The following is a 71,609-nucleotide window of genomic DNA, read 5'->3' as shown; positions in this document are numbered from 1 at the left end:
AGTACTCGGGAGGCAGAGGCAGGTGGATCTCTGTGAGTTTGAGGCCAGCCTGGTCTACAAGAGCTAGTTCCAGGGCAGGAACCAAAAAAAAAAAAAAAAAAAAAAAAAGCTACGGAGAAACCCTGTCTCGAAAATCCAAAAAAAAAAAGATTCCCCACACTAAACTCTGCCTTGTAGCTGGATGTGAGTCATGGTAGAAGAGAAACGATTCTTAGAATTTCACTGTTGCAAACCTGTCATTCCTGAATACTACAGGTCTCAAAAATCCCCTTCTTTTCTTCCCAGAAAGTCCCATTGTCTTATATGAGTTCTTTGAAGCCACCAGGCTCTGGGAATTCCACAGAAGGACATAAATTGGCTATGATTCCATTACTGAGTGCTGCTCAATTTAATGATGTGATCTTGACATTGTTCAAAGATCAGAGCACGTGGTCAGGCTCAGTGTTTGAAATGAGGTTTAGGCTAATGATGTGCCTGGATATGGGAGCGTCTTGACTAAAGAGCTGTGGGATATTTGGATTTGATCAAGGTTTACTGGGGATTCTGTATTTGCCGGAAGAGTGGAGATGGAGTTAGGCTGCCTTGACCGAAATAAACGTTGGGTGGCCTGCTGATTTCCATAATGCGTTTGTAGAATTTTGCATGTCTTAGATGCTTTCAAAATGACATCCTTAAGGTTCAAATGCCTGGAGAATAAAGGCAGCAGAGAACTACTTGGAGAGATAATTTGATTTGTGTACATTGTCCCTTTTTTCCCCTGCTGCTACTTTTTGCATGTCCTTCAATCAAATGGCCTTGCTGATATTCTGACTGCAAATGACTGAGAATGGGAAAAAACAAGGAGTGGCTTTTGACGTGTATTTTTCCTATGACACAAATGCTTTCAATCAAAGCCAATTTCACTAAAAATTATATATAAATATATATTTATACATGAAATTATATACATATAATTTATACCCATATATAATATGTATATATGTATATATTCAATGAAGTATCAGATAAATTGCTCTAGTTTGTCCTGAAATGAAAGTGCTGGAGGGGCTTTGGATGCTGACTCCAGAATTTGGGGAGTTGGCCTTGTGCTGTGAGCATCTCTAGTCTTGTACCCTCATCCCTAAACTCACAGTCGGCTGTTACCTAGCCAGCTTTGCTACTATAAAGAAGCAGGGAAGAGCAGATGGTGGAGGATCAGATGGCTTGATGAGTTGAGAAAGCAGTCGTGTTTCCTGGGACTCTCCCAGAAATGTTCTGTTTTTGGAAGCAAGCGTGTGAAATATTCTAATAAAGCTCTGGATGCAAGATAATACTGGTAAAACTGGGTGTGGTGGCACATGCCTTTAATGCCAGCACTCAGGAGGCAGAGGCAGGCTCATCTCTGTGAGTTAGAGGCCTGGTCTACAGAGCGAGTTCCAGGATAGCCAAGGACACACAGAGAAACCCTGTCTTGAAAAGCCAAAACAGGGGGCTGGAGAGATGGCTCAGTGGTTAAGAGCATTGCCTGCTCTTCCAAAGGTCCTGAGTTCAATTCCCAGCAACCACATGGTGGCTCACAACCATCTGTAATAGGGTCTGGTGCCCTCTTCTGGCCTGCAGGCAGACACACAGACAGAATATTGTATACGTAATAAATAAATAATTTTTTTTAAAAAAAAGGCCAAACAAACAAATAACAACAAAAAGATACTGGTGTGAGCATTGTTGCGCAGCTGGAACGTGTTTATTTTAATAAATGAAGCCACTTCATTTTAATTAGCTCCCAAATGGAAACACCGCACAGCTGCTTTAAGTTTCTGCCCCGACTTTGCTCAATGATGGATCGTGACCTGGAAGTGGAAGCTGGAAGGAGAGCCGTTCCTCCACAAGTTGGTTTTAGTTTTGGGTCAGTGTTTCACGACAGCAAGAGAAATGCAAGCTAGACCATATGCTGGCACCAGGAGCGGTGTTGCAGCTGGTACGGACCTGACCGTATGGCTTTTTTATGCCTTCTGACTATTTTGTTGGAGGATTGCGGAGGATTTTGGCACTTTAAACTGGAAAAAAAAAAACCATTGAGTGCTCAGAGCTTAATGGACTTGGTCTAGTGGGAGCTCGGAAGATAAGGCCACGAGAGACGTACAGACAATGGAGGCTTGCATTGTGAGGTTTCAGAAGGAGGCAAAGACTATTGAGGCCGTTTGTGTGATATTTTGGATAAAGAATCTGGGGTTGCTGGTCGGCTGGGGCTGAGGAATCAGTTGTGATTAACAAGAGACCTGCATCACTAAGGTGAAACCTGTTTCACAGAGACAATGGACGCTAGTCAGCTGGGGCTGAGACTCAGTCATGATTACTACGAGATCAGCGTAACTGACGTGCAGTCTTCTGGCAAGTATTTTCTCACAGACAGAACACAAAAGCTGTGATTCAGGGGATCCAAGTTGGCATCGCAGGGTGACAGCTGAACTTGTCAGAGTGCAAGAGTCGCCTGTATGGTACTGGTTTGAAGGCATGAATGGGGCCTGTCGAGCAGCTGAGGCTCGGTGCCTTCTGGCAGGTTTGGAGTTACTCCAGGAAGGCTCTGAGAGGCGGCTGGTGAAGGTTAAGCCGCAGATGCAGGGGAGACCCCAGAATGTTAACGAACCCAGGGCAGTGGAAAGTGTGAAGTGGAACCTGGCTAAGTCTACCGGACAAGGTGTGTGTTCTACAGAGAGCAGAGATTAAGAGGGTTTTGACCCAAGCCCTTTGAAGCTCAGGAGATCGTAAGTGAGTTTCAGATGTCAGACTTTGAGCTCTGCTGTGGATTTTGGTCTTGCTTAAGTATGATTGCTCCTATGCTCTGGTTCTTCCTTTTCAGAATAAGTTGTCAAACTTGTTTTTGATTTTATAAGAGCCCACGGAAAAGTGACCTTGAATTTTTAAAGCATTGAAAACTTTAGAGACTAGAGGATTTTTTTAAAGTTCGACGGTGTTTTCTGTTATGATATTAACATGAGATCTTGGAGACAAGAAAGAAAATGTTATGATGTAACAGGGATGTGTTCGTGTGCCAAGTTGATAAGGACTAGAGTGTCCTGGGTAATTAGGATTGCCAAATCAACCCCAACCTAGAGTAACCCAGGAAGACGGAACAGCCATTAAGGAATTGGCTTGATCTGACTGGCTGTGGACATGTATTTGGGGCATTGTCTTGATTACTAATGAATGTAGGAGGGCCCGGCCATCTGTGCACCATCCCAATCCCAGGCAGGTAGTCCTGAGCTTTGTAGAAAAACAAAATCCTGGCTGGGTGTAAGCAATGAGCAAACCAGTGAGCAGCATTATTCCATGGTTTCTGCTTGAGTTTCTCCTCCAGTTTCGGCCCCGACTTAATTCAGTGATGGACTATGACATGGAAGTGGGGCCCAAACAAACCCTTTCCACCTGGTCATTGTATCTTATCCTAACAGAAAAATACATTAGAACCATGAGAATAGTTTAATATTTTTTAAAAAAAATTTCAACCTTTGAGAATTCATGGAGATGCTAATCATGACATTGTTTGCGTGAGGATGTGGTTTATACTAGACTGTTAAACCTCTTATGAGTAACTGGTCTATGAGTTTCTACAGCGATTGAGGAAACCGATGAGAAAGAGTTCATTAATTCTACTGTTACTGTCAATTGAAGTAAGGCTTCTTTTCTGTTCAAAAAATTTGTTTTTAAATTTCATTTTTATGTCTTAAAAAAAAAATCATCAAATTCACCCCATTCCTTCCCCCACCAAGACTCCTTCCCAACTGAGTCTGCTTAGAGCTGTCAGTATGTGCATGGACCATCTACTGGAGCATGAGTAGCCTCGCAGGGGCCACACCCCTTAAGGAAATGGACTCACCACCTCCCAGCAGCTCTCAGTTGCTTTTAGCGCCTCAGCTAAGGGAGCTAATGATGGCTTGCTGTCTGCCTGCCTCTGCACTCCAAACTGGGATTTTTGTCTGGCTCGATCTTCTGCAGATTTTGTGTGTGTTGTCACAGTGGCTGTGACTTCATGTATGCAATAGAGCTGTCATGTTCAGAACATCATTTCATTGCAGACAGCCGTGATGTCTAGCTCTTACACTCTCTCCACTCCTTTTCTTTCTTTCTTTCTTTCTTTCTTTCTTTCTTTCTTTCTTTCTTTCTTTCTTTCTTTCTTTCTTTCTTTCTTTCTTTTTTTGGTTTTTGGTTTTTCGAGACAGGGTTTCTCTGTGGCTTTGGAGCCTGTCCTGGAACTAGCTCTGGCCTCGAACTCACAGAGATCCGCCTGCCTCTGCCTCCCGAGTGCTGGGATTAAAGGCGTGCGCCACTCTCCACTCCTTTGCTATGAGGGCCCCTGAGTCGTGGGAGAAGAGGGCATAATACAGATACACCCTTTAGAGCAGAGCACACCATTCTCTTCCCTGCATGTCAACTACTTGTAGGTCTCTGCTGTAATGCCCATCTACTGCAATAAGGAGGCTTCTCTGCTGAAGGCTGAGAAGTGAATTTATCTATGGGCGTAAGGATAAGGACTTGGGAGGCAGTTTATTGTTGTTGACTTAGCAACAGTAGTAAGTTCTCCCCCAGCTACGGTTTCTTGGCCCAGTTAACAGTACCAAGCATGGATTTAATCTTACTGAGCTGACTTAAATGCAATTGGGAAGTGGTAGGTTAATCCTATAATATTCAGAATCACAAGCTTCTTTAAACAGAAAACTGGAATGCAAACTTTCCTTTTGGAGTCAGTTTTAAGTATTATAAAGTTTTAAGTATTGTAAGTAGCCTAATAACTTGATTAAAGACATTCCACTTGTTTTGGTATCTGTTTCTTGATTAATATATAACCAACTCTCTTTCTGTGTACATATATATGTGTGTGTGTGTATTTATAATGCTTAGATATGTGTATTTGATTTAAACAGGGTTAAAAATAAAGAACATTAAGATGGACGCTTGCTGACATTTGATCTCAGCACTCAGGAGGCAAACACAGGCAGATCTCTGAGTTCAAGGCCAGCCTAGTCTACAGGGTGAGTTCCAGGATAGCCAGGGCTGCACAGAGAAACCCTGTCTACACACACACACACACACACACACGCATACGCACACACGCACGCACACACACACAACAAAAGATCATTAAAAAAGACAGAGTATGTGGGGAGAAAATTAAAAATATTTTTAGACCAATTTTCAAGAATAAAGTAGGATTCTCTAACAGATTTAATTAAATAAGGGTTGGCACATTGGCCTCAGAACTGAGAAAGTACTCTGATTTGGAGGAAAGCACCTGCTAGCTTCTTAATATAAAAGTATTTTAAAAGAAACATCTATTTTTGTTATTTTACAAATTAAATAGGTTGCAGGTAGATGAATGGTTGCCGAAGACGGAAGGAGGGTTATGAAAAGGCACGAGAAAAAATTTGTGAAAATAATGGTTGTTTCCACTATCTTATTCATGGTGATAGTTTTTCTGCAGGTGTGTATACATGTGTCAAAACTTATTAAAATGTGCACTGTTGACGTTTGTTCAGTTTATGTTAAAAATGGGTTGTTACAGATCAATCATGTCTCAATAAAGCAGTCTTTATGTGTTCGTGGTACTGGGGATGGAACCCAGGGCTGCCTGCAGGCCAGGCAAGCTCTGTCCCACAATGCCACATTCCTAGCCCAAAGCAATAAAGCAGTTTTCAAAAAATGACCTCTGAAACCTATGATAAGCTAGCACCACAGTTGCTGAGTGATCCTTTTTTTCTTCGACTCCTACCCTAATCTCCTGGGCTTCATTCATGACTCATATAACCTTCGGTGATGCAGTCAGACGCTAGTAACAGCACATAGAGGACTGCATCCGTATGGGAGGTGACTTTATTGGATTAATTTCTTGGGGCCCTTTCCTAGGCAGAATATCTTTTCAGGCTTTATGTATGTGTATGTTTGTTGGCATACTTACCTTTTTACATTATTTTATGTTTATTATATTACTTTTATGAGAATCCTGCGAGTTATTCTGCAGCATTTTTTTTCTCTAAAAGCTATCACTGGTACTCCATCTTAACAGCAAGTATCCCTCCCTCCCTTCTTTCTCCCTTACTTCTTTTTTATTCCATCTGCCCCTTGTTCTCTTCCCCTCCCTCTTTATTTTTCCCTATTTTTAATTAAAAACCCTTCCCTGCAATATATTTTGATTTTGTTTGCCCTCCTCTAACTCCTCCAAGATCCTCCCCTTGTCCCTGCAACCCAACTTTTTGATCTCTCGTGTGTGTGTGTGTGTGTGTGCGTGTGTGTTCTTCTGTGTCTCTTTCTGTCTCTCTGCCTCTGTTTCTCTTTGTGTGTCTCTGCCTCTTTCTCCCTCTCTTTTTTCCCCCGTCCCTTAAGAAACAGGTGCCACACTGGGCTTGATTGTTTGCAGCTGTGTGCCAGGTGCTACACTTAGCGCCGCAACTATGATATATGCAAATATCTGACTGCAATTGAAAATTAGCCCTCTCATTCTGGAAAGCAGTTTAAGATAAAATGTCCACGTGCATTTTATTTTAGTATCGAAAGAACTATCTATCTAAACTAACTGGAGAAAGGTATAGGGACAGCTGTTTTTGTTCTAGCTGTCACCGGAAAATTGGAATGTGAGAGTCTGAGTTGTGACATTTAAAAGTAAAAAATTTTAATTGTCACATAGTTTTAATACTCAAAACTGTCTATGTTCACGGGACATACATTGATATTGCAGTATATGTATGCAATGCGTAGTGATCACATCAGAGTACTGATGACTTCTCCACCTCCTCAACATGCATCGTGCCTTTGGGGGGAGAATTTTTAAAACCTGACCTACTGGGTATTTTGAAATACACAATTATTTTTCTGATCCCCAGTTACCCTCCTGTTTTGTCGGACAGTAGCAATTGCCTTGGCTAGCCAACTGCTCTGGATGCACACTAACTGGAGTCTCCAGTCCCTCTTCCTCCATTCTTCTCATCCTGTGCTAACTCCTATCCTCCTCTCGATTTCTATGAAAGCCAAGTATTTAGCTTCCTTGTGTAAGGTACTGTAATATTTGCCACTGCATTCCTGGCTTAGTTAGCAAAATATTTCCTAGCTCTAATCATGTTGTGGAAATGACAGGATTTCGTTCTTTTTAGGGGTTGGTAATATTCCATTGTGCTGCTAATACTACATTTTCTTTATCCATCCACTCAAGTTGCTTCCATACCTTGACTATTGTGAATAAGGCTGCAGTAAGCATGGGGGCGTTGATGCATTGTTTTACCTACTGACTTCATTTCCTTTGGACGTATGCCCAGTTAGGAGGCTTCTGGGTCATATTCTAGTTCTGGTTCTGTTTTTAGTGTTTTGAGGAGCTTCCATGCTGTTTTGCCTAAGCCAGTATCCGGAAGTACTTTCCCCTATGATTTTCCAAGTAGTTTCATGCCTTACATGTAAGTCTTTGGTCTATTTAAAGTTGATTTTTGTATGTGGTTTAGTTTCATATATAATAGATAGGGTAATGTTAATAAATCATACAATGTGTGTGTGTGTGTGTGTGTGTAGTTCTCCTAGGATCATTTATTGGAGGTGCTTCACCAAATGTATATTCTTGGTGCCTTTTAAAGAAATTAGTTATTTCTGGGTTCTTTATTCCATCGCGTTGGTCAAGCTGTCTAATTTCATGCTAGCACTGTGATGCTTTGGCCACAACAGTTTCACACGGCATCTTTTGAAGTCAGATATTATTATGCCCCCAGCTTTGTTGCGTTAGCTTTTGCTCGGAATTACTTTGGCAGTCCAGGCTTTTTTGCAGTCCGCGTAAGTTCTTTTAAGAGTGTTTTCTTTTGTTTCTGTGATGATGCCTCTAGTATTTTGAATGATGTTGCATCGAATCGATAGATTGCATTGAATGGTTTATCTATGTCCCAGTATGGATTCTTCCATCCCAGGATCATGAGGCATCATTCCAGGCTGCTGTTGTCTGTCCCCGTGTCTTCTTCCCTCACCCACTTTGTGTGCGTGTTTCAATTTCTTTTTATCAGTGCTTTATAGATTTTGTTGTAGGGTTCTTTAACCTCTGTGGTTAAATTGATTTCTAGGTATCTCTACAGGCATTGCAAATGGCATCATCCTCTTGATTTCTTTTTCAGTTAGTTCATTGTTGAATAGAAATGTAAGCTAGATGTATTGTTACACATCTTCAATCCCAGAACTCAGGAGACTGGGGCAGGTGGATTTCGCTGAGGTCAAGGAATTCAAGGCCAGTCTGGTCCGCATAATGAGTTCTAGGCCAGTCTGACCTACATAGTGAGCCCTTATCTCAAAAATCATAAAGAAAAAAGATTTATTTATTTTTATTTTATGCGTGCAAATGTTTTGCATGCATGTCTGTCTGTGCACCATGTGCATGCCTGGTGTTTATGGAGACCAGAAAATGTGCAGGAACCCCTGTTTCTGGAGTTGCAGATGGTTGTGAGCTTCCATGTTGAGTGCTGAGAACCAAACTCCTGGTCCTCTACAAGAGCAGCCAGTGTGCTGAATTGCTGAGCCATCTCTCTAGCCACCAGTACTAATTTTTGTATATGATTTTGTATTCTGTAACTTGTGTATCAGTTCTATCATATTTTTGGTAGAGTCTTGTAGAATTTTTAGGCGTTTCTATGTGTAAAGTAGTGTTATCTGCAAATGGGAGATTTGACTTCCCCCTTTCCTACTGGATATTCATCTCTTTCTCTTGATTAGTTGTTTTAACTGACAGTTTTAGAGGCCATATAAGAAGTGATCGCCAGCCAGGCGATGGTGGCGCACGCCTTTAATCCCAGCACTTGGGAGGCAGAGACAGGCGGATCTCTGTGAGTTCGAGACCAGCCTGGTCTACAGAGCAAGTTCCAGGACAGGCTCCAAAGCCACAGAAAAACCCTGTCTTGAAAAACCAAAAAAAAAAAAAACAAAAAAAAAAAAAAAAAAAAAAAAGATGTGATTGCCAGTGGGAGCTCACGGACTCTGGGCTGACAGCTGGGGATCCTGCATGGAACCAAACTAAGCCCTCTGAATGTGGGTGACAGTTATGTGGCTTGATCTGTTGAGGGACCCCTGGCAGTGGAACATACCCTGGGTGCATGAGCTGACTATTTGGAGCCTATTCCCTATGGTAGGATACTTTGCTTAGCCTTAATACAGAGGGGAGAGGCTTGGTCCTGCTTTAACTTGGTATGCCAGACTTCCCGGGAGGCCTCACTTCCTCTGAGGAGTGGATGGGGGATGGGATAGGGAAAGGTGGGAAATGGGAGAAGGGGAGGGAGGGGTAACTGGGGCTAATATGTAAAATTTTAAAAATTTTAAATAAAAAAAGTGATTGGCAGAGCTGGAGAAATGATTCTAATGAAGAGGATTGGCTGGTCTTTCAGAGCACCCAGATTTGATTCCCAGGACCTACGTGATGGCTCACAACTGTTTGTAACCACAGTTCTGGGGGATCTGACTCTCTCCCGGGATCCATGGGTACTGCACACACATGGTGGATAGATACACATGCAGGCAAAACACCCATGCACATAAAGTAATAAAATACAATTTAAAATATTCCTTGTCAATAGCTCTTCTTGGGAAACTTAGGTTGTTCTTCATAGTCATTCATTTTCCCCCCAAAGCATTCTGGATTTGATTAAATCATGTTACTGATTTCTGAATATCGAAGTCAGGGGCTGGGATGTAGTTCAGTGGTAGAGTACTAGTCTAGCATATGTAAGGAATTGGGTTGATTTCCCAGCACCCCAGAAATGATCTCTACTAAAAGAATTTAGAAATTAATTTCCTTTAATGCTATTTAGAAGAATATAACCTAGACTTTGAAATTAATCTATGAGAGTCACTCTGTAAAATTCTTTTTGTCATCAGTATAATTTTGGGAGAGATGTCTGTTAAGGTATTTTGTTGATTTTTCTGTTGGTGTTGAGATCAAATTTAGGGCCATAAACATGGTAGGAAAATGCTCTCTCTCTCAGCTACATCCCCAAACCTGTTCGGCTGGCCCATTTAAATTTTTTGTTATTATATATATACATGTGTGGGGATACGTATACAGGAGTCCAGTTGCCTGTGGAGGCCAGAGAGGGTGTCATATCCCCTGGAGTTGGAGTTACAGGCCATTTGTAGCCAACTGAACTGGGTGCTGGAAACCAAACCTGGGTCCTCTGCAAGTGCAGTGTGTACTCTTAACATTTGAACCCTCTTCCCAGCGCAGTTTGGCACTAAAAAAAGGGGGGGTTGCAAAGCACCCCACTAATTTGCTAATTTGGCTCAGGTAAGAGCAATAGTACGAAGGTCTGATAGTACTCCTGCAGGATTTTTAGAAAGACTATTGGAGGGGTACAGGATATAAACCCATTTTGATCCCATGGCAGCAGATCGCCAAGCCAATGTAGTGATGTCTTTTATGGGCCAGTCAGCATCAGACATTCGTAGCAAGTTGCAGAGAATGGAGGGACTGCAGAGATGCTCCCTCCAGGACTTTGTAAAGGAAAAAAAATGAGACAGATAGGGAGGCAACAGAAGATGACAGCTGTAGAGACTGCGCACCTCAGACAGAGCAGCCCCTGAGTGGCCAAATGCGGACTTCAGTGAGGAGTGTTTGAATGTCTGGTGTTCCAGCACTATTCATTGAAAAGATTAGTTCTTCCTACATCCATAGACCTTGTCAATTTATTTCTGAGTTTTCTGTCCTGTTCTCTAAATATATTTATCTTTCCTTTGAGTGCCATTTTATCCTAATGGCTGTGGCATTATATAACTTTTATTTTTTTTTTTTTTTTATTTTCGAGACAGAGTTTCTCTGTAGCTTTTGGTTCCTGTCCTGGACTAGCTCAGGATGGCCTTGAACTCACAGAGATCCGCCTGCCTCTGCCTCCCTAGTGCTGGGATTAAAGGTGTGCGTCACCACCACCCGGCATTATATAACTTTTGAAGTCAGTTATAGTAGGGCATTGCCCTACTATCCTTCAATACTGAGTTAGTTATTTTAGGTTCTTGTACTTCCATATAAGCTTTAGAAATTTATTGAAATTTTTGAGGTAGGGTCTCGTTATGCAGCTCTAGCTGGCCTAGAACTCTTTGTGTGAGCCAGGCTGTCATTGAACTCACAGAGATCTGTCTGCCTTTGCCTCTAAGTGCTAGCATTAGCACACTACCATGTGCTGGCCTTAGAATTCATATTTAATCCAGAAAATAACTTGTTGAGCTTTCTATTGGGATTATGTTTAATATACAGATCTAGTTGGACACCCATGTTGTTTTGTTGTTGTTGCTGTTGTTTGTTTTTCTGAGACAGGGTTTCTCTGTAGCTTTGGAGCCTGGCTGTGAAACTAACTCTGTAGACCAGGCTGGCCTTGAACTCACAGTTATCCACCTGCCTCTGCCTCTCCAGTGTGTGCCACCATTGCCCTATAGATCTAGTTAGAAAGAACTGGCACATTGAGCCTTCTTACTGGCTTACTGGACATTCTTAGTTCTTAGTTCTTTTTCATCCGACTTTTGTAGTTTCTTTTGTAAGATCTTATGCATATTTTTGTTAGATTGCTACCTAAGAATTTCCAGGATTTGATGCTAATGTAAGGACATCATGGCTTTTGTTGTTGCCGTTGTTGGGGGAAGGGGGTAGGTAGTTAAAGACAGGGTCTCATTCTGTAGTTCGGGCTGATCTGGAATTATCTAGGTCAAGGTGGTGCCTCTGTTTGCTGAGTACTGGGGTTGCAGTTGTGAGCCACCACACTTGGATTGGCATCATGTTTTGCATCTCGAATTCAGCTTGTTTGTTGCTGCCCTATAGGCATGCTATTGCCTGTTTTGGTTAACCTTCCATCCTCTAGCCCTACTGTAATGGCTTAGTAGATTCAAGGGCTATAAGATACTATTTCAATTCTGCTCATAGTCTGTTTTCCTCTGTCAGTTGTCTCTAAGAATACTAACACCGTTTCACAGTCCAAATCTGTTTCGCTCCATCTATATTAAATTTCTCTCTTTTGCCCTCTAAGGTGGTGTGAGGACACCATGACAGTCACAGTGGTTTATGATAACTCTGAGGCAACAGAGCTCTGTGCTGCTCAGCACCTCTACCTCAAGCCTATAGCAAAATTAATGATCAACGTATTGCTCCCAGAATGTATAGAATCCGTGAGGCCCTTCTCTAACTGGGAAGTTCTTGACCAACTGAAAAGTTTGATTTGCCCCGACCAGTTCACCACAGTGCGACTCTCCAAGAGTACAAAAGACTTCATCCGATTTGAGGGTGAGGCTGAAACACGAAGTTTGGTTCAGATCCTGAAAGCCAAGTTACATGGGAAGATCATCAAGCTAAATGGTTTGAAAACGGACTTGAAAGTAGTGGCTACAGATGCCCAGGGAGAGTGGGAACACTTCCCCAAAGAGAAAGAGGCCTCGGTGACTGCAGGAGCTGAAGAACAAGACCATGCTAAGAGTCCAGATTCCATCTATTTTGAAGGCTTGCCCTGTAAGTGGTTCGCACCTAAGGGTTCCAGTGGAGAGAAGCCCTGTGAAGAGATCCTTCGTGTAGTCTTTGAGAGTTTTGGGAAGATTAAGAATGTGGATATCCCCATGCTCGACCCCTATAGAGAAGTCATGACAGGTGGGAGCTTTGGGGGTTTTAACTTTGGCTTGCAAACATTTGAGGCCTTTATCCAGTACCAGGAGTCAACTGACTTTATAAAAGCCATGGAATCCCTTCGAGGCATGAAGCTTATGCTTAAAGGAGACGACGGCAAGGCTCTGGCATGCAACATTAAGGTAAGAAGGATCCAGACCTCAGTTTCCATTGTTCAAGTGATCCTGAGCCTGAGCTGGGAAGAAGCATCTAAGTTACATGTCTTTAGATTCCACTAGGGTCTGAACAATCATTGCTGCACAGATGCATGCTCTCATTTATACATGTCTGTTTAGGAAGAAAACCAGTCTTAATGTGAAGACCCAACTTGTGAAAGCAGGTAGCTCACCTGCTGGGGTTTTACAGTGATGGTTCTTATCACCTGGGTCTCTGCCCAAGCTCTGGGAGGGCAGTAAAAGATTGGTTGTGCCTCCCTCGGAACTGTTGCATATGAGTATTGTACTTGACCATTTGCTGTGAGAGGGAGTCCTGAAGTCTGAAAGCGCAAGGAGAGCAGTTCTCTCCCTCCTTCCATTGACTCAAACTCCTGAAGGTCTGTGTGCTTTGCTTTGAAAACCAGCCTGTGTGTCTAGGCATGTCACTTCATTGCTGTCTGGAATTGCTTTGGTCATCTTCCTATTTTATTTTCATTCATCAAGATTTATTTCAAGGCCTGGAAACATTTTGACCTATCAAAATGGAACTGCTATAATTTTTTATAATATATAAGCACGATATAAAAGCTTTAAAAATATGCACAATTAGCTAACACCTAAATAATATACTATTTTTTTAGAAAGCAATGAGTATTTAGCAAAATATAAGGTGCCAAAAATATCATAAAAGCTGGAGCTGGAGAACTGCCTCCCCATAATTAAAAGCACTGGATGCTCTTGCAGAGGATCTAGGACCCAGGTTTGGTCCCCAGGACCCACATGGTGGTTCACAAGCATCTGTAATATAGTTCCAGGGGATTTGAAGCTCTCTTCTGGCCTCTGTGATTACCAGGAATATAGGTGGTGCACAGAAATAGAACAAGCAAAATAGTCACGCACATAAAATAACAAAAGTGTCACACACTAAACGACAACATCGTTAGGAACAAACAGAAAGCTGCTTTATCCATTCTGGGTTGACTTTTCAATTTGTCACACAAAGCTACTAATAACTGAGCCTTCTTTTAGATAAGGGATTTATAGCACTAAACACTTTATTTTCAGCTAGATATGGAAGCCTGTGGCTTTTATCTCAGCACTTATGATATGGAAATAGAGGATCAGAAATTCAAAGGCAGCTTGGAGTCTGTGAGACTCAAGTCTCCAAGAAAACAGTAGCTGGTGCTGGGGATGGGAATGGGCTGCTGGATGCTTACCTAGCATTCACAAGCCCTAGGTTCCGTGGAGAAATATGGGTGCATTGCTAAACTTTTTGGTGTGTGAACTTATGATAATGTAGTTTATTGCTTTTTCCACTTCTTTTGTATTTAAAATATGTAGATACAAAACCAAACATGCACACACATATATATATCCATAGTCAAAGTTTATATTGTGTTTATGTATATATTATGTATATAAATGCACCAAGATTTCTCCATGACTTCATTCTTATTCTCTGAGTTGTAATGTTCTTCTACAGATCTTATAAATGCTTACTTTCATCAATAATTATATTTTATTTGTGCACCTTAGAAATGATTTATTATGTGGTATTTTTAAAATTATCTTCTATATACTTCACTGTCTACCCTTCCATCTGTTGCTGAAATGAACTAGAATATAAGGAACTATCTGATGTGGCTCCTAAATATCCCAGGATTTCTGCCTATTTGTATAGCCAAAGAACCCAATTGGCTAAATGTTAATAGTTAGTAGGAGCAAAAACACAAGGTATTTTATAGCTCAACTTTATATCTCAAGCTGCAGAAAACTATCTAGTCTAGTATTAAATTATATTGGGAATATACAACTAGGATAGTTTAGGGATGCTGGAACATATAATCATATTAAAATAACTCTCTAATTGTTTCAGGGTTTAACTGGTTATTAATATTTCAAGGGGAGAAAGAACTAATTTGCGTTAATAAACTGGCACACATAAATGGATGGCTGTTTTCACTTATGCATTTCTTTAATTTGTTTTGGGACAAGCAGGCCTGAAACTCACACTGGTGCAGCTCAAGTCTAGCTTCAAGCTTGCAGCCCTCCTGCTGCAGTCTCCTGAATGCGGGGCTTTGAGGCACGCTTTACCACACCTGGCCTGTGTGCTCACTTAAATCCTACAGACCCACAGAGTGCAGTGCAGGCCCACACTTAGTCACGATTCATACTGTGATAGAACAGAACAGTATAGACGTATTCTCTTAAATGTACAATTGCAGGCTACTCTTAATGGGAAAAACGGACCATCTTTTCAGACTAGAAAGAACCAAAGAGAAGAGCGGTATTGAAGGAAAAGAATATCTACCGTTTTGAAAAGGAGAAAGATGTATTACAAAACACAAAACAAGATCTGCAGAACAGAAAGACACCTGCCTTTGGCAAACAAACAAAACCCTCTGATAGACAGGGAATCTAGGCCACTTGGAATTGAGGACGCACCACCCAGACACGGAGACAGTACAGTGAACTGCCCTCGCAAGGGAAATCACTAAAACAAAATCCACAAAAGTCCTCTTGCCTGTAGTTATGTACCAATGCACAAGATAGCAAAACTTCCAGTCTTGGTTTTCCTTCTTAGGCTTAGAGTGAATTATCAAGCGCCTGTTGATGTATTTACTTTCCCAGCTCCCTTGGTTTCGCAGCGTATGCTATACAAGTACATCCATCCTGGTATTTCACCGTTATAATTTTGGTTCTTGTCTCAAATTATTGACTCGCTTTTTATAAACATCATCTTTTTTTTCATTATAATGCACTTACTGTATTTCTAGTGATTCATTTTAATCAACTTACTGCATTAAAAGCTTCTTAATTTGAAATGAGATTTTCATACTGTAGTAGGATGCGTTAGACCGAGCAACTGAAGCCCAGTAGAGTAACTACATCCTATTGTTTAATTCGCAGCTAGAGGAAAATGCTTGCCTTTTAAAATACTAGCAAGATGAGCCTACATAGTTTATCAACAGCGAAATACTAGGAAGCAGTGCATGAAGAAATAAGGTCATTTTTCATTCACGGCCATTCATGATTTTATTTTTAGAAACCTGGAAGAAATGTTCATCTTTGAGTTGGTAAATCTAGTCGTTTAGTTGTTTCTTCAATCTCAAAGTTCTTTTCTGGGTTGAGGTAGGCAACAGTGGATTGCCTCCTAAAAGGCCTCTTTGAAGGGATGCCCGATACTAATGGACTTTGTCACGTTCTTGCGCTATGGGTTCCAGTCTTGTATTCACAACCATCTCATGGGCATTTCCACTTCCCATATCAGAGAAACAATAATAAGTGTCAGTGGACCAGATAAACTAGAAATTGGTTCTGGAAAAATTAGCTGTGGCAACATCCAGCTGTTCAGAGCTGCAGCAGAAGCCTGGCAGCACTTGGCCTAGGCAGAAGTACAGCGTCTTTTAGGCATTCAGCAGGTTTCCAACGGGTTTATCGTGAACCATCCGCTGGGAGCAAGGACTGTGGCCTGATCCATACTTCCCATGGAAGCAATAAACTCAGTCCCTGGACCAGCTGGGGCACTCAAACAAGAACTCTGCGCTTCCAGGTTGGTTGTATACTAGCCGGATTGCACCAGTAGCACAGGCATGAGCCCATGCTGACCCGAATAGCTATCCGTAGGAGGCCCATCGATTATCACCCTGAAGTCCTAATCCAGCAGTGGAAAAGACGCAGCTAGATTCTTCTTGAAACCAGTCTTTGGCATGAATTTGCACTTTCAGTTTCTAGTGCCTGTGTGTATGTTATTTGTGTGTGCGTGTGTAGTCACTTGTGTTAGGAGGAACCATGGCTATGAATATATTGTTTTCATGTATATTTACTTATTTATTTTTTGCAGTAGTGGGCATACAACCCAGGATTTTGCTAAGGCGAAGCAAGTACTCTATCACTGGGCTACATCTCCAGTCCCCTTGTGTGCGTTTCAATGACTAGCTCTCCTTCTCTTTTTTTTTTTTTTATTATTCGTGGTGGACATCAAACTAGAGGCCTCCTATATATTGATGAGCTAACACAGCATCTGCTTCTGTGCTAGTCTGTAAGCACATCTATGTATCCCACTCATTATATTTCAAGCTATGAAATATAGGTTGATAATCTGATCTCATTAGGTTAGTTTTCTTCTGTCTTTCCTGCCTACCCCATTCCTTGCCATGCTCATTTTTATTTCTACTGACTTAAAATCAACCACAACAAATCGATTCAGTTGGTGTTTTGGGTTTACTATAGGTAATAGATTTCTGACCTGTCCCTAGACTGCCCTGTGACACTGCCCGTGGTCATATGTGAAGTAAGTTGCTACCTAAAAAATTTTAAGACAGGAAAGTAGGAGGGGGCTAGTTGGGAAGGAGGTGGTATTTGTTGAAGTGGGAGGGTAATAAGAGAGGGCAAGGAGGTGACAACGTTCACAATACAGTACAACTGTGTATGACATTGTCAGACATTAAATTAGAAAGTAACCAAAAAATATTGCTATAGAGTTAAGTTTAATCGAATAAAATTATGATTGTAATTTGATATACTCTTTCAAAGGTTTGCCAAAGAACATCCCAGTGCCTCCAAATACTACTCTTCAGATCTTGGCCCGTGAGCAGTTGTACACCGTGGCTGGGCTTCAAATGGCATATTGAATTCTTTGGTTTTTAATTGCTGTGTGCCATCTTAGCTTCCTCTCTCTCGTCTGGGATCCATCCAGTCCAGTGGCAAGACTTTCTAAGAAATCTTTCATCTGTTTTTGGAGCAGGTTATGCTTGATACAACCCAGCATTTCAGTGAAGGAGCTATCCAGAGGAGAAATCAGGAAAGGCTAAAATTGCAAGAGCTTGAGGAAGAGAGGAAAAAAGAAAAGAAGAGAGAAGAGGAAGTAGCTGAAAGGTAAGTAGATTGGTTTTTAACAATGAAGAGGTTTTTCCTTTGGAGTTTTTGGATTAATTCATTTGGGCGAATAGATTCGTTAGATAGCATGGAGGTGAGGGCAGACTTTGGCCCAAGTGGAAAACTCCATCACAGTCTTAGAAAGTGCAGGTGATAGAGTAGATGAAAACAAGAAACCAGAAAGGCATTCCTGGAAGCAAGAACAAGTAATGAGGGAGACTAGCTAGATTAAGAAGTTGGGGGAAAGAGATTTTAAGAGAGAATGGGGAACTTCAGTGTTGGGGTTTGAACCTAGGGCCTTGCACTTTTCTAGGCAAGCATCCCGCCTGTGGACTTGTGGGCTATAGTCAGGATCTGAAAGTTTGTAGTGACAATCCTAAACTTATTGAGTTAGAAATTTTATTACTTTACCAGTATTATCTAACCTACCAATTTAAAATAAAAAAAAAACACAGTTCTTGGAAAGCTTTCTTTCTCTAAAATGATCAAGAATCAAAGTAACCCAGAATAATGAATTTGTTGGAACCATGTTTCTCGTTGACCAGAATTCTTACTGTGAATTTGAGGCACTTCCGTTTTCTTTCTTCAATCTTAGCATTAGTTACCCATCTTAGAGCTCAAGACTAGCTGAATATTTGCCTAGCTAGACCATTGCCAAACTCTGCTAAGGAAAGACAGATACCAGGTTTATGGGGCTCTGATAACCCATTTCTTAAGCTTCTGGCCCCTTCTGTTTTATGTCAGTCATATTATTTTTAAAAATATCAAGGACACCATTCTACATGTCTCTCATGTTTTTGATGGTCACATCCAGGGAATTTGGCCAGAGCTTCAGTCGCTTCAAGATACTTATTCTTTCTCAAATTCCAGGCCACAGATCCCCTTTAGATAAAAAATCCTTTGTTCTTTGGCTAAATCCTGATGTGGGTAATTGCTCTTGGTTTCTTCTCACAGTTTCACAAGAGTCTCACTTTAATTTTAGGGTTCCTTTAGTTCCTGTATCCTCTCTAGCATCTGTTATTTGTTTTCTGTATAACACCATTCTGACAGAGATGAAATAGCATCTTAGTGTAGTTTTAAGATGCATTTAACTTTTTTATGTGTGTGTGTTTGACTACATGTATGTATATATACTATGTGTGTGCATAGTACCCGTGGAGGCCAAGAAGGACGTCAGGACCTCTTGAGCTACAGTTACAGACCCTTGTGAGCTGCCACATGGGTGTGGGGAACTGAACCTGGGTCTGTTGCTAGAGCAGCCAGTGCTCTTATCTGCTGAGCTATCTCTTTATCCCCTTCTTAGTGTGGTTTTGATTTGCATGATGATGGCTATTAGATGTTGTTTCATATATCTGTTTTCCATTTATCCTCCTTTTGGGAATTGTCTATGCATTCATTTGTTAACGTGTTAACTGGATGATTTGATTTTTGATGGTTAATTTTTAAAGTTCTTCATATATTCTGTATGTTAACTCCTTTGGATACATGCCTGGAAGAGCTTTTCTTCTATAGGCTCTCTTTTCTTTGAGAAGAAATATATATGTAAAATATTAGAGTAAAAATGGCAAAAAGTTAACTTTAAAATGAGGAGACTGGAGAGATGGCTCAGTGGTTCAGAGCACTGGCTGCTGTTCTAGATGTTCTGGGTTTAATTCCTAGGACCCATGCATTAGCTCCTAACTGTCTGTAACTCCAGTCCCAGGGACAATGACATCCTCTTCTGGCCTTCAGGGGCACCAGGCACACACATAGCATGCCGCCAAAACATCCATCCATACACACTAAATGAATGAATAAATAATGGTGACCTATTGGAGTAGCTTCTTTCTGGGTGCTCTTATATCAAAGCTGAAGTCTCCTACCTTTATACTGTACAAACGGGTTGAATCCAAATCTGTCAAGGCCAGTTGTTAATTGGATCTACATTCACTTCAGGGGTTTTCCCTTTTTGCATTGCTACAAAGGGTAGGGCCCACCCACGACTATGTTCTTCCCAGTCTGAGCCTTGTCCTGCGTGAACCTCTCAGCATGGCATATTAATCGCAAATGGTAGGCCTCCACTCACGATGACACCTGGCTATAGCCTTCCAAGGTAGGAGCTGTCAGGAGGAATCCCTGTCACACTCAATCCTCCACCTGGACTTAAGGCTCATGAGAACTGTCACCTTCTCTTGTGGTTGTGACTACCATGCCTGTTTTATCAGGGCTTGTTGCATAAGGGCGGCTCCCTGGCTAGTTTACACCTGAAATAACACTGCACAAATTGTATTCATTTAAACACTGCCTGGCCCATTAGTTCTAGCCTCTTACTGGCTAACTCTCACATCTTGATTAACCCATTTCTAATAAATCTGTGTTGCCACTTGACTGTGGCTTACTGGGATGAGTCTAACCAGCTTTGGTCTTGGGAAGGGGAATCATGTGTCTGCCCAACTCTGCTTTCTTTCTCCCAGCATTCTGTTCTGTCTTTCCCGCTTACCTATGTTCTGACTTATCAGGCCAAGCATTTTTCTTTATTAATTAACCAATGAAAGCAACAGATAGATAGAAGATCCTCCTACATCAAGGGCTTACTGTATTTGAGACTCCAGGTTCCCCTCCCATTCCAGGGAACTGGGCGAAATGGTTTCATACACTGTTTTTCCGAGCTTTTCTGCTGTCCTAGTTTTGTGGTTTCGGACCATATCCCCCTTTTCTGCCTCCAGAATAGAACCTGCTGTTCATTATTTTTTTTGCCTGTTATCCTTCATGGCATCACATAAAAGTGCCAAAGCTCTTTTTCCTTTACTTTCCTTCCTCCCTCTTTCCCTCCCTCTCTGCCTGCCTCCCTCCCCACTTCCTTCCTTCCCTATCCAAAAGATATCTTTTATACATTTGTATTTTGCCAAAATTATTGTATTTTTCCCTTGATGTCTTGTGGATTTTAGGGGGCAAGTGTTTTATTTCTTTTGTATATATGTGCTTGTACAGAAGCATGTGTGCAACATGTACATGCATGTGTGTGTATGTGTGTGTGCTTGTGTGTGTGCATGTGTGTATAGGCTAGAGGACCTCAGGTGTCATTCCTCTGATGCTGTCCACCTGTTTCTTTGAGAAAGGATTTTTGCTGACTTGTAACTTGCCAAATATGTTAGACTATCTGGTCAGTGCATCCAAGGGACCTACTTGTCTGTAAACTCCCCAGCTCTGGGATTAAAGGTGTACCCACTGTGCTAACTCAGGTTCTTGTATATACAATGTTCTTGTATATACATTACTGATTGAGCTATCTCCCCAGCCTCTGGCTGGTATCATTTTACCATGAACTGTCAATTCTTGGTTCTGAGGTTACCAGTCATAGGTTTCTGGAAGCCTAAATGATTAGTTCTTCTTGGTGGGGGGCGGGGATGGAAGTGAGACCCAGTGGCTAATAATTATTGCTCAAATGATGAATTTTAATTGTCATCCAGAAAAAGAAAAGATGAAGTAAGGAAAGCCCAAGAGAAGAGAAAGAAGGCCAGGGACAGGAGGCGATCTCTGAAGGAAAGAGACAGACACAGGCCAAGGAAGGAGAAGGTGAAAGCCAAGGCTGAGACTCGTCAGGAGCTGGACTCTTCGGAGGAGTGGGAAGAGAGGAAGTACTTGCTGGCTCAGCGGCGGGTTGAGGCCCTTCGTTTGCTCCGCGTACTCCTGAAGAAAATTGCGGTAAGGCTGTTTCCCAATTCTTCTCTTCAGTGTTGATAGGTACTGGTCTTTCTTTGACTTTAAGTACTGTCCCACTAAAATGAACTGTGTGGCAGACTTGTGGCATTCATAGGGGTTTCCTTGAAATCAATGACTCTCACATAAGCTCAACCACGGACTTCCAAAACCAGTCTCTCAACGAGTCCTGTCTTAGCTCTGCCCTCACTTCGTGTTTCTCAACTTCAGGATGGTATTCCGAACACTTAAGCTACTTCATCTTCTTTTCCAAGTTCCTAGTGGATCTGACGGGGCGATGCCAGGGGAAGCAAAGGGTGGGTGTGGCGTGGGCGTTAGATCCGTGGGCTTCTATTAACTTTATCCGTCCATCCATCTGTAACAGGTTTGGATGAAAAGGGAGAAGAAGCTTGAGCCTTGTCAGGCTCATATTAGCCTTGTCCTGAACTATCTGGTAAGGAATTTTTTAACTCACAGGTTAGTTATCTTCTTCACAGATTTCCGCCTCTCTAAGATCTTTCTCTCCCTTTATGGGCTCGCAGGGCTAGCCAGAATCACAGATATCTTGGACTGGAAGCCAGTGATGTTTTGGAACTATCCATGTAGCAGTCCACATGCAGTGCTTTTAAATCGGAAGGATGACAGCTGCTCCTGTGCTTTCGAGTGAACTTCATGTCGTATTTGCCATGTTGATTTCTGCCTTGTTATTATAGATAGCTTGACTTGGTGAAAGCAGGATCAGTAAAAAGTAATCTCGCGCTTGGATTATTGATAGCAGGCCCAGCTAGATTGGATTTTAGTTTACCTTAATGATGTCCAAGTGGGACTCTTTCTGTAGAATCCACCTCTTTAAATGGGCATGGAACCTAATTCTGGAACCTGTTAATACTTACACTGGTTACAAATTGATAGTGGGGCGCTGGGCCCTGATGTGTGACAGACATCAGGGGGACCATGCAGCAAACCTTCCTGGGGATGGGGTTGCAGGCATCTTTGTTCCCCTACTTCTCAGCTCTGCGGAACAGATATCATCGGACTTGACCACAGGCAAATCGGTGGGCACAGCTATATTGTCTACTTGGTGTTTGGCTCTTCTTTTCTTTGTAAGGTGCAAGTGTTACACCACTGAGCTGTGTCTCTGGTCCCCCATCTTCCATCTTTGTGAGGCAGGCTGGGTGGCTCAACTCTGAGACATCCTCAACTTACAATCCATGGGCAAAAGATTGCAATACAAAACAGAGAGACTTTCATTAGTTCAGTTGACCTTGTTGGACATGTTTCACCCATGTGTCGTTTCCTGTGCTAGGGTTTTCTGTGAGGGCAACAGAGCGTTCCTTATTCCTCTTTGTTTCTCTAGCACCTATTTTAAAACCTAAAACAGTAGACTTGTCAATTTTTGAACAAATAAAAAGAGGAAGGTACTTTAAATGCCATGTCATAAGAATGGTCACAGGTTTAGTAAAAACATTTCATATTAGATCAAGACATTTAATGTACTACTGTCTCCTCAGTACAATAGTGTTCCTAATTTGGACCTACTCTGGGTTTCTTCAGGGCAACACCAGCTCAGTTTTTGGAAGATTTCAATCTCTTTGTGTTTTGTTTATGTTTATTTCCTTATTTTGTGTGTGACTGGGGAGGGGCAGCATGCCACAGTGTGTGTGTATGGAGGTCAGAGGACAACACCAGAGAGTTCTCTCCCCTCTCACATGTGGGTTCCTGGGTTGGAACTCAAGTGTCAGCCTTAGCAACAGGCACCTTTACCTGCTGAGCCATCTTGCTGGTCCTCTTTGGGTTTTCATGAGAGATCATTAAATCTTTTTTTCTTTAAAGGGATCCACGCAGTGTAACCCTCAGGAGGTTGATGTTCCAAAGCCTGAAGTGCAGCACGCCCCAGGGACTGCATTGAAACCTCCAGAGGAAGAAGAGTTAAGCACTCTGCAGGAAGAAATGCCAAGTTATCAAGTTCCTAAGTCTGACAATAAACAACAACAAAAAGCCAAGAAAAGAACTAAAGCCCGGTTACAGAAATCTTCCCAGAGCCCTGGAGTGAAACAAGTAAGAGACTCAACCAGAAAAGAGGAAGCTAGAAAAGTGTTACCTGATGAGTACGATTACAGTTTGGTCTCTGACCAGAATTCCTTGCAGAGTACAGCAAATCCAGACCAGTCCCTTGAAAAAGAAGACTATGACTACGGAAGTTCTAATGAGTCATATTCTTCTCGACAAGTTGTGATAAACCTTGGCAGGAAACCGAAGATCTATGAAACAGATGAATTTATTGACTATCTATTAAACTATTATCAGACTCCAGAATATGCCCGATTCTGCCTCGAAGCGAGTCACCTAACAAGTACATGTCAGTGGCAGAGAGATGTCTATGCTAAGGGGGATGGATTTCAGGTCAGTCTGAGAAAGCATAGGTACCACTGGACCAGTGTGAGTGAAGAGGAGAGCCTGGAAGCGAAAGACCGGGATCAAGACGAGGGCTGGCCAAAGGAGCATATGAAGGATCTCGAGACCAAGCCAGAAAACACAGGGAAGACCAATTATGCCAAAGAATTTTCTAAGAAATTAAAAAACCATTGCAATGACATAGCAAGTGAAACTGAAGATCACCTGTCCCCAAACGATGGAGAAAGCTATCCTGTGGAAAAGATTCACAACCACAGAGTCAAAGATTCTCACTACACAAGAAAAAGTCCCGTTTCTTCGTCATTAAGGTCAGCAGACGAAGGTTTGTCATTGGCAGACTTCTTGGAGGAAATCAGTAGTGATTCTGAGTGCTTCACTGAAACCCTTAGCGTGAACGAAGAGGAGGAAGAAAGATCCATGGCTGGCTATGATAGCTCCCCTGAACGAAGGCCTCTCGACACTGACAAAATCATGACTTGCCGGCAGAAAACTAGGTCAAGTCAGCAGGCCTTGAATTCAGAGTGGAAACCCGACAGTGAGGAAAAGCGCTTTAGGCACAGAGTCAGGGCACCAGGTAAAAGGTCCAAGTATGAACTGCGATATTCGTGGCTTGAGGGTGCATGGGATTCCATTCGAGTTGACAAGAACACAGGCAAAACTAGAGAAAAAATTGACCCCAGCCCTGTGTTTGATGAAGGCTACTACCACGAATCCAGTTCCAGTGATGAATTAGAGAGCATCTCAAGAAAGAGGAGGAGAGTTACTGGCAGTATGTTTGGCCAGAATGTGAAATACAGACCCCTTTATATGCCATTAATGCCACCAAAGCGTGCTAGAGCTTTCTATTTGGGATACTTCTCCAGAAAAAGGCAGAACTCTTGGAAGTCAGAATATAACCAGGCTGTAAGAAGGTTTAAAAGATATGGCAGTCCTGAAGATTACACGCTTGATGCTGGTCATTATTATGTCGGTCATGACGACAACCAGGACCACATTGAGTACAGAGGCTACTTAGGAGACAGCTACTCTGGCTCTTTGTATTTGAAAATGTTTTGATGGCCACTCTGATCAGGAACACCCTTATTTACAAGAAACAACTGACACAAACAAAAACTTCAGACCAAATAGAGCTATGTTGTTAGCAACCACAGAACAAGAACTAGAAGAGGGTCAAGTGCACATACTTGTTCCTCTTGCCAAAGTTTCAAGTGGGAATCGAAATGCCGCAAGCTTTGGGAATGGGGAACCTGTAGGTTCTGAAGCTCGGTGAAGCAATGCCATTGCAAAACTTCATGATCCAAGGACAGATTTTATTTGAAGCTTTAATTTGGTGCCAGGAAAGGATCTGACTAGCATTAAGAAGGCTCTTTTGCTGTCAGAATGGCATGCATCATCTGTCTTCAAAGAGGACAGTGGTGGACAAAGAGGCGTCCTTTCGTGTGTTCTAGATTTGGTCAGAAGCAGTATGTATGGTAACAAACGTTCCTGAATTTTACTTCACACTAGTTCTAGATAAAGGAGAGATCCCGAGGCTAGACCCTATAATAGATTTCATGGCTTTAGAGTTTCGTGGATACCCACCAGAAGGAAATGAATATATTCACAGCTCTCGAAGAAGAAGAATCTAAAAGGGGCTGATTGCCCTTTGGTGGTTAAATAGATGGGACTGTGAGAATTTTTCTTGTTTGTTTTATGAACCCCATAGCTTTCCATACAAAAGCAAAGCACCAGGATTGAATTTATAAAATCAGGGGGATTTGCAAAAGGAAATATCAAAAAATCCTGGAGCATCAATAATGGCACTTGGGAAGAAAAATTGTGACAGTATTCTATTTCAGGCTATGTAATCCTTTCACTCAGGGTTGGGTGACATCAGTTTGTAAAAAGTCACTGAATATCCATCCCCCAAACTGACTTTTATAAAAACAGTAGCAAGTGCCTCCTCTGCCCTTAACAATGCCATGGAGTTAGGAAGAATTAAAAGAGAAGTCCATAGTTTTCTAGCTGTGGAAGAGTTTGTAAACCATGTGAAATAACCAATTGATCTTTTTTGCCGACTCATTTTGGAATTCTTAAATACGTTTTTAAATTGAGATATTTGTAGATTCCCCTTAGTGCAGTGCGTGTTCTGTAGACAGCCTGGCCAACTCTTTCTGCCTTACATTGGTTCAGGACCTTCATTTTCCCAACAAAGCTCTACCTGACCTGGCAATTGCACAGTGAATTAGAATAGTTGTTTGGAATCCACAGAACCAGTGAAGGGCAGCAATTCATTTCAGTCTCAAGTGGACATTCAGCAGGAAGGCATCTGCTAGCGGAGGCGGGTAGAGTACCAGTGGATGGGGTTACTGAAGTGTCTCACATTGTGTGCCCATCCACTGCCTCTTGAGCAACACGGTGTCTGAAATGGTTACAAAATTGTATGATTTGCCTGAAGTAAAAGCCGCAGGTTGTTTGATTGATCGAGCTGTGTATTCCTATTTGAAGAGAGATCTGTTCAGGCGCCTAAAAGCTGAGAAAGGAATGTCACAGATCCCCGTGTGTTACTAACATAAAACCAGGTGAATAGTGTGCCGTCTCTCATGTTTAGTCTCACTTGCAAGCCAATGCTTGGTTTTACTGTTAAAGCTAGGTTGACTTGTCCAGTCCAAAAGATTGCTCACGGGTTGAGAGTGCCTTTTTTTTTTGTTGTTGTTGTTGTTTCGTTTTGTTTTTGAGGACTAGCAATGGCTATTCATGATTATTCGTGGTCAAAGTACTGTTGCCCAAAGTAGCCTTCGAAATTACCAACAACTTAAATTTTGTCAGACAGTTTTCTGGCAACATATTATTCTCCTCCAAGAAAAATCGGCCAACCCCCCCCAACACATTTTATTCCATTGTATTTATGGGTTTGTATTAGAAAACAGCTGACCGTTTTCAAACAAAACCCACTCAATTTCTTCTCTCGTTTGCTATATTTTCTTGAGAGATTTTAGGCATCTTTGCTCGGTAGCAAAGATAAGAATCAGATTGCAGAGCTGAGCAGCATGTGCAGTTTGTCCTGTCCTAGGTGTGGCGCTAAGTCATTTTGATGTGGCCCTCTTCTCCTGTTTGATTTCTTTGTTGAATGCTCTCCTGGGGCCTACAAGTAAAAATGCCGCTTTTGCCGTCCCCCCCCCCCCCCCCCCGGAGTTCTGTATCTGTCTGTGGGAATGCATTGTAGATTTGTGTCAACCCCGTTTTGGTATAGGCCTTACAAGAAACGTAATAGCTTACTTTGTGCTTGTCACTCGGTGACTTAGGAAAGAATGTAATGGAACAAACTGTTACGACTACTTCTTGTTATTTAAGTTGTGAAAAGTATTTTCTTGTATCTTTTTTTTTTTTTTTTGTCTTTTCAAACAGGGGCCTGAGTTTTTTGAGTTAAATAGGGGGTTTCATAGGCTTTCCTTGTATGTGCTGCTTATCTGGTAAGGGAAAGTCTATAAATGTACTCTGTTCATTTGTATGAATTTCTCAGGTAGAAAGCCATGTAACCTAGGTAATTTGAAAACACAACCAAATCCATGTGCTTTTGTTGGAGAACTGTTTAACGTGTTGATTTTAAAATCAATGGTGATTGATTCGACTTTGGGGGGAACTTTCTATCTTTGGTGTGATGTGTTGCACTAATGTCGCTCTTTTTGCTTATTTGCATTGTTAGAGAAATGATGCATATTTCATTTTAATGTATTCAAAAATAAAATCGTCAAGAGTGACAATGGTGACTATTGACTGATCATTGGGCTGCCTAGATCGATACTCACCCTAACATTTGCAAACCATTCCAATATTTTTATTCTACTCCTTTTTTTTTTTTTTTTTTTTTGGTTTTTCGAGACAGGGTTTCTCTGAAGCTTTGGAGCCTGTCCTGGCACTAGCTCTGTAGACCAAGCTGGTCTCGAACTCACAGAGATCTGCCTGCCTCTGCCTCCCTAGTGCTGGGATTAAAGGCGTGCGCCACCATCGCCCGGCTATTCTACTCCTTTTTGATAAGAGCTGGCTCTGCCAGAGTTGCTAGAACTAAAAGCCAGTTTGTTTTTCATTTTGAATGAACTTAAGCCATACTTAGACTCGAAATTACCCTCCTCTAGGTACATCTAGGCTTAGTTTTGAAAATGTCATACAGTTATACAATGAACTATGTTCTAATGTGAACCCCCCACTTTTCTCTTCCATCTCCCCTAGTTTTCTTCCCTAATATACTCCCTGCCAATTTAATGCTTTATTTATTTATTTATTTAGATAACCCACTACGTCTAATTAGTGCTGTGCATATGTGCATGGGCCATCCACTGGAGCATGGGAAAGTTACCAGAGGCCATACCCTCAAAGAATGATTCCCCTCCCCAAGCAACTGGCCACTGCTAAGAGATCCTCAGTATAGGGTGGGGCCTGGAGATCATATATATACCATCTATACTGGGATTTTGACTGTCTTGACCTTGGCCAGGTAACCACAGCTGCTTGAGTGCATGGGAGAGTGCTAGCCATGTCCTGTCCAGAAGGTAGCATGTCACAGTATTCTTCTATGTCCTCTGACTCTTATCTTCTTTCTGCCTCCTAAGTGATGACCCCAGAACCTTAGTGGTGATGGTGGGTGTGGTTAGTATAGATGTCCTGTTTTAAGATAAACACACAATACATCTTTTCAAGACAGGGTCTCACTTGTAGCCCAGGCTGGTTTTGAACTTCTGATCCTTCTGCTTCAGCCTCCCAAGTGCTGGGTTTATATAGGCGTGTGCCACCATGTTTGGCACAGTATGTTTTATCACAGCTGTTAAATGGTAGCAAAACTGACTCTATGGAATTTAATTTTATCTCATTCCCTCAGTTGTGTGTGAAACTTAAAATTTATGAATGTCCAAAAATAAATGGATGTGGAATGGGGAGTTTAGTCCAAGAAGCTTAGGCCCATAATTTGTCTTTGATCATTCAAGAGTTAACTGTATTTGTACAAAATAGCAAACTGCTTCAAAGTATTAGATAATGAAGATATAGACTGTACCTTTAACTCTGGGCACTTTAGGGCTGTTAATGTTCCTTGCTGGGTTTCATAAGCTCTTTCTAAAACATTAAGGACTGTATGGATGCTTGTTCCGAATAATAAACAGGTAACCCATGTCCCCAGGCAGGCTGACGACAGGCTAGTTAATAGCTTCTCTCCTATGGGCAGCATAAATTGAACTTGTTTATGAAAAAAGAGGCCATATTGTAGGGAAGGGATCAGAGTGAGTCTGGGAGGGTTAGGGGTAAAGTGGGGCTGTGTGTGGATATTATCAAAGCGCAGGGCATGTATGGAATTCTCAAATAACAAAAATATCTAGGAAAATAAAAGCCAAATACTCCTGCCACAAACCCCCAAACTTCCTTAACACTTGGTAACCCCAGTGCCTTCCGTAGTAATAGTTCTTAATAACATTGTTTTTAACTTCAGTTTAGAATGCTGACCCAGAGGCAGAATTTGACAAGTCTCAATACTGTTCAGTCTTCCTGCCTCAGTTTCCTGGTGCTGGAATTACACGGCTCTTAGTACACATAGAAGTCTAACACCCAAAAGTTAAACTCAATTTTAAGCTAAAGTCAAATGACTATATCTGCTGTAGCTATTAAAATTTATCTTCTTGAGAATTTTACACATGATTACAATGTGTTATGACCATATCTGAACTTCAGCTCTCCTGGACCCTCCCAAACATGTCCCTTAGTCTTTAAACAAATACTCTACTACATCTAAATTAGTGCTGCCTGTACGTGTGTGAGTACCAGGCGCTGGAGAATGAATACTCTATTAGTGGCCACACCTCCAAAGAAAATTGACTCTTCCCACCTTATTTGTTGTCAACTACAATAGCCTCTCAGATGGGGTGGGATTATGAGCTCCTCAGATGGGGTGGGATTATGAACCCCTCAGATGGGGTGGGATTATGAACCCTTCAGATGGGGTGGGGTTATGAACCCCTCAGATGGGGTAGGATTATGAGCTCCTCTTCAGTTGGTGCTTGAATTTTGGCTGGTGAGTAGGTAACCACAGATGCTGAGAATTCTTGGGTGCAACAGCCATGTCATGCCCAGAAGACAGCCACTGCCTAGCACTACCCCCCCCCAGCTTAGGGTTAAAAATATTAAAACAAGCAAGCCACACTATACTGGGTAAAACCTTTTTATTAACTGACCCAAACACTTCATTTTGTTTCTGATTTGAGGTAAAACCATTAAACACAGCTCACAAGAAAATACACTGACTATTTAACTACAATTATAAGAGTCTGAACCCTCACTAGTTGTTCATATAATACTTTTACAAATTTATACAACTGTAGAGTCTACTTAAGCTAGGTTTCGTATTAACCAAAGAGTATTATCCAAGACCTAGACACTTGACTACTACTTTCAAAGTGACTAAGATTTTGTAACAACAAGGATTTAACTGTTACCTTAGGAATGTATTTTCCTTTACTAATCACTCAGCTAATGCCATGTGTAGTGTTTTCTCATTCTTCAGAGATGACGCTGAAGGCTTTGTGAAAAGCACACACCTGTTCCTGCCCTCTATGTTCCACTCAAATTTCACATTTGGTCAAACAACCACATAACCATTGCCTGCTGCAAGCAACAAGACTGGGAAGCCAGACCTATGATCTTCATGTGTTTAGGGTTTTTTTTTTCCAAAGTTCTACTTTGAATGTCAGGTGCTGCTTTAGCCCCGACTGTCAATTACTATGTGAGAGAGAGTTACTGTTTATGTTGAGAGTGTCCGCATGAGGACAGAAACACAGGACATGTATTTGTGCCAACTAAGCCCAACATCGAATTTTCATTTTGTTTCTGAACTTCTCTCTTAAATCAATACCATAGCCTTTGGAACACTGCAGATTTGCTTTAGAGGTAGATGAAACAGAAATCATGCAGTTAAGTCAATTGAATAAGATAGGCTTGTTTTCAGAGAACGGTGACTAGAAGTTGATCCTTCTTCATTCCCAATACACTTACCACTGTGACCAATTTGTGAAAACACCCGTCTTTGCTCTCTCTCAGAAGAATCAAATTGCATTTCCGCTTGTTCTAACTACTGCTAGAAGAAAACCAGCATTAACATTTGCATGACAGCACCGCAGCTCACTTTCTGGATGTGTGACACAAACACCATGCATTCTAAGACAATTTTGTCAGTCTCACTAGTGATGGTAATTAAAAAAAATTTACAGCGAGTTCAAAACTTTTCTAAATATTGAAATCACCATGTTTTAAAGACAGACTGGAATGTTACAAATGATTTTGCAAGATACAAAAATAGATATGCTTCCAGCGAATGCTTCAGTCATTCTTCCAAGCATTCTCATCTTTCGGTTCTTCATCATCTGAGTACACAGTAGGCTCTTCCCCTTCCTTCAGCAATTTGCCCACATGATGATATTTGACTGGAGGGGCAGAGAAGAAAAAATAAATGACCATTCTCATGCTTCACAAAAAAAACCCACTACATTTAATTTTAAATGAGAGGTCCAAACAATACACTCAGCAACGTGTTAGATTTCTTGAAGGATATAAAAGCATTATATATACTCCTTGCCAAAAAATGCAATTAAGACTTTTGTTCAAATCAGAGAACTATAAAGTAACAAGCAATGCCAGTGAACTGAGCACTCTGTAGGGAGTGTGGATAGTAAGACCTCACTATGGATTGGGGGCTGTAGAACACTTCATGGAAGAAAGATATGATTTGGAAAATGGATGGATGGACTATGAGTGAGAGTTATTTCCCGAAAAATGCAAACACATTCAAAGGTACACAGGCAAGACTGAGCATATCTGGAAAGCCAGTAAAAACATGTTGTCAGGAGTAGAACTGGCATTTGGAAATAGGAGGAGCTAAGTCTGGCTGATCAGCATGTGGGCTATTACGAAAGACCTGAAAAGCCAGCCCGAGAAACCTGAACTTCACCTATTCGTGGCAAAGGTACTAAAAGTTTATAAGAAAATGAATGACACAGCAAAATAGTACTCTGGCAATGTTATCACCAAGATATGAAGGGCGGATTTCAGTACGAGCAGTTGAACAGGGTGACCAGGAGGCTGGTATGCAGAGGCAGATGGGAAGGAACCAGGGCAAGAAGTAAGATCTTTAGAAATTAAAGGGAAGAGTATGAGAAAGGTTTAAAAAAATCCTTGCAAACATCTATTAGACAGCTTATGAACCAAATGCCTGGGAGTTAGGTGTGAAGTCAGAATCAGCAAGCTCCATTATAACCAAGTGAATCCAGGGTTAAGGCAAATTTCCTTTCTGAAACGGGGAGGGATGAAAGGAGTAAGCAACCAGCCTAAACAGGTAACTAAAGCTGCTTCTGTGCCATTGGGAACAACTCAAACTTCCCTCTTCGAAGGCAGCATAAGGGGGTTGGTGGTGGCGGCACCGGGAAACCTGCTTAAGGGGAATCCACAGTGACGTTGATTGTAGCTGAGGTGTCACAACAGGGGGGTTAGTGCTAAGTGAAAGGGGTGGTGGGCAAAAGAAAAATATCACCCGTTTCCCACTGATGCTAGATGGCTCTAGAACACAGAGCTTTGCGGATTCTAAATTATAACTCATTAGTTTCATGATGACAAAGGCACCTGAGCTGCAAATGTTAGTGATGATGTTAGGCAGCTGGGTTGTTTTCAAAGTCCAAAGATTTGCGTCCTGCCTTGAAGGCTATACTAGGTCTGTTTGAGATCCAAACTCAAAAGGCAGTGTCACCTCTGGCTAATTATTAACCAAGAACTCTCTCAGCTTATTCTGAAAAATATGCTCGGACAGGGCTAAAAGAGCATGGACTAGTTAACTGATGGTGGAGCTAAGTAAATAAAAAGCTTCCCCTCCATGGAAAATCCTCTTCCTCCAACAGCGGCTGTCATGGTCTTCACACACATTCCATAAAATCTGACAAAGATTAGTATAGTTCAAATCTGTGGCAGTGAAGTAATCTTATAGTGATCATTTAACCCTTGGAGTTTAGGTTTGACTGAAGCAAATCCCTACATTCTCATGATTTGAATTTAACCCTTTATTTCCACCTTAATTCTTTAGACTTTACCCCCCTCCCATACACAGCATTAAGCCCGAAACAAATGCTTCCTTTTTCTTTAACAACAATGCAGGCACCATTGTTGCTGGGTAGATTATAAACAGCATTTACAGATGAGGCCTAATTTACACTTAGGCTAAATTAGATTCAATGAGAAGCTGTTTGGAAGAATACAAGTCTCCCATTCTTACACAGAGCTGTGGGCTGCCTTTAAACAGTTAAGGGCTACAAGAGAGAGCTTGTGAAAACCTCTCTTCCTGGAGGCAAGCGGGCCATTGTCCTTTCCCCTACACACTCTGTATGGAATCTTAATACCTTCAGACAAAAACTTACACATCAAAATTAGAAGCCCAAGCTTCTGTAGAGGACAGGCCAAAAATTGGTATGTCATCATAGCAAATGACTCAGCACTGCCACCATTACTCCATGCCACAAACTTGATCAATCCAAAAATTTAGGAGCCTATCAAAATGCACTCAAGTCAGGATGCTTAGTAATAACTATTGTTTGATCATGAATCTGCATTACTGGTAGAAATTTGATCCAGGCACAATATAAATAAATGCTTACAAGTGAACTGAGATTCCCAGTCACTCAGGGTCTCCTGCTGGGAAGCAGTGAGGTCAGAAAGGTCATCATACTCATCCTTCAGTGCTTCTTTATCCAGGCAAAAGGTGGCAAGGCCCCTGGATGCATCTCTTCCGGCAAAGACCCCATATGGTCCCTCTTTAAAAACAAAACAAAACCAAAGATAGATTCTTTACAAGATAATACATTTCTGGGTGGCTCAAATACAGAAGATGGCATTATTGTTCTTTGCATTGAATGCTTCCTTTGAATTTTCAAATTCCATTCTTAAGCTCCATGTATAATGATACTTTGATCATTATATAAGGGACACTGAAAGATTTACTGTCACTCCATAAGGAAAATTAAATAAAAATGTGTAGCATTTGAAATCTCCTATGACCTGCATGTAGCTAATATGAAAACAAGGGATTCTTTTGAGGGTGGCCTTGGAATGAGCATACAATCAATGAGTCAGAATTCAGCTTGAGGACTCTGAAGCTACAGGTTGGCTCTATTCTAGGGGTTTGAACCAAGAGAAAGTTTCTTAACCACTACAGTGTAAAGAACACATTTCCTTGTCAATGTATTCTGATATATTTTAAATGACCTTTGATTGCAAGACTCAAACCCTGAGGAATCTGCAGGAGAAATAGTTTTACAAATATCAGTGGTTCAAAAATCTATCCACATGTTATATAAGCTTCACTGTCAAAAATAAGAACTAAAAACAAAGGAGACCAGTTTTGGTATTGTTTTTAAGTATATACAAGATTGTGAAAACACTAAAATTTTTATTGAAAAAAAAAAGGCTGCCATCAGTGTCTCCAAATAATCCCAAATGCTCTTATGTATAACATCATACCAAGCTTTTGTCTGAAAGCAGTGGATCATTTTGTATTTACCTAAAGTGGTTGTTTAGACTCATTTAAATATTGCACAAGCAAAGGAAAAGAATTCAGTCTACTTTAAACAATGCCTTTTTTTTTCCCCAAAAGTAGGCTGGATACTAGGTATCTCTGACAGCAAAATCTTTATACCAAGTAGGAGAATTAATTGTATTTCATTACAGTGTGGTCATCTGAACCCTTAACTGACCCAATGTTTTTCTTACATATTAGATAAATTTTATGATCTATTTTTTGGGTAGGATGGATTAGGGCTTTGCATATTCGAGGCAAGCACTCTACTGCTGAGATACACCTCAAGCCCTTATGGACAACTTGTAAATGCAATTGCGATTCTAAAACATGGGCTGGTTTTAGTCACCATTACATGCTGCCACTAGAGAAGGTTAAAAAAATTAACTTCCCATGTGTGTCGCAAATGTGTACTGTTAATGGAAATAGTAGCACCTAGTGCTTGAAAACAAATTATTTTGGTTTGGACTCCACCATTTTAGGAATTATGGTCCCTGAACTTGTAATGCACACTTAACCAAGATCTAAGGCAAATAAATATTAAAAGTCTTTGAAGGATACATTTTGTTCACCACAAAGCACATTAAGTAGATGCTTGGTGGACAGAAATGTGTGGTGCTTGCTAGCACCTACAACAGTGCTGTGCCCATAGTACCGGGCACTCATATGAATAATTTTTATTTCCACTATGATACAGCTCATCACTCTTCCTGAACCCTGTCAATAATGGAGAGCAGGGACTGGGAAACCCCTCGCTAGGTTGTGCTTGCCTTTTTCCCCCCTAGGGAAAACAGGCCCTGAGACAATGCATTGTACCAGGTCACGGAGCTGGTCGGTGACATTCTAGAATGGAGAATGCAGGTGGACTCCTAGTTGTCGTTATTCCTGTGCACACATCGAAGTTCCTCACGATGACTCTGCAAACTCCAACCTACCTGCTTTAGGATGGAGGCTGCTTGACTCCCAGCTGTGCTCTCTGAGAGAGCCGAGGCTCCTGGTGATGACTTGGCAAACTACAACCACAGGCCCATGCCCCATGCGTTTGTTCTGACTACTTTATGGTTTGGCTCAATAATTACAGGTATTTACATGATTGTTTAGTGATAAGGTACTACTGTAGTGACAAATAGGATGTAGTGTTCATATTATTTTGCAGTTACATGCCTACAGGAAATGCATTTTCTAAAATGTCTGAAAGCAAAAATGAAGGGTGAGGGTTCGTGCCCATGTGATTTTGATTGGCTGGACTCTGGAGACTAAGGAGTGGGTATGTCTGGTTTGGATTAGCGCTGGCTATTCTCTTTCTCAGACCAATGAACATGTGAACACACCCCCTGAGTTCCCAGTGCTTAGAGGACTCCATATTGGAGTCTTCTTCCTCTTCAAATGTTCTAGAAAGCAGGGCTTTTCTAACCTGGCTGATTCCCAATTTTGCTTACAGGACAGTATTAAAATGGAGATTTTTGGCACCCCTCCCCCCAGATGTAAGTGTGGCCATGGCTGGTCAGGTCAGGGATCTGTATTTTTCACCAGCATCAGGTGATTCTGACAGGCAATCCGGTTTGGAAAAACCTCATCTCTAGGATCCTTTGCAACACTTCAGCAGCCGTCCAGCCCTTGTTTTCCCTCTGGTCGGCTCTTCCTGACATCCCCCCACCCATCGGGCTTCACAGCCTTACCCTATTGTTTCTCAGTACCCTCCCACTTCTCCCTCCCAACCCTGGTTTCATTTATTTTTATTTAAAGAAAGAATTTTTTTTTGCCTCCCAGTCCCCCCGCCCCACTATACACTAAATATGGTGTTTCTGATCAGCTCTTCACGCTCCCAAGGCCCACCACCTTCTGCTCTTAATGTATCCTTAACTATTCTCCACCTCTCCATCAAGCTGGTTTGCTTGTTCATCTTCCAGCACCTCAGTCCACTCAACACAGCACGCGCGCGTGCGCGCGCACACACATACCAAATACATGTCACATTCCAAGCGCCCCCCCACCAGACAAACGGTGCACACCAAACACTCACCGCGCATGTACACAGTACACACACACACACACACACACACCATTCTCGGCCAGGAACAATGCTTCTACCTGACACTAATCCCCTTCTCCACTTTCTCTCTCTCTCTCCACACCCTTACATTCCACCAAGGCTCTTCCGGCGTCATCGGCTCCCCGTCTTCTCAAGAGTCTGGGCCTCTCTGGAGACACCTTCATTTCCTTTTCTCAAGTCCGAAGCCTCCTCCTCTTTTCAGGACCCCCACCCCCACCACCCGCCAAAGCCCGCTACCTTCGAAAACTTCCCCAACATCCCGGGCCTTCAAGCCTCGCGGTCCCTCCCACCCGCGGCTTCGGTCAGCCTCCTTGGGCAACACCCCCTCCCGCCGTCTGCACGCCCCCTCCCCCCCAGCGCCTCGAGGCCCTGGTCCTCTCGGGGAGCCACCCGCCTTCCCTCCAGGGTGTCCCACCTCCCTTCACCTCTCCACGGCCCCGCTCCCTGCTCGGGTCCCCTCTTTTGTCTCCCCCCCCCACCACGGCCCTGTCTCCGTACCCGGCCCGTAGAATTTGCGGCCTTTGGTCACGTCGAACACCTTGCCATTGATGGCCATAAGAATGCGCGGGTCCTGGACGCCATCGAAACGCCTCAGCTCGGCAGGGGTGAAGTCGCGCCGCTTCAGGCGGGGCAGCGGGGGCGGCTCGTCGTCGTCGTTGTCGCCACCGGCTCCAGGCTGGTCCCCGCGTACGATCTTGTAGAGCAGGAAGATGCAGAGGCCGAGCAGCAGCAGGTTGAGCGGAGATGTGAAGATCTCCTGCAGCAGCCCGCCCTCCAGCTCGCTCGGGTCGGCGCCAGTCGCCACCGCTTCCTTGGCAGCCATGATCTCTGGAGCAAAGGTTGGGCCCGGCTAGGCAGAGCTCCGGAACACTACCGTCTCTCTCCCTCTTCCTTTTCAGCCGAACAGTGGCGTCTGGCGTTCTGTGGCGGCGGAAGAAAAGCCTCGCGGAGGGGCGGGGCCTCGAGGGGGCAGAGCCTCAAGCCACGCCCTTCCCAACCACCTAAGCACCCCGCCCTCCCCCTCCCCCCGCCCTGCAGTGATAGGCTTGGACACGGCTTAGGTCTCCTAAGTAGCCTACGGGTCTTGGCTTCTCCCTTCCCCCTGCTCCCTCCACTCCAAGGCCAGGCCTCTTGGTTGTACCTGCTGGGTCCCTGCCTCAGTTTCAAGGCTCCCTCGGAGCGTGGTGCAGCTCACCGCCAAACAGCTCAGTTGCCTAGGTAATGTGGGTAGCTTCCAGCAGACCCTCTGGACGAGCCTTGCCTCTATGGCTTCTAAGGCCGCTTCTTGCAAATGACGTCGGTTAAAATGGGGCCGCGTTTTTCTTGCTTCTTATTTCTCTCTCATTTTAAAGTCCCTCATAACCCTCCCCTGGCAGTACCCTCAGGACCAGGAAGCTGTCTTAGCTGTCCGAAAAATCATGCCTTCAACTCCTTGTCCACCTTACACACCTCTCGTTTTCACTTGAGACTATCCATTTGGGGATGGTCCTCCAGTTCTTGCCTAAAAGCTGTGGGGCTGACATTCAAAGGTCACAGGCCTGTCAACTCTTCAAAATCTGGGACTAAGATTGCCAGATTTTGCGTTTGTTTTTACCCCCCCCCCTTTGCAGCCATCAATTGTGCTTAGTCACACGGCATCAGCAAATGGCATTCTCTTGATGAGCCTTTTTTCCTTATAAAAATACCAGAATAACGTTCAAAGTTTCATTGCTTGGCAGTATTCTTCTATTTGAAGTCTGTCAGAGCTACCCTGGGCAGCCATAGTAACCCTGAGCATAACCCCTGACAAATGCCAGGTACCTAGATACCTAGGCCTCTGATGTGCGAACAGGATGCATAGGAGCAGGCCTCTGTGGAACAAGGGTCGTCCCTACTCATTAGAGAACTAATCTGACTGCCCTTTATATTGTTACTGGGAAAGGGTAACAGAAGAAAAAGAGGAGACGATAATTAAAACCAAGCCATGCACACATCTGCAGGCCAGGGCAGTACTTTTCCATAGAGTCTTGTTTGCTTGTACGTAGTTACCACCACCGCCACCGCCACCACCATGCAAGAGATTTGTGCAGAGAATTGGCTAAATTCTGAATAGTTTTGGCAAAGACTGCTTTAATCCCTTCTGCACCCCACCCCATCTTCTCAAAGTGTAATGAAGGAAACAATCTTTATATCCAGCCCGCACATTTTTTTTTCCCTCAGAGCTAAATTTAGGATTAGCTGAACCGGCCCCTCCAGATCTTTTGTCAAAACTCTTCAACTTAATCATCATGAAGTAAGCTCAAACTGCAAGCACTCAGCTACGGTTAGAATCCACTTATCCCTTTTTAGAAAGAATTATGAGCATCAAAGACATAGAAAAAACCCAAACCCGTGAAAAATATTTTTATTTGAAACTAATATGGCAAAAAATTCCATCTTTAAGTGCTCATTTTAATTGATAAAATCTTTAAGAGACTGAGGAAATGACTTAGTGGTCAAAACACTTGGCATGCAAGTGTGAGGAGCAGATTTCCGATTCTCAGCACACATTTAAGAGCCAGGATGGGAGGTTTGGTAACTGGCCTTCAATGCCAGGGCTGGGGAATAGGAACCAGGTTAGCCAGACCGTCCTTGGTCTCAATATTTAAGGTGGAGAGTAACTGAGGAAGACACTACACTTCAACTGCTGGCATCCATACAAATGCACCCCCGCATACATACACACTTGTACACATACCACACGTGCATACATATGGCATGCAGAGAAAAGAAAATGCTTAGTCAAATTCTCTAGGCAAAATGCAAGCATGTCAGTGGGGAAGGAGGACATGAAGTTTTTCGGGATTGCTAGTAATTAAAACAAACATGGAGATATCACTGTTACCTACCACTTTTTTATAGAAGGGGTGTACAGAGCAGAAAAGGATAACATTTTAGTAAGAAAGTGGGGATACTCCCATACATCAATGACAGAGTAGACCTTGGCATAAACTTTTGTTATCCATAAGTGTTTTCTATTAGTGAAATCCTCTTCTGGAAATACATTTTTTGTCCTCGTAATCCCATTTTCAGGAACCCACTCTGTTCAGAATGAGAGCAAAGATTTCATTAGGAAGATGCTCAGCCCACATTCATTTTTGATATTGAAACTCTGGAAACAAACCAAATGTCCAAGTTCAAATAAAGTGGCCAATTAAGTCACTTTGTATTGTGATAAAATCATAGTTGGACCATGCAAACATCACCGCATCACGGGAAAATATTCATGTTTCAGTCTTAGGAGAGAAAATAGCTTACAAAACTATAAATGCATAAAGGGGATCTTGAAGACAAACGTAATGGTAGTCTTAATTTTTCACACGCTGCACATGTCACCTTCCGCCTTCCCTCCCTCCCTCCCTCCCTCCCTCCTCCCTCCCTTCCTTCCCTAACTTCTAGAGATTTTCCCTAGGGACATGTTCAGAAAGCTAGACACAGACTGATGTGGGAAAATGATACAGAAAACATGGAAACTACCTAAACATCCCCAAATGTTTCTTCATCTCATAGAAAGAAGTCCTAGCAGTATCCAGCCATGCCCAGGAGAAGCTCCTCTACCCCACCACTGTTACCTGTAGAGCTTTAGGCCCTCACTTACCACCGCCTCCCCTGATGCTTGTGCACCAGCCATGGCGACCTTCCCCATACCCATTAAACAACTAGACATAGTTGAAGTCAGAGATCCTACTTACGATTCCTATGGCCAGGAATGCTTTTCTCCAGAGTCCATCACAGGTCACACTCTCACTTTCCACTCTTGAAATATTCCCTTCCTGTCTTCATCTCTTTTCTCTATTCACTCATTCACTCACTCACTCACTCACTCACTCACTCACTCACTCACTCACTCATTCGTTCGTTTGGGACGGAGTTCCAAAGCTTTCTATGTAGTCAAGGCGGGCCTGGAATTCATTATGCAACCCAGGATGATCTTGTACTCTTTATCTGTCTACCACAGCCCGAGTGCTGGAATCAGATATCTCCTCCATTAGCCCTGGCTTCCATTTTACTTTACCTCATCACGTTTACTGCTTACTGCTAATATAAGTATCACTTCTTATTTTTGTTCATTTCTTTGACTTTAATATATGTTAAACAAGAACAACTATTATATCTGTTTTCTTTACTGCTGTCTCTCTTGTATTTAGAGTGGTACTTGGGGACAGAAGAGATGGCTCAGTTGTTAAGACCACTGGTCACTATTCCAGACAACCCAGGTTGGATTCCCAGAGCACACGTGATGGCTCACAATCAGGGTATTCTATGCCTTCATCTGACCTCCTCCAGCACCAGGATACAAGTGGCACGCAGACATACAGGTAGGCAATACACCCATATGCATAACATAAAGTTATTAAAATTCAAAAACTAGAACTGTACCAGAAATATAGAAGGTACTCAGGAAATATTTGTGGAATTGAATTTATCTGACTGTGGAACTATATTATGTCAAATATACACACAGAAGGGGAAAAGCTGAAACACCTAAAAGCTAATAATAGTTGTCTTGGAGCATGAGATTATGATAATTTTTGCTTTATTCTTTGCGAGTGGGTAAAAATTATTTTTATCGTTGTAAAAAAAAGCAGAAGAAATGTTTAAAATGTAAAGAACAGAAAACAAAATGGTGCAGCTTCCAAGTAGGTATTCATTCTTTAGATAGGAGCAGTAATTGCTGCTTCTATAATGGAGACCCCAAAAGATCTGCACAGCTCTTTCCACTTGGCTTGTCTCCGTTTGGTTCCAGCCCCTTGGGGGACTGTGTCCTGGCTAGGGATGCAAAGTCTTTATCTTTCAAAGAAAGAACTCATGGCAGAGACATGTTAGAGACATAGTAAGGGAGAGGTGGACATGCAGTTGGGAAAAGTGTGGCCTATGGAGATTTTATATAGAAAAATGCATTTGGGTAGACAATTTTTATCAGGTGGATAAAGATGGAGTCTTTAGGGAACTGGTGTTTCAAACTTTAGTGAGGATCAACTGAATCTTCAGAAATGGAGACGTATTAAAATACCTATTCCCTCCAAAGTTCGGGTTCAATAGATATTGTATAAAGCTTCTTTGCTGGTTAGGGATGTATGTGTATGTATGTATGTATGTATGTATGTATGTATGTATGTATGTATGTATGTGTATTTGTTTAAACAGCCACCTGAGAGGAAAGAACCTCAATTGAGGAAATATCTTCATCAAATTGACCTGTAGGGAAGTTTGTGGTACAGTTTCTAGACTAGTGATTGATGTGGGTGGGTGATGCTGCCCCTGGGCAGGTGGTCCCGGATTGTGTAAGAACACAGGCTGAATACGCTATGCCGAACAAGCAAGAAAGCATTGTTCCACCATGACCTCAACTTCGGTTCCTGCTGCCGGGCTCATGCTTTGAGTTCTCGCCCTGACTTTCCATTGGGAAGTTGTAAGATGAAATAAACCCTTTCCTCAAGTTGATTTGAAAAGTGTTTTATCGCAGCCACAGAAAGGCAAACTATGACGACCTGGGAATTGTGCATACTAAATAATGGCTAACATTGTCCGATCATAAATTGTGTGCCATTTAATATTCTAAGTACAGTGTGGATTGGCCCCTGTACTATGCACAAAGCACCATATGGATTTGGTTATATTATTCCCATATCACAACCAAGGAAAACTTGGGTCGAGAGAAAGGGGACCACTTCCCTAATGCCACTCAGCTAGTAAGTCAGAGCTCAAGATGCATTCTACTTGGATCCAAATGGTAACTGTTTACCTCTTGTGTCTCCATTCTAACACCTGCACAGACACCCCCACATGATTCCAAATCATCTCCAAAGAAATTAGGTAGAAGAAGTTATTTGGGCGAAGGCATAGAGATATGACATATTTTGCCCCATTCTGAAAAACCAAACCAAACCAAACCTTGTAATCTCTCCCTGTTGATAGGGAGAGTAAGTCCAAAGTCTGAAGCATGGTTTACCTAACTGGTGCACTATTGGGATTTCACCTTCAAACTCCAGCCAGGATCTAAACACTCTGTCTCTGCTTGCTCAACTGCTCCAAGTGTTGGCAGCTGGAGGTTTGGAAGCTGATCCTCTGAGATTGCATTGGCTTGAAGAGACTTTCCTACCCGTGACACCTCCTTTTCAGTGCAGCCCATAAGGGAATGGATGGTTAGCCTAGGAATATGAAGCCTCCTTCTCTGGCCCCACTCCCTGAGAGATGGAAGCACCCCGTGGAAGCAGGGCAGGGTAGCTTCTTCCTGCCTAGTGTGCTCATTCCTTCCCCGGCAGGTATCGATGCCGAGAGCACTCATCAGTGTGCTTCCTGTGTGCCGCTTTCCATCATTTCCCCAGGAAACTCAGGCTTTCCTGATCGGTCTGTTCACTTCTCTCTTTTACTTCCTCTTGACACCCAACACTCCAACCATCCTTGCAGCCAGCAATGACCCAGCATCCAGAGAATGCGTAGCGACTGAGTGCTATGAACACTATTTCTCTAACCCCCTCTCACGAGTTAGGGTACATTACCATCTTGTTTTTTTTTATAAGTGAGAAAATCATACATGGAGAACTTTCTTGCCCCAAATCATGCAGTTAGTGGGAGGTAGAAGTATAATGTAACTTTCTCTGTGAGATCGTGTTCCCTCTTTGGAACTGTCATGCTGGCAGGAGCTAAGGCTGCAATCAGAGAGGTGGATGCCGGACAATGGCATTAGTGAGAAGCCTTACCACAGGAGGAAATGAGGGCTCACATCCAGGTTGTGAGAGTGAGGGTCGATATTTCAAGATAGCTAATGCACAGGCCACAGAGGTGGGCAGACAGGACTTAGAAAGTACCCGAGGGGAAGAGCAAAACTGCAGAAAAGACTTTGCAATTAAATGGAGCTGTATCTCAAAGCTTGGTTCCTGGGTGACCATTGGCATTGGCTTTATTTGGGAACTCACTAGAGATGCAAGACCGCAGTGTATTAAATCTACCATACTGAATCAGAAGGATCATTCTAATCAGGCCTTGAGATGGATCACTTAGGAACCTGTGCTGTGCAAGCACAGACAGCTGGCACAGCCTGGGGGAGGAATCCCATAACATTCCCAGACAGGTATTTGGGTTGTGTCTCAGACACAGGTCTGGTTTGGAGAAGCAAAGATAGGCGATAGAAGCCTGTGTAGGTGGTAGCTGAAAATCAGTGGTGTTGAACTGGAGGAACTAAGAGAACACAGGGCAGAGGTCTCTCCAAGGCTCATTGCACTCTGTGCTAAGTCAAGGGTGAAAACTGTTGGCCTTGGTGGCTAGGGCTGAATCAACAAGTGTTTATTTGCCTTTGAAGTCCTTTGAATTTAAAAAAAAAAAGATTCCATTTTAAAAGCAGGGGACAGAAAGATCCTCTAATTCCTTTCTTAGTTCTTTTATGGGCCTTTTTAAGGCTATATCTAGAAAAAACTAATTAATATAATAACTGATTAAAAAGGAAAAAGTATAAAACTTTTATCTTTAAAATTTTAGACTTATTTTATTTTTTTATGTTTGTGTATTGTGTGTGTGTGTGTGTGAGAGAGAGAGAGACAGAGAGAGACAGAGAGACAGAGAGACAGAGAGAGAGACAAAGACTCCCATGTGTATGAAGGTGACCATAGGGACTAGAAGAGGGAGCCAATCCTCAGGTGCCAGTGGTTATGATTTGCCCAGTGTGGGTGCTGGGAACTGAACTCGGGTTCTNTCTCTCTCTCTGTCTCTCTCTCTCTCTCTGTCTCTCTCTCTCTCTCTCTCTCTCTCTCTCTCTCTCTCTCTCTCTCTCTTTAGATAGTATTTCTCTGTGTAATAGCCCTAGCTGTCCTGGAACTAGCTCTTGTAGACCAAGCTGTCCTGGAACTCACAGAGATCTGCCTGCTTCTGCCTCCCGAGTGCTGTGATTAAAGATGTGTGCCACCACCGCCCGGCCCTATTTTTAAGATTATAATTTAACTATATTTCTTTCTTTCCTTTCCTCCCTCCAAACCCTGTCATATATCTACCCTCTACTTCAAATTCATTGGCTGTTTAGTCACTAATTGTTATTGAATGTGTTTTATAGACATATATCTTCCTATGTACACATACATATTCCTATATATAAGCTGCTCACTCCACTTTGTATGTACATTGTTACTTGTGTGTATGTTTTCAAGGCTGACTGTTTAGCATTGGACAACTAATTGATGTGATTTTTCCCTGGGGAGGACCACTTTTCCTGTTCCCAGCTTTACTCCCTTGCCTATGGTTCTCTGTGTTGGGCTGAGGCCTTATGGGCTTTTCCCCATCCAGTTTGGCATGTTCATTGGTGCCATTTTTGTCCAGCTCACATTGAAGTTCATGTTAGAGAGACTTTATGTGTGTGGCTTCTGGCGTTGCTAGGAGACACACTCTCAGCAGAGGACCCACCCGATCCTCTGACTCTTGCAATTTTTCTGCCTCCTCTTCTGAAATGTTCCCTGCAGGAGTGTTTTATAGGTGCATCCTTTGGGCTTGGGATCTATAACTCTGCATTTTGATTGACTGTGGTAAAGAGAAGTTCCCTTGATGAGGGGAGATGACTGCGTTTATCTGTGGGTAAAAGGATAAGTGCTTAGATTGTAGTTAGGGATTGTGATGTTTAGTAAATTAGTTGTAGATTCTCCTCTGCTAACCACTATTTCATTAACACTGAGCAGTTAGCTAGGTTTCCAATATCAGGCATGGTATCCTTCTTGTTGAGTGCATCTTAAGTCCAATTAGAGATCTATTGGTTACTGTCAAGGTATGTGTGCCACTACTGCACCCTCAGCGTTATCCTGGCACATTGCTCATTAATGCGTTTCATAAGCATTGTAGTGGGGTAGGACAATTGGTTGCTCCCCTCCTTTGGGAGCTTGCACGATGCTTTTTGGTACCACGAAAGGTAGTCCTCCGAGAGGGACCATTCAGGTCAGTTCCGGCTCAGGGAATTGTACATGAGAACCATCATGAGCATGATACCCAAAGACTGTATTTTCACACCAAAAAGACTAAATGGAATAAACGGGTGACAGAATGGCAGGACAAATGGATCTCTGGGCTAGGACAATAAATTCTAGGGTTGTTGCTGCAGATAGATGGGACATGAAAGATAAGGGTTACTTAAAAAATATCATTCTGAATTAACTGTAGCCCCAGGGACCAGTCTCTTGTGATTAAGGCTATTTTCTAGCCATTATATGGGAAGGACATCATTCTGCAAAGATTTGGTTTCGGTCTTTTTTTGCTTTTAAACATTATTTTATTTATGTTTATGGGTATTCTGCCTGCATTTCTGTCCATGCATGGCTTGCACGTGTGGTGCCTGCAGCAGAAGACAGTGTTAGATTCCCGGAAGTGAGTTTACAAGCTGTTGTTAGTCACCATGTGGGGGCTAGAACTTGAACTTGGGACCTCTGGAAGAGCAGCTAGCGCTCTTAACTACTAAGCAATCTCTTGAACCCCCTGCTTTTGGTTTTCTGAGACAGAGTTTTATTCTAGCCTGAGGTGGCCTTGAACTCTATGCAGACCAAATTGATTTTGAACTTGCTGCCATCCTCTTGCCCCTACCTTCCGAGTGCTGGGATCACTGGTGTGTACCACCATGTACAACATCCTCAAAGAGTACTTACAGCTTGCAACATGAAGGTAAGCATGTGGTCAAAGGACCTTTTCTGAACTTACAGAACTTTCTTCTTCAAATATGACACCAGTGTTGCATTTTGGGGGGTAGCATATCTTTACATAAACATGTAAAGTGGATCTTTTCAGAAAACCTGTGTTTCTAACATGTCTTAAACATGGAGCTGGGCCACACCTATAACTTCAGCCTTTGGGAAGCTGAGGCCAAAGGATTATTTAGGGCTAGCCTGGGCTATAACCCAGCAGAATCCTGTCTCAGTGAAATAAAATGACGGTGGGGGGTGGAGGACCTGCTGTTACGTTAAAGTATGACAAAGATGAGGAGATTAGCAGTTGCTTCCTTTCTCAGGCACACCTACGGGATCTCACTTATCCCTAGTGTCTTTTCTTGCATTTCGTTTGTTTGGCTAATTGTATAATGAAGTAGCTACTCAAATGTTTTTTGTCTTTTTTTTTTTTTGTACCCAGGACTGTTAGTAATGGAAAAGGAAAGAGAACAAGATTAGCGTCTCAAAGAGACAGGTTTGTTTCTTTGTGAATTGCAGCATATGCTGTATCAAATTTGGATTATTTATCCACATTAGCAGGCATTTCTAGGTTGCTAGTGAGTTGTAGACAGAACAAAAGGGCCAGCATGGCATCTTGTTTGAAGGATTTATTTATTTGTTTGTTTTATTTTATGTGTATAGATGTTTAGCCTGCTTGTTTGTCTGTGTATGTGTATGTTCAGTGTCTAAGGAGGTTAGAAGAGGGTGTGAGTCAGCACATAGGTGCTAGAGCTCAAACGCAGGGCTTCTGCAAGAGCCGTCTCCAGGATATGTGGTTTAACAGAAAAAAGAGGGAGAGGCTCGTGGGGGTGTGTAAATGAAGCAAGAAAGATGACCCTGAAGAGGTTGTTCTAGGTGCTTAAGAAGCCCAGGTTACTTGTGGCAGAGTCAAGTTTTCATGACCCGGGAAGGACAAAAGCTGAGGGACCTCGGGAGTGAGTGAAATCTGAGAGTCGAGCTCTGCATCTGAGGTGTCCGGTGGGGAAGTCTGATACTATCATTTTTTTAAAAGAAAGAATCTTGCTATCATTACACATTCTTTGGCAATTTCCCACAGAAATATGATGCCTTCAGACCATTCTCATTCTCTCCCACTCCTTCCTGAACCCCCACATCTTCCTTAGAACATCCCGTGCTCTAATTCTTTCAAAAATAGCCCCCTGAGTCCAATTACGACTCCATGGATGTGAGTGAATGGCTGCAGGGTTTTCCGCCGGAGCACTGGCCATCTGCTTTTGGCCACCCTACTGAAAAAACAAAAAACAAAAAACAAAACCAGAAACAAAACAAAAACCACTGACTTGCCTTCCCTCAGAAGCCCCTGCTTGCTAACAATCTCCTTAGTTCAGCATGGAGTCTTTGTGACAAGCTCCCCTTATCTGTGCTGGAGTACTGATTGGCTTGACATGGAAGGAAGCCACAGAAGCTGGGAGTTCATGACTGTGACTGCCCTGCCATGTCCAGAAGATTCTGTTTCATGAGACCTTGGTTTGAATGTGTGCCCCAAACTGAATCCCTAATGTAATGATGATGGGAGGTGGGGTTTAGCGAGAAGTAACTAGGCTGCATGGGTGCCGCTCTCACTAATGGGCGAATGCTACCACACAAATGGTTTCCTTATCAAAAGAGTCTCCAAGATGCCCTTCTGCAGCGGGATGACTCAGGCCTTTTCTGGTTTGGATTTCTCAGCCTCCAGAATTTCAGTCATTTATACACCATCCTGTCTGTGGTTTTCTGCTATAGCAGCATAAATGAACTTAAATACTTGACTGAAGGAGATGCAGTGGGCGGAGCTGAGAGGGAAGATATATTTTGTGGCTTGATTTTTGTTTTTCTGAAAGCTGTAATAGATTTGGGCTACAGAGACGTGGCTTCTAGAAGCTTGGGGATGGAATTCACAGGGAAAGGGGGGAGGTAATGTTCAGCTCTGTGGTGTAAGGTGTGACAGCAGAGAAGGGAATCAAAAGCTGAAACAAAGGATTATAGACCATCCTCCAATGAAGGAGAGACCCCCATGGTTTACAGAATTCACACTTCGTTGCCTCAACATTTTCCATGCAGTAGGAGACAAAGGTCAAGTGCGGGAGGAGGGGGAAGGGAAGAGCGAGCGCTTGAGTGGTGGCCAATGTTAATATTTTCACCATTCCCTCCATAGGGAATGAACAAGAACAAACAGGAGAAATGCAGCCATTTTGTTGCCTAGGAAACACAGCGGTTTGCTAAAGCAATACTGGGCCTTTTTGAATCATGTTAACCCATTCATAGCCGTTACCATCCAAAATAGAATGGGCAAGGACTGAAGAAAGTAGAGAGATTTCTGCTCCACAGGGCACGGTGGGCATCTTCTGTAGACTAGAGGAAAGAGCCGGGTACTGATTGCCCAGGAATAGCTGACTTAAATAAAATGAGAGGGAGCATCAAAGAAGTAGCAGGCAGTATGGTGTTGAAGACAAATTTCTCAGTTCCTAGTGCTTCTGTGAGTTTCCACTTGCACACATGCACACAGGCACACACACGCACACGCACACACACAGAGAAAAGAGAAAGAGAGAGAGAGACACTGTGCCTCTGTAACATATACATATAAATGATGCCACAATATCACTGCTATGTATTGCAAACCATTTCAGTATCTCCTAAGGGTTGATTTGTTGACATTTAATTCCCATTTTAATGTAGTAAGAGGATAGAAACTTAATCTGCCCGTCGTGTTTAGAAAAAAATTAAGTTAAGGTCATTGAGTTGGGGCTCAGATAATTGAAAGCTGACGGCTCCATGAGAAGAGGGAGAGACCACACACACACACACACACACACACACACACACACACACACACACTCCTGGCATCATGAGATGTAGCCAAGAGGGTCCTCATCAGAATGGAGTGAATGCCTAATTCAAGCTCTGTACCTTTGATCAAACATCTTTTCTTTCTAATATGCCCTTTTTAGGTATTTGTTATAATACCAAGAGAATGTTGACTACTAATACACCCATTAACCGGAGTTAAGAGAGGAGAAGAAATATTCCATCCTTTTTCTTTCTTTTTTTTTTTTTTTGTGGCAGGATCACCAAAGCAACCAGTTCACGCTCCACCATTTTTCTCTGCTGTAGAGCTGCTACTAGGTGGAGCTCCCCAGGAGTGACCAGGAGCTTTCAGCAATATGGTTGCCAGAGCAAGACTGACATAAAGACAATCCCTGTGACATGCCAACACGCTTGGGGGAGATTCAACACAACTCTTTGTAGAAATAGAAAAAAGTCCTTAAATATTTTGTGGCAACACAAAAGATCTAGGATAGCCAAAGCAGTCCTGAACAGCACCAAAAAGAACCCAAACTGCGAATGCCTAAATGAGAAAAGGTACCAAGCTACGTGACTAAACATAGATAAGAATTATGGGTTAGTTTAAGTTGTAAGAGCTAGTTAGTAATAAGCCTGAGAAATAGCTCAAACAGTTTATAATTACTCTAAGCCTTTGTGTGTTTCTTTGGGACTGAATGGCTGTGGGACTGGGCGAGACAGAAACTTCCATCTACACTTGGTTGCCTCCCAGAAATTGAAGGTAACACCCTATTGCTAAAGACCACATATTTTGGATACAGAACGTGGAGGTAATCATGGTGAAACTGGCCAGGATGCCTTCTCCCTAAGGACTAGCTTTCATAGTACCAGAAGGATCTATATAGGCTGCCAAAGGAGAAAAGCAATCAGAAGTTCTACTCAACAGTAAAACCTACAAACCACAACAATGACCAGAATATACTAAAATGTGCAATAGTGTGCTTATATCCTGGGGGTAACCAACAGCAGTCTACTTGGCCATAATGCCCATTCAAGAGGAGAGAATTCATGCCTGCTGTGTACTGCAAACCTAGCCAACTTCCTGTGACTGATAAGGCCATGGGCCCTAGAGGAGAAAATACTATGTTTAAAAGAATGTTTCCCCTTCATAAGATCCTCCTCCTCCTCCTTCTTCTTCCCATCCATGGTGCCACATATGAGTGAGAACATGTAACTTTTGTCTTTCTGAGTTACATTGACACTTCCATCCATTCACCTGAAAATGTCGTAATTTCCCTTTCCTTTACAGCTGAATAGAATTCCATTATGTATATGCACCACATCTTCATTATCCATCCACCAGTCGATGGACATCTAGGTTGTTTCCATTTCCTGACTATTGTGAATAGAGCAAAATGAACATGGATGAGCAGATATATCTATGGTAGGATGTACTGTTCATTGGGTATATGCCCAGGAGTGGTACTTATGTATCTATTTCTAGCTTTTTGATGAGCCTCCACACCGATTTCCATGGTAACTCTACCAGTATGTACTCCAGCCAGCAGTGAAGAAGCATTCCCCTTTCCCCATATCCATACCAGCATTGGTTTTCATTTGTTGTTCTGATCTTATCCATTCTGATTCGGGTAAAATGATCTCAAAGCAGTTTGAATTTGCATTTCTAGGGGCTAAGAATGGTGAACACTTTTCAAAATATTTGTTAGCCATTTGTATTTCTTATTTTGAGAATTTGGTGTTTGGGGATGCATAGCAAGACCTTTATTAAAAACCAAGCAAGTAGAAAACAAACAGACAACAAAAATAAACAAAAGAACGAATGAACAAAGCAAGTAAGTAAAAATGAAAGGCAACTAAATAAAGATTTACCATTGAGAAATCTGGCTGTGGCAATTGTGTTTCCCTCAACTATGATACAGCTTTCATTTACTGATTATTACCTACTGTGATCGTGATTCAGGGCCAGGCATTTTGAAGAATGAGGTCATTATTGCCATCTTTCATCTGAGGAAAGTGAAGATCAGAGTGGTTAAGCAATTAGTCACTTTCACAGAGACAAAATTGAAAGCATATTCAAAATATAATTTTATGATGTTAATGTCAAAAAGTAGATAAAAATAATGATATCATCTGCTTTGGAGATGAGGAAAAATAGACATGGAACATGGTTGGTATGGTAAATGATACCTTTCAATTTCATTTTGTCAGACAACACGCCAAAAATAGTTTTCCTCTTTATCTACTCTTTACAAGCTAATAATGGTGTGAAGGCACAGGAAATTGGCTTACTATGAAGCCAGGAGTTCTTTATAAAGAAGTTTTCTTTTGAGACTGGAGAGATGACTCAGCGGCTAAGAGAACTGACTGATCTTCCAGAAGACCCAGGTTCAGTTCCTAGCATTCATATGACCAACACAAATGCCAGTTCCAGAAGATCTGATTTCCTCTTCTGCTCTCTTTGGGGAAGCAGGTATACCACGGTGCATAGACATACATCCAGGCAAAACACCCATACACATAAAATAAAAAAAAATTAAAACAAGCTTATCTCAGGATTCAATTTGGGGATTTATCCCCCAAAAGTGAAGCTTGAATGAGGTCCCGCGAGAAGATAGCTACCTAACAAAAGAATTATGCTAGTTGTCTGGAAAAAAACAAATTGACAAATAACTAAGAAAAAGCTGGAAAAGGAAAGTCTTCCCATGGAAATGTACCGTGAAACAACTTGAAAAGACTTTCGAACAGTGCTGCAGACTAATGGAAGCCTAGAAGTAAACACGACCGTGATCTTGAACACAGCATGAAAGCATACAGTACAAGGAAGATGGCAAAGCTATGAGAGGGATTACTCAATAAATATTGCGAGAATGAGTTTCAGTTAAGAAAGCATTCATACCATCCATGGAAATAAAGTTTACATGCATAAAAGATTATGCATGTAAAGGAAGATTATCCACCTGATTTTTGCCTCGGAAAGTGTTTCAAAGAAACCATGAATAAAGACATTGATTGGCATACCTACATAAAACTTAAGCCTTTTGGACATCACTAAGTAACGAACAGTATTGAAGGGGGAAATCACTCCCTGAACTCAGTGCAGCAAATGGTAAAGACAAATTGGATGTGGTAGTGCATGCCCATAGTTCCAGCGCTCAGGCGAACGAGGAAGGTAAAACAAATGCTACCAAAGTGATAAAAGAAATCATAGAAAACCTAAGCAAATCTACAAAGAAATGTAAACAGTGATCCAAAAAAAAAAAAAACCCTTCCCTTACCACACCATCCATACGTACAGTATGTCCTTTCATAAAGAAGATACATTCTACAACGATGCCAGCTCTAAATAGTTTGGGGTTCAGGTTCAGGAACACCTGAGATGAGTAAGACTTATCATCTTCTCCTTGACATACTTTTAATGATCTCAAGGGCACTATTTTCTCTTTTTTAGCAGCTCATTGAAATGGTCCCTTTCCCTTTTTGCAGAATTTTCTGTAAGGCAAAGAGCAATCAATTTACACTCCATTATTCTTGAATACTAATATGTACATTTCTAGGACTACTTACACATTATTAATAATAGTAGAAACGTAGGTTACAACAAGCAGGATGGGTTCTTAAGTGGCCTGTTATTCAAGGGCATTCATTGCCTGCCTCTACCAGCCTTCTAGGCACTCTCCTGAAATATGAGCTCAGAGAATCGCTTGCTCTTCTCACCAAGTGTATCTACTAGTTGGCCACTTTCTTCCCTCTCCAACCTGTCACTAAGTGTCTTGTGGGTACTAGAGTTACCCAGGGTTTCTCTTATTTAGAAACTTTTTGGTCTGCTTCCTCAATCAACATGTTGTGGGCTATTATTTTTTGAGATTGCACTCTGTAACCCTAGGCTGGCATTGAACTCATGGCTTTTCTGCCTCAACCGCCCTCCTAAGTGGCTGGGACTAAAGGCTTGTGCTTTACTGGCTTCCTAGTCCATTTTTGAATATCCTTCAAGGCCATTCAAATCATGTACCCTTCTTTTTGAATTTTCTCTCACTCATTTGTTTTTTTTAAAATTTTTTTTAAAATTAATTAATTTATTTATTATAGATTTCTGCCTCCTCCCCGCCACCACCTCCCATTTCCCTCCCCCCCCTCCAATTAAGTCCCCCTCCCTCATCAGCCCGAAGAGCAATCAGGGTTCCCTGCCCTGTGGGAAGTCCAAGAACCACCCACCTCCATCCAGGTCTAGTAAGGTGAGCATCCAAACTGCCTAGGCACCCACAAAGCCAGTACGTACAGTAGGATCAAAAACCCATTGCCATTGTTCTCAGCGACTCCGGTTTTATCCCAAGCTTTTTCAGACCCAGGCCAGCTGGCCGTGGTAAGTTCCCAGTAGAACATCCCCATTGTCTCAGTGTGTGGGTGCGCCCCTCGCGGTCCTGAGTTCCTTGCTCGTGCTCTCTCTCCTTCTGCTCCTGATTTGGACCTTGAGATTTCTGTCCGGTCTCACTCGTTTGTTAATTGACTGTTTTTGAGCCCCTCCTCCCTGGCGCTGGTCCGGGTTGGGGAGTGCGGCAAAAGTGTGCATAGTTTCTTACCTTGCTATATTAGTTCCTTCTCTGCCACTATGACAAAACACCAATCTCAAGGCAGCTGATGGGAAGAGAGAGTTGATGTGACCTTCCGGTTCCAGAGAGTTGGAGTTCACGGTGGAGGGAACGCATGGCAGCTCCCGCAGGTGTGGCAGCTGGAGCAGCAAGACATCTCTCATCTTGAGCTGCAAGCAGGAAGCAGAGAGAGAGAGAGCAATCAGCAAAGAGGGTAAGAGCTCCAGCTCGCAAAGCCTACACCCAGTGACATAATTCCTCCAGCAAGACCATACTTCCTAACCCTCCGTAAACAGCACAACCAACTGGGAACCAAGTGTTCAATGCCCAAGACTATGGGGGACACTTCTCATGCAAACCACCATGCTTGGAGAACTTAGTTCATTGGGAAACACCCATAACAAAAGAATCGACAATATATGTAAAAATTACATGGTGTGAACCATATCCTAAAAGAAAAAAAAATAGGATGCAATGAGAGGCTGTGATGAGGTCAAGGGCAACATCTTCCTTGACTAACCTAGCTGGTCCTGACTTCCTAGTAACTTGAGCCCCTAAAGCCTTACTGGGTTTAAATGCTTGCTGGGGTCCAGTCTCAACTACATGTACATTCCAGGGTAGGGGTGTGAGGATTAGGAATACTAGATAAGAGAACAGAACTCTAAAGATATGCAGAGACAGAGGATAGTACCGGGAGGGCAATCCAGTGAATACTGAATGTGCCCACATTTATTTCTTAAGATCTTTAAGTACCCCAATACAGAAAAAGGGGAGAAAGCAAAAGACTTTTTTTTTTTTAAATTATGATACAAGGAACAAATAAAGTGATTACTATCTTAATACTCAAAACACTGTGAAACCGCACACTAGGTCAAGATATCCTGTTAGTAGCCACACATTAAGTTAAATCTCCTGTCAATAGCTTTGAAGGAGGAAGACTAGGCCAAAACTCTCTGACCTTTAGCCAAGGTGGAGTGAATCCACTTCCATGGGCTCCCACAAATGCTCATTCAAAAGCGAATTACCCGTGTGCCGTGTGCCAGGCTCTGGGCAATAATATAAGGTATCAGTGACGTACTGAGCATTTGCTGTGAGCTCGGCATTCTCACCTCATTTCCGAAACGGGCCTTTGAGATGAGTGTTATTGTCTCCATTTTACAGAGATGACTGAGTAGCAGTTTTCATGCTACGTTGCGCTATACCATACTGTTGCCCTTGGTACCAAGGGAAAAATGAAAGAAACCCATTCTGCTGGCCACCCTGTGTGGGCTGAATGTTCATAAGACATAGTGACAGAATGTAATTCGGATCTTGGCAGAACTGGGCTTATCTGATGGAGGCAGGGGAGACAATGGGAAGCAATGAGAACAGTCCGCGTGAAGGCACAGTAACAGAAAGAACATCCTGTGCTCGAAGGCTGGGCAGTCTGCTGCGGCCGGGTTTGGGGCTAGGGCTACAGGGGAAGAGGGAGCAGATTGGACCACACTGACTTCTTTCTTCCATGTGTGTGTGTGCTCTCTAGAGAAGTCGCCCATTTCTTTACAGGGTTGGCAAAGCCTGGCACTGAAGAGGCTTGGACACAGAAATTTGCAGGCTCTCCCTCTGCTTTCCGGAGAAGAAAGATGGTCTTTGTGGGAAGCATGGCAAAGTCATTGAAGGTGCTTTCAATGTCCTCCACAAACTGCTAGAGACAACCCCTTCCTTTGTTATGGAGCAGCTTACAAAAGGAAAATTTCAGTCACATGTAGTGGTACAAATATGTAGTCTTGGCTACTTCAGATGTTGAAGCAATAGGGTTGCTAGTGTCCAGGAGATTGAGGTCAGTCTAGGCATTTACAAGCAGGATTTGTTTTTGTTGACCCTTCTTGGCTTCTTCTGCACCCTTCCTCGGCTTCCTTATGTCCCTTTTCTAGTTTCATGTGACAGTTATTCCATTACCTTCCCACCTCTTCTTCAGCACCCCTTTTCTCCCTTGTGCGCCTCATTTTCATTTCATGTTTGGCTCCTTTTTAAAACAATTTGTTTATGGAGCTGGAGAGATGGCTCAGTGCCTAAGAGCGCTGGCTGCTCTTCCAGAGAGCCTGGCTTTGAGGTCCAGCACCCATTTTGTAGCGAACAAGTGTCTGTAACTCCTGTCCTAGGGAATCGGATGCTTTCTTCTGGTTCCTCTGAGCAGTATATGCACATGGGACACAGCCATTTATGCAGGCAAAACACCACACGCATAAAGTAAAAATATAAATCTTTTAAAACTCATTTCATTCATTAAAAATTATGTGTTCATGTCCACACATGGACGCTACAGGTCAGCCTTTAGAACAACCCCCCTTATTTTTAACTGACCTGGAACTGACTGTCCAGTGAGGCCCCTGGGACCCACTTGTCTCTGCCTAACATATGTATCAATGTCCAGCTTGGTCCATGGGGACTAGGAATAAACTCCTCGTGTTTGCCCGGCAAGCACTTTGCCAACCTGTCTCTCTAGTCCCTTGGTTTGCTTCCTAACTGAGAAAACAAACATTCCCCAAATTACAAATCATTGGCATCTTTCGAAAAGTCAGCCTATATAAGCTTCACGTTGAAATGCTCATGACTTCTCAGCATCCCTCCTTTCTTTGCCCCTGGCAGTATCCTACTGACTGATTCTCAGCCTGGCTCTCCACATTAACCTTTCCTCCTCCCAGGTCCATTCTTCCAAGTTAGGTACACTCCTATCAATTCAAAGATGGCCAGACTGGAAAACACCTTAGATAAGAACAGGACCACACTCGTTACTTTAGTTTACATAAGACCATGTTTCAGAAAGGGAGGGGCGCAGGTTGATGTAGTCAAAGCTTCAGGCCAAGTCTGTGACAGCGCCATGCCGAGGACTCAGTTGCTTTGTGGATACAGCCCTGTGTTAGTTCTCTCGGTCCATGGGGCAGACAGTGCTCTGTCCACACAGAGCACGCAGGAAGTGCAGATGGAAAATGTCATGGAGCTTGGAAACCATGACAAGGAATTGCATCACTAAGATTGTCAAGGCCTCTCAGTGTGACTCAGCAGCAGCGCTAACCCAGGGCAGAAGGGAAGCTGCATTTGGACAATGCTCAGCCTACGTTTTCCTTTTCCTGGAGTATTTCGGCACCCAATAAAACCCTACTCCTAGGAGCAATCTCACAATGAGGGAGAGAAGACTGCCTGAGAAACTGTCTCGTTCTTTTAGGGTGACTGTGTGTGGTGGGCACATGACGAACAGTTATTATTACTGAGTTTTATACATCTGTGAAGGGAACTGATTCACCGAAGCGTGGGAGAAGATGTGTCCTGGGCCGTGCATTGTGAATACCCTTGACAGCTCATTCAAAATGGGAAGATAAATTGAATGTCTGGCAAATGTTGAGCCAAAAAAAAAAAAAAAAAAAGCCCACGCTCAGAATCTGCGAGAAATGGCAAGGCTCCCCAGCAGTATGCTAAAACTTTGCGTTATCTGAACTAGGTGCACTGGCCTCTTTCATGGGGTGCTTTCAGCGCTTACATTTTGTTTTAGTAGGTTTTTCCACCTTGTAATTCAATTATCTGAAAAAATTGCGTGGACACACACACACACACACGTTCCTTTGCCTCATTTCCAATGTGTTTTGTCTTAGCAAACAAAGATTTAGAAGTCTGGAAAGCTGTTGGGGTAGAATGTGAGCAGTTCCTCGGTGAAAACACAGCCCCTGCAGCGTTTCCTTCTGTGTATGTGTGCGCATGTGCATGCTTCGGAGGACACATGGATGAAGAAATATGCTCGACCGTTTCTTAAAATGATGGCTTCGTTGAGATGCAATCCACATCTCATAACGTTCCCACCTTTTTAGTCTATTCACAGAGCTAGTAATCCATCAGCACTGTAATTTTGGACCATTTCCTCACTCCCAAAGAAAATTGTGCCCATTAGCAATCACCCTCCATTTCTGCCCCTTCCTGGCAAGCACTAATCTGCCTTCTCTCTGTGTGAGCTTGCCTGCAGTTTGGGGCAGTGGAATCCTATATGTGGTCTCTTTGATCTCTAAATGATGCCTCTTTGATCTCTAAATGATGCCTCTGTAATGTGTCCTGCTATTTGAGCACTTTTGCCTACATTACCTTGTGGAGAACAAGGACAAGAGAAGAGGCCATTATAACAGAGAAGCTGGGAACAGACCAGAACAGTGAGAGCATGAAAATCCATAGATTAAGGCTATGACTTTCTCCCCAGACCCAGGCTTCAGGGCTATGGGAATCATGGTGCAGACCCTGGGACTACTGCTTACCAGGCAGTATGGTGCAGCTGAAGCCTCCCAGATCTATGTCCTCAACCATCAGCCTGTTTTCCCACCCCATTTAGAATATTAAATAAACAGAAGAGCCCTGAACTTTTGTTACAAGGCAGTATAAAGGGGAAGTGCTCAAAGGTATGGCTGATGGTATTGGCATTTGTTCCTTGTGATGGTCACCACTGGCATCCAATTCTTGATAGCAAGTAATTATCTTTGCATAACAGCGGAGGAAACAGAGGCTCCGGGAACTAAAGAGAATTGATCAAGGGACAGAGTTTGCATTGAAGCCAAGATATACTCTGATACCAAAGACACTGAACCACCGGCTACGTGAAGAGCAACTGTACTGAGATCAAACTCTCCCCCCTGACTCTGAAAGCATTTCCATAAACCAGTCTCTCAAATTCTCAGTGCGCCACAGCTGCTGTCGTCATCTGTTTGAGATGGGTCAGAAGTGTTGCTTTCCTAACTAACAAAGAAGTTGCCTCGGGGCTGCGACAAGAGGCTCTCATCCAGGACCCCAAGTGGAAAGCATTAGTTCCCGTGAGATAGAATCAGAGTGCTTTTTGAAACATGCTAAGAACTCGCCAAGCCTTGCAGAACAGGGCTTTGGAGGGGTAAGACCTATTCTGCAACCCCCTTGATCCAAGGGAAGAACAAACACTTCTGTGTTTGCAGGAGGAGATCACAAACACTGCAAACATCCCAATCCAAACTTTGAGAGGGAGGTAATAAAACAGAAAATGAAATAGAATATCCAGAGGGGAGAATAGATGGGTGGGAACAGACAAGGGAGTGAGGTCTATCCCTGAGTGTCTTATTGTACCTTTTGAGTTGGGACTCTGGCAAGATCCTAACAACTGACAAAATAAATGATTTTTTTTTTCATTGAAGAAGAGAAACTGCATAACTGACTGAGGTACAGGTGGGTGTGGTTTGCTTCTTATTGCTGTTTTTCTCCTCAAAAGGTTTCATTTACTGTACTTTAGGAAACAGATTATTGCGTCTCTTCCTCTGGTTCTAGGGTCTGAAACCGGAACCTGAAGGAGCAGAGCATATGTCTCAATCATTCCAAGGTGTCACAGGAATCAGCTGTCTCCCCCAAGGTGGCCAAAGTCATTCAGAAGCGTTCGAGCACGGAAACCCACATGTGATGGAACTGTCCAGACAGGAGTCTGACCCGGTATCTAATGTTTCTTCAGGAAAATGGATTCTTCTATGATCTTCAGAGGTATCTTGTAGAACCAGGAAGCGGAATGATTTGTCTACCACTGTTTGGAGGTTGGGCCTTAGTAACAGCCTCATGTCTGGGTTAACAGTTGCTGAGTTCTCTTGGATACAGTCATGTCAAGAGAGGACTGCAAACTTGGCTTAGTATCGCTTGTTATCCAGCTCTAGGGAAGTGGAGATGTATGTTCTCCTGGGGTTCATTAAAGAATTCCAAAGCAGAGAGAAACCCTATCTCAAAAAAGTAATATGTCTGAGGAATGATGCTAAATACCTTCATGTGCACACACTCCTGTACTCTCTCTCTCTCTCTCTCTCTCTCTCTCTCTCTCTCTCTCTCTCTCTCTCACACACACACACACACTCTCTCTCTCTCTCTCTCACACACACACACACACACACTCTCTCTCTCTCATACACACAAACATACACTCTCTCTCACACACACATATTCACACACACACACTCTCACACACACATATACTCACATACTCTCTCTCTCTCTCACACACACACACACACACTCACACACACACATACACTTTACCAGGATAACTGACTGGATGGAACAGGAGGGCCAAGTAGAATATATATTTGGTTTTTTGAGACAGGGTTCTCTGTGTAGCCCTGACTGTCCTGGAACTCACTGTAAACCAGGGTGGCCTTGAACTCACAGAGATCCGCCTGCCTGCCTCCCGAGTGCTGGGATTAAAGGTGTGCGCCACCACCTAAATTTTATTTTGCATAAAACTGCAATCACACAGGATACCTATACATTACACTCTGTTTCTAGACATGATTATCCTCATAAAAGGCAATGATTTTTATGCCCTTAAAGTGAATCCAAATTGCTAGGGACTTAGCAAATAAATCAAGACGATCCAATGTGGGGTAATAAATACAAAGACAAAAAGCTAAGAGCTAATCAAGTGCTAAGCAATTATGAATAGATCTAGCAAGCATCATGACCTAACTGCATGGCTTTTTTTCTTTCAAAAGGCAATTGCCTGTAATTCAACACTCGGAGGACTGAGGGGGAAACATGGAGAGGTCTATGCACGACTGGCTACAGAGTGAGACCCTTTCTGAAAAAACAACAAAGAAAACAAAACCAAAAGCAAACTATAAAGCAAACAGGGGGGGATGCTTTGCATGGGTTGTCACTTCTAATCAAGATGATCTTAAAATGGGGCTCAAGGAGTGCTCCTTTGAAGGTTTCAAACACCCCTAAAACTGAAGGGGAAACTACAAGCCTGTCTTGAGGGCATTTTTTTAAATTATTTTTTTTTTCTGGGAAGGATGACCCAAACCATTCTATCAAATGCCTAAAATTGGTGCTAAAGAACCACCACCTTGGGCCGCTCTCCATTTTGTCCATCTCCCCTTCCCAGCCTACTTGGGAGTAGCTGTGCTCCAGCTGTCGTGGAGGGAAGGGAGAGGAGGAATGGGAAGATGTGGTTCAAGAGACCTGGGGTTCTTATGTATCCCCTCACAATTCCTCCCATCTTTGCTCCGACCTGATCTCTTAGAGGGAACATTTGAGGCGTACAAGTGGCTTAGGAGAGGCCTTGTGAAGGGCAGGTAGAAGGAGAAGGCAATGTGCTTCTTGGGCTTGGAACAAATCAGTAAATGCCTACAGGAAAGTGCAGTTCATGAAGCCCAGGGAATAAAAGATGCTCTCTGATGATCCTTGTGGCTGTCTGCCTCGAAGGAAACGGCCAGTTTATTTCAACGGTGCACTCTATAAGAGCAAAAGAATCAACTAGATTTTTCTTTGAGGTGGCTCTTCCTAGTGAACATGAATTTGGGTGACTAAAACCCCCCCAAGTTTTGCACCTGTGTATGAGAAAGACTTGGGGTTAGGAACACCTTTCATAACTGGTGTCTCTGGAGCTCAGTATTCATCAGCTCTTGCTCAGTGCCCAAAGCAAAGGATAGCAAGCAAAGGCTACGCTGCATTTCCACGAATCTGCCTCACAACATTTCCCTGAATCTGGCTCAAAAGGCAAAGCCAGCAAGGATTATAGATGAGAACAGTGTCATCAACCAAGCAGAACTAAAGCTCATTTAGAGGACAGTCCACCCACCACAGTGACAGCCCTTTCAAGTACACCTGGATATTGGCTAAAGTAGCCAGATTCTGAGTCATAAAACTAGTCTCTCCAAACCGAGAACTGAAATCACAGTGTCTTCTCTGAGTATGAGGAGATGGAGCTAGAGATCAGGAACAGGAAGGCACATGAAAGCCGCCAGCACTGTGCTTCGGAAGCGAGTAGGGCCTTGTTCAGTACGCGATGTGTCAAAGAGGAAGGTGCCAAAGAAATGAGGAGATATTTTCGATGGTGGGGGCAATATAGTTTAGACGCTTGGGGGCAACAGTGATAGCAATTCGGAGATGTACATACGCACCATTGGATGCTTCTAGAAGAGAAAGGCTTTGAATCAACAGGCTGAGCTTCTACTCCAAGAAGCCACAAAAAGACGAACCCACACCAAGAGGCAAGAAGGAGACTAAAGAGCAAAAAGCAATGAAATTAAAAACAGAAAGCAAAAGGGGAAAAACTAACAAAACAAACAAACAAAAGCGAGGTGTTTTTTTTTTTTTTTTTTTTTTTTTTTGTAAAGAACCTTGAAAACCATAAGTCCCTCTCAAGCTCTTACGTTAAACAGAGAAAAAAAATAAATAAAACAGCCTATGTCTGTATGGACACTGTATTTACCACAGGGACAGTTAGGGGTTAATTCTAATTGCTCTACACATATATTTGACCATACATGAATGAACAAAGGTGTCAGGCCAATTCCTTAAAACTACAAGCTGCTCCAATGTATCCAACATGAATTAGATGTTTGGAGTAGGCCCATAGTCCTGAGCAGAGGGCCATGGTACTAGATGGACACGCGGAGGCTTCTACTTGCTTTGCAGCTGGGACCTTGACTTAATGGCACAGAAGAGAATCTAGGACAAGTCAGTCTGAAGCAAATTTAGGGTTTATTAATGAAAGGCGAACAGACACTCAAGGAAGGAGTGTGTGGGAATGAATAAACACACATGCTCAACTGTTCTTCTGTGGACATAATTTGAAAGATTAAGAATAAATGAGCTGGTTTATTTTCCTCTATTTTAAGGAAATTCTTTATAAATGAGTTTGTAAATTGGTTTATGAGGTACATTGAACAGATTGATGGATGATAAAATTGTACTGACAATATAGACAATCAAAGCTCACACAAGGGCTTAAAGATATATATTTTGGCCTTAAGGCATCATTCATGAGTTGCTTTAATGTTATATTGACATATATTAAGTATACATAATAATGGATTTTTAATGAAACCTTTATACGTGTACATAGTTATTTTCAAGCTTACTTGAAATAATTCTCAAAAATATAGCTATTTTACAGGGTGTCTTTTTAATTGTATCAAAAGTCTCGACTTTCAGCCAGTGAGGGATGTAAGTCAGAGCAAAGAGATGGAAGGGCTTTTAAGGTTTTTTTCCCTCCTCATGTCTCTTTAATTTTCTCTATTTTAAAAAGTTCTGCCTCACTACTGTTATTAAGGAAATTGATTTGGTAGTTTAAATCATTGAATGAAGCATCCAGAACCGAATGACTTCACTGGTGGAGAAGGAAATACCAGTTCTACCTAATTTCCTTCATAATAAGGAATGTTGACACTTTTCAACTCATTTATGAGGCCAACAATCACTGGATACCAAAAGCAGACAACCCTAAGTGTCACCAAATCCATGAGACTCCAGGGCCAAATGCCTTCTGAATGGAGGGTCAAAACTCACTGATAATAAACTATGACCCAGTAGAGTTTATGTGGCAACATCAGGCACGTTATGGGAGTGTGGCGTGATTCACTGCCCTTCAAGATAAACAATGCCATCTTTATGGCCCCATACACCTATCAGCAGCACCAGCTGAATCTAGTACTTGAAACAAGTAGAATACAGAAAACTGGGAGGAAGATACGGTGGTGGGGAGCTGGGAGGAAGTCAGAGTTGCAGTTGGAGGAGAGAGACTGGGGGGGGGGTAGGTTTGACCAAAACACATTCTCTCTCTCTCTCTCTCTCTCTCTCTCTCTCTCTCTCTCTCTCTCTGCGAAATTCTCAAAGAACAAATAAAAAATGCTTTTAAAAAAGAATGCTATCGGCCGGGCGGTGGTGGCGCACGCCTTTAATCCCAGCACTCGGGAGGCAGAGGCAGGTGGATCTCTATGAGTTCGAGCCCAGCCTGGTCTACAAGAGCTAGTTCCAGGACAGGCTCCAAAGCTACAGAGAAACCCTGTCTCGAAAACAAAACAAAACAAAAACAAACAAACAAAAAAAAGAATGCTATCTTCAGTTTTTCATGAGCAAGGCTCCATCTACTGCTCCGCTTGCTTGACTTGCTGCCCCACTGTGAAGCCGAGGAAAGGCCTGGCAACTAGGAATTGTTGCCTCCTGCCACACACGGGCCATGGTGCCTCCTCCAGCTGTTCTAGACCCTCACCTCCCTGGTTCTAGCACCACCCAGCCCAGGGCAGCCTTTGCCTGGACAATTCTCATTTTTCTTTCTTCATTTGGCTCTACTTCCGTACCCTCTGGGGTCCCAGCCAGGGCCAGGTGTTCTTGGGACTTCCACCCCCTCCTGGGTTTTTCCTCCCTCAGTTGGCTGGCCTCAGTTGTCACTTCCCTTCCTCAGGAACCGGTGCTGGAGATCCCCGGTGGTATGAAATAGGCAGCTAGTCTTCCCGCCTCTCAAGTAGATAATAACCCTCCTAAAAGAGTAGGAAGTCTGATTATAAGCTTCTTTACAATAAGTCATTTTCAAGTAAAATGCTAAGCTTACACAAATTCCTAACAGGTTGTAGCTGAGTAGAGGTTTCCTTGACCTCTGTTAATGAGTAGATAAGAGAGAGTAATTAGTGCACAATTAGAAAGCCAATACTATTTGAAACTAAACAAGCTGCCTCGCTGCCGGTTTTACTCAGATAATTAGTTTTCTACTCTGCTCATTTTCTTTTTTTGTCGTTAGAAAAAAGGGAAACGCCAGCTACCTGTAAGAGCATTCATTGCTTATGGTGCAGTGTGTGTGTGTGTTTCAATTTATGAGAGGGCACTGTCATTCAGAGGTCCAACCAAGGCTCCATTGTTTATGTCAAGTAACAAATTTGAAACCAAGCCTAGATCAAGTAGAGAAACCTTGTTTCTGGTCTCCCCCTCCTCCTCTCCAGCGGCACCCATGGGCATTTCGAGAAAAGGCCGATTGGAAGCACAGATGCTGGCCTTTCATTCTGGGGTTTGGGGAGGGTTTAAGTAATTGCTCTAGCTGGGCGGTGGTGGCGCACGCCTTTAATCCCAGCACTCGGGAGGCAGAGGCAGGCGGATCTCTGTGAGTTCGAGACCAGCCTGGTCTACAAGAAGAGTGGGTGAGGTTCCAGGACAGGCTCCAAAGCTACCTATCTCGAAAAGCCAAAAAAAAAAAAAAAAGAAAAGAAAAGAAAAGAAAAAGAAAAAAATGCTCTATATCAGCAACCGGGACCAGTGTGACAAGGCATTTTGAGAAAATTTAGAATGAGGACAATCTAAGTTCTAACTGGCAGTGAAGAAGCAGCAGTAACTCATATTAGCCAGCAGGGGGCGACGTTTAGCCATTTCTGCGGTTTGAACACAGTTCACCGTCTCTTTTCTATAGTCTCACAGTTCAGAACCAACAACACGCAGTTATCTCCCTTCTAGTCATGTTTCAGTGCCTGGCTTCATTTATTGGTTTTCTCTGTATACAGATCTAAAACTCGTTTGGTTATCTTAAGAGACTAATTTTCCGTCTTGGAACCTTTCACAGAAGCAGCATATTCCGTGTGTCTTCAACACTCCCCTCGTCTGAGAATAGGCTCTCTCCCTTGAAGCTTGCCCATCTCTTTCCAGCCCCACAGTCATTCATGGTTTCTACCCAAATGGGATACACTTGCGCTTCACTATGGAAAACACCGTAGCTTGTAAGCTGTCCTGGAAAGATTTGGCCTTGGTGCTTTAAGAGGACACTGGGCACAAGAGGCCCAAAGCTAAGGGAAGGCTGTGAGATCGATTCTAAATTTTATATAAAGAGAAAGACATAAAACAGTCAGCTTCCTATTTAAGAACGTGGGCACAGTATAACAGCTGACAGTATCTGATTTCAAGACACAATGCAAAACTATAATAATCAAGACACTGCGGTATCCGTGAAAGAATAGAAAAATATGTGAACGGGGTTGAATAGACTAGAGAGCCTAGAAACAGAGCCTCCTTTATCAAAGCAATAAACACAGCACAATACAGAAAGAGAATAGTTTTTTTTAAAAGTAGGGCTAGAAAAGCTGGATATTTCTACGTAAAGAAAATGTAGACACAAACCTTATACCTTTTCACATAAATAAACTCAAAGTAGATCATAGGCCTCAATGTAAGACGCAAAACAGTCCACTTCCCAGAGAAGAACAGAAAGGAAAAAGCGCTACTGTCTTGGCTACGGTAGTAAGTTTTGCGGTACAGCAGCAAGAGTGGCTTCCATGAGAGAAAGAATTGGTAACTCGGACTTGATTACAGTGTAATTTTTCTTTTCTGTAAAAGACTAAGAGAACGCGAAGACAAGGCACAGACCAGGTGAAAATATTTTCAGAGATATGTCTGATAAAACATTGTTTTCTGAAATCTACATGACTCCTTAAAACAGCAAGCCGGGAATGATAAGTCAACAGAAGAAGGTCGGTCTAAAGAGCTTCGTGTACACGCACCAGAGGTGAGTCACAGGTGAAGAACGCAGTACCAGCTGTCCTCCGGGAGCCGCAAATGAACAGAAGAAGCAGCTAGGTCAGTGGTGGAGTGTGGCCGAGCGTGTATGAGACCCTGAGTTTAATTCCCAGAATTGCAAGAAACAAACAAACAAACAAATTTTAATATCGAAGAGGTAACGCCATATCCTCATCAGAAAGGCCAAAATCTAAACCCTGGCTCTCAGTGCCTTCTGTCACTAAAACAATGATCAATAACCAGAATAATATAGTACGTAGCTTTTGGAAGTGGGCTTTTTCTTACATATAATAATACCCTTGACATTCATCTAAGTCTTTACCAAGCCCTTGCTTCTAAAGACTTTCTCTCCTATGTCTTCTCAGCAATATGACAGAGGATGAGAACAAACTTTCTGCCCATGCCCCAAGTTCTACAGCAATCCATCTCAATGTCCCGTTGATTCCCCTTCTAAAGAGGCTGGATTCTGCCCTCACTGCTCTCCAGCTTAGCCACACCACACCAGCCAAAGCTTCGGTAGCATCCCAACAACCTCCCCATTTCTAGTATATCCTCTGACAAAAGTAAAAACCTTGTCTAGAATTCCCACCCAAACGTTTTTTGGGGGCCCCTGATATTTTTAAAACACACCCACAGCTTGTGAAGCCTTACCAGTGTGGTTCCTCTCTGCCTATTTTTCATGACTCATTTTGAGGCGGTCTGGTCCCATCTTACAGAATTCTAACCCTTGTATGTTTGCTGTTCCCTAAGAGGCAGAGTGAGATGGCTCAGCACAGGTAAATGCGTGCAAGTCTGGTGGCCTGGATTTTAGTCCCAGGACCCACAGTGGAAGGAGAGAACTGATCACCGAATGTTGTCTTCTGACCTCCACATGTGCACTAGGGTATAAGCAGGCACACACTAATAAATACAAATTTAAAAATATTTTTAAGAGGGCTGGAGAGATGGCTCAGAGGTTACGAGCATTGCCTGCTCTTCCAAAGGTCCTGAGTTCAATTCCCGGCAACCACATGGTGGCTCACAACCATCTGTAATGAGGTCTGATGCCCTCTTCTGACCTTCAGGCATACACACAGACAGAATATTATATACATAATAAATAAATATTAAAAAATATTTTTAAGAGTAGGAAGTTTAAATTAATTTCATATTCTCACTAGCAGTGAGTAAGGGTTTATGCTAGCTTTTGTTGATTTGGGTTTTCTGACTGCGGTGGGATGGATTCTTCATGGAGCTTTGATTAGCAGTCCCATGGTTGCTAATGAAGTTGAACATTCTGGTCATGTATTCTCTGTCCAGTTTGCAATAGCATCTGTTCGCTTACCCTGCCCATTGGCTAATTGGATATTTTGCTTTCTTTGTTGTTTCATCGTTTGAGTTCTTCATATTTTTCTGGATATTATTTCTCTGTTGGTTGAATATTTAGCAAATAATTTCTTCCGTGCTACACGATGTCTCCACGCTGTTGATGGTCCCTTTGGCTGCGTCAGAGCCTTTTAATTTTATGCAGCTTCAGTTATCAACCATTTCTCTCTCGTTCATTTATTTTATTTTTTAAATTTCCTTTTACATTTCATCTGCAGTTCGCCCCACCCCTTCTCCTGCTCCCCCTCCCACCTCCCCTCAGCACCCCCTATCCACTCCTCCCAACAGGTAAGGGCTCCCATGGGGAGTTAACAAAGTCTGGCATATTAAGTTGGGGAAGGAGCAAACCCCTCCCCCTGCATTAAGCCTGAGCATGGCCTCCCACCATAGGGAATGAGCTCCAATAAGCCAGCTCATGCACCAGGGATAGATCCTGGTCCTACTGCCAGGGGCCTCCTCAGATAGTCCAGGCTTCACCACTGTCTCCCACATGTAGAGGGCCTAGTTTGGTCCCATGGAGGCTCCACAGCTGTTGGTCTAGAGTTCCTGAGTTCCCACAGGCTTGGTTCAGCTGTCTCTGTAGATTTCCCGTCATGATCTTGATCTCGCTTGCCCATGTATCCCTAGATGTTTTTCTCCTTAGTCTTGTAATTCTTTTCATTTAATCTTTTTTTTTTAATTTTTAAAAATTTACTTATTTTCAAGAACCAAGTTCTGGAATCAGGATGGTGCTTATCCAAGTAGAATGAAAGTGGGTGGAACTGGAGCGCATCTTGTTAAATAAAATAAGGCAGACTCAGAGAGATGCTGCGTGGTTTTTCTCATACGTAGAAACTAGGGGTAAAAAGGACATGAAGGTGAAAGGGGGCCTACTAGGGATGTTCAGGAGGAAGATGAACAGCCAGAGGAGGGTGAGAGCGAATGAGTGCAAGAGTGTTGAATTTGATCAAAGTACATTCCACGCTCGTGTGGGGAGGACAGGAGATGCTTTATTTTGTACAACTAATATATGCTGATTACAAGGGGAAAGCATGTAAGAGCTGGTCTCAGCTTGTTTTCCATTGCTGTGATAAAGGCCAGGACCAAAAGCAAGTTGGGGAAGAAAGGGTTTATTTGGTCATACGAGATACGGTCCCTCATCAAGGGACACCAAGGCAGAAACTTTAGGGAGGAGCTGATGCAGAGGCCACGGAGGGCTGCTGCTTACTGGCTTGCTCCCCATGACTTGCTCAGCCCGCTTTCTTATAGAACCTGGGAGTTCCAGCCCAGGCACAGCAGCACCCCCAGTGAGCTGTAGCCATCATTAATTTCAAAATGCCCACAGACTTGCCTGCAGACCGATATGGTGGAGAGAATCTCTCAATTCGATGTCTCTCTTTCCCAGATAACTCTATCTTGAGTCAACTTGACAGCAAGGTCTAACCAGGGCAGTGCTGGTGAATGGTGACATTTGCAGTAAAATGCTGTGCTCCGGACATGACATGCCTATGACGCACATCAACTCACCACATGAGACCTACCTAAGAGCAAGCCATCGCTGTCAACATCCCAGCAGACAAGACTAATGGCTCCTAGCTGGGCTACCACGTAAATGCATACAGAAATAAGTAGGACGTGAGATTGGGAGGGGGACATGTTGTGGAATTTCTGAGAGGAGTTGGGGGTGTATATTACCCAAATACACTGTGCACATGTATAACATGGTTAGTGAATAACTAAAAGATGTTTAAAAAATAAAAATATAATTAAAAAAAGAAAGAAGGAAGTACCACACTGTCTGGCCCAGGAATATATACATGTTGCTTCTCTGCATGACTGTCTTTCCTGATATCTGAACTGGTTGACTCCTGGTTAGAGTCGCTTTGTTTGGTCTTTCTGCGATTTTTTTCTTATTTTTTTTCCTCCGGTGCTGGGTCTGACTGAACTCAGGCCCTTGCACTTACTACATAAACATCAAATTAAATAAGTTTTAAAGTCTCAGTTGTATAAATGTTACCTCCTCAGGGAAGTAGTCCTTGGCACTTCCACACAGCGATATCTTTCTTATTGTATGGTTTCGTTCAAATTAATTAGTGTGGTCATAATTAATTAGCTATTCATGCAACTGTTAATTGTCACCTCTTTAATTGACTAGACCGTAGCTAGCTAGGAGGCCATGGCTGTGGAGTTCACTTTTAAATCTCCAGCCCCCGTAAAACTGCCAGTGTTTTGCGGCTGCTCGGATATTTCTGGAGTGAGTCTGTGCGTGAAGAAAAGCAGATGTGAGCAGTTCTAAGTACTGTGCCTTTAAGGCAGGGAGGGAATTTATGGGGCTATAGGGAATAAGGGATTAGGGAATGTGTGTGCAGAAACAGCTGGCTAGCCAAGGGCCCTCTCTGCAGCCCCTTTTCTCCTTCCCTAGTCAAACCCTCTTGCCTGCTGCTGAGAGGCCTCGAAAAGGGAAAAGGTTTTAGAAGGTGCTAGGGACCCGTTTTTCTGAGGCTTGTACTGCTGAATGCTGGCAGTTTCTCGGGGCGGCTGTTGCACTTTCGGTTTGGCAACACTACTGGAAAGCATCTGTGGACCGTTAAGAAGTAACTCTTACAGTGTGGCATCACTCTGTGGAGGCATTAAACCTCCACCACAAGGAGGACCCCCGCCACCCCCCCCCCCCCCCCCCCCCGCCCCTTCCCTCGTTTTCTTCCCTGCTCCCCCCCCCCCCCCCCCCCCCCCCCCCCCCCGCCCCCTCCCCCGTTTTCTTCCCTGCTAGGCTGTGAGCCAGTACAACAGCACTACCCCTCCGGGGCTCAGTACAAGAGAGCCCAACAAGTACTTACTAAGTGAAGGAACGGCTTAATAAGCGACGGTGAATGAGCACAGACAATCCGAGAGTTGATTGGGAGCATCCCCCTCCCCCCATCCCCACTCCTGATCAAATAGTTTTGCCTCATGCTTTCCCTGGGAGCTCTCTACCCACTTTTTGACAAAAAGCAGCCAAATATGAGGCTTCCTGGAATATCACAGGGGGCTAGACACAGAGAGAATATTCTTTAAGGGACAGCCCAGGGACCTCCTGACTATAAAGGCTCGATGTTTAAGAGTTTCAGTACAACCCCAACCCTTATCCAGACCTTCACGGCCTGAGAGCTCTGCTCTGTTTTCCACGCTGGCAGCCAGCAAAGGACGAACTAAGGCAAGCAAAGGGCTGTGGCTGCCCCGAGTCCTCTTCCAAGAGCTGTTTTCATTTCCACCGCCCAGTTTTCACAAGTGTTCTGGTGGGGGTACCGGTGGAGAGACAGAGAGAGCCTCCAGAGCCTGGTGGGAGCTAGCAGGGGTCGGGGTGGGACCCAGAGGCCTGGTACCTCTTGAAGCTTCCTTTCTTAGGGAGGCCCCAATTTGGCTCTCTTCAGTCTGGGGTGGGGAGCTTTCAGGGGATGTGAGAAGAGCTGCCCCCCTCCCCCCCTCCCCCCTCCCCCCACCTCCCCATTCCTGCTATGATAAAGAGAGGTTCAAAGAGAGTGCCTGAAGAAAACTCTGGAGGGAGAGCTCCCCCTCCCCATGACAGACACTGCTTGCTCAGGGAGATACTCAAACCCCAAACTGCTTTCTCTGCCTTTAAATAAGTCACCGAGCCTTCAGAGTTGGGAGGGTGGGAGGCTGTCTCAAGCAGCACCCCAAACCTGCCAGGCCATTTTTGGCAGCAGCTCCCTCATTTAGGGAGTAAGAGAGCAGGGAATGACAGGGAAACAGCTGGCTAGCCAAGGGCCCTCCCTGCAGCTGCCTCTCTCCTTCCCTAGGCAAACCCTCTTCCCTGCTGCTGAGAGGCCTCGAAAAGGGGAAAGCTTTTAGAAGGTGCTAGGGACCCGTTTTCTGAGGCTTCTAGGCTATTACATTTTCCTGTAGAAAGAACTAGGGAGGCCCAGCTACAACTCCCTGGAAAGAGGCTCCAAGCCAGCAAAAGCTACATTTTCCAAGCCTTAGCTTCTTCCTGTGGGCACTATGTGCTGTGGGAAATGCCTGGGCCCAGCGGGGGCATGAGCTTATTCATTGTGTGAACATGTCTGGCTTCAAGGATTGCAAATGGGTACTGATGGGCCCTGCTCTGCTGGTGTGGTCAGGAGCAAGGAACACAAAAGAAAGGATAGCTCTCAGTCAAGGTGAGAAGACTTTCTTTCCTTCCAGGCCTCTCACAGGGTGTTTCTGAGGGAAGTTATGCTCTTAGGCCGCAAACCCTGAACAAAGGGCTACCTGAGGTGCCTATTTAGCATATCAAAGTGGACCTGGTCCCTAGGTTTTCCCAGCATCCCCCAGTACCTACCTGTTACAGGGACTGGACCGCTTTTCCTCCAGCTGCCCTTCCATATAGAATATAGCTTATCTTGGTTACTCAGCCTTTTGTCTGCCTTTTACGCCCCCTCTCCTCTCGCCCCTCTCCTCACATGGCCTGGCTCAGTCTAGTAGTGACCACTCTGGACTCTCTCAGATGTTCCAGCTGCTGGCTATGTTCTCCCTTT

At 43.1% G+C, this 71,609-nt stretch overlaps 2 protein-coding genes across 3 annotated transcripts; one reads left to right on the top strand and one right to left on the bottom strand.

Annotated features, from left to right (window-relative positions):
- Window positions 1–10,993: 10,993 nt before the first annotated feature.
- Window positions 10,994–27,468, top strand: LOC126488452 (A-kinase anchor protein 17B-like). Of its 2 annotated transcripts, XM_050121941.1 has the most exons (5): window positions 10,997–12,765; window positions 17,525–17,655; window positions 21,105–21,339; window positions 21,719–21,787; window positions 23,167–27,467. In XM_050121941.1, exons 1-5 carry the CDS (start codon window positions 12,013–12,015, stop codon window positions 24,802–24,804), a joined length of 2,826 nt encoding a protein of 941 aa, XP_049977898.1. In that variant the 5' UTR covers window positions 10,997–12,012; the 3' UTR covers window positions 24,805–27,467. The 2 variants fall into 2 exon arrangements, with proteins under 2 accessions (XP_049977899.1, XP_049977898.1); XM_050121942.1 differs by lacking the exon at window positions 21,719–21,787 and having other exon boundaries at window positions 10,994–12,765; window positions 23,167–27,468.
- A 2,448-nt stretch (window positions 27,469–29,916) lies between these two features.
- Window positions 29,917–37,295, bottom strand: Pgrmc1 (progesterone receptor membrane component 1). The gene is made up of 3 exons (XM_050121909.1): window positions 36,873–37,295; window positions 33,405–33,560; window positions 29,917–31,190 (listed from the first exon to the last, which is right to left on the bottom strand). The coding sequence occupies exons 1-3, from the start codon at window positions 37,195–37,197 to the stop codon at window positions 31,087–31,089; spliced, it is 585 nt and encodes a 194-aa protein (XP_049977866.1). The 5' UTR covers window positions 37,198–37,295; the 3' UTR covers window positions 29,917–31,086.
- Window positions 37,296–71,609: the final 34,314 nt, after the last annotated feature.

This window comes from Alexandromys fortis, unplaced genomic scaffold (assembly GCF_014885135.2).
Source record: "Alexandromys fortis isolate MF-2015 unplaced genomic scaffold, M_Fortis_MF-2015_v1.1 scaffold_189, whole genome shotgun sequence".
NCBI classification, from domain to species: domain Eukaryota; kingdom Metazoa; phylum Chordata; class Mammalia; order Rodentia; family Cricetidae; genus Alexandromys; species Alexandromys fortis.
Note: the sequence above shows the minus strand (reverse complement) of the source record. Positions and strands in the feature narration are given on the sequence as shown.

Coding starts and splice junctions, on each gene's coding strand:
- LOC126488452 (XM_050121941.1), top strand. CDS start 12,013: ATGACAGTCACAGTGGTTTATGATAACTCTGAGGCAACAGAGCTCTGT. Junction 12,766..17,524: donor CTCTGGCATGCAACATTAAG/GTAAGAAGGATC, acceptor TTTTTGGAGCAG/GTTATGCTTGATACAACCCA. Junction 21,788..23,166: donor GCCTTGTCCTGAACTATCTG/GTAAGGAATTTT, acceptor TTTTCTTTAAAG/GGATCCACGCAGTGTAACCC.
- Pgrmc1 (XM_050121909.1), bottom strand. CDS start 37,197: ATGGCTGCCAAGGAAGCGGTGGCGACTGGCGCCGACCCGAGCGAGCTG. Junction 33,561..36,872: donor CCGCAAATTCTACGGGCCGG/GTACGGAGACAG, acceptor TTGTTTTTAAAG/AGGGACCATATGGGGTCTTT. Junction 31,191..33,404: donor CTGGGAATCTCAGTTCACTT/GTAAGCATTTAT, acceptor CTGCCCCTCCAG/TCAAATATCATCATGTGGGC.